General features: G+C 50.6%; 3 protein-coding genes and 3 long non-coding RNA genes across 14 annotated transcripts in view; 2 read left to right on the forward strand and 4 right to left on the reverse strand.

Annotated features, from left to right (window-relative positions):
* Nucleotides 1-13,267: 13,267 nt before the first annotated feature.
* Nucleotides 13,268-24,587, reverse strand: LOC115277823. Its single transcript, XR_003902529.1, has 3 exons — nt 24,520-24,587; nt 15,188-15,307; nt 13,268-13,326 (listed from the first exon to the last, which is right to left on the reverse strand). It is a non-coding gene; the product is annotated as an uncharacterized LOC115277823 (long non-coding RNA).
* A 5,218-nt stretch (nt 24,588-29,805) lies between these two features.
* On the reverse strand, nt 29,806-31,305 carry LOC115277822. The gene is made up of 2 exons (XR_003902528.1): nt 31,204-31,305; nt 29,806-30,159 (listed from the first exon to the last, which is right to left on the reverse strand). It is a non-coding gene; the product is annotated as an uncharacterized LOC115277822 (long non-coding RNA).
* Nucleotides 31,306-32,656: 1,351 nt separating this feature from the next.
* LOC115277821 lies at nt 32,657-33,445 on the reverse strand. Its single transcript, XR_003902527.1, has 2 exons — nt 33,288-33,445; nt 32,657-32,960 (listed from the first exon to the last, which is right to left on the reverse strand). It is a non-coding gene; the product is annotated as an uncharacterized LOC115277821 (long non-coding RNA).
* Nucleotides 33,446-33,578: 133 nt separating this feature from the next.
* On the forward strand, nt 33,579-55,550 carry SMTN (smoothelin). 7 transcript variants are annotated; one of them, XM_029922222.1, is made up of 21 exons: nt 33,579-33,712; nt 35,429-35,558; nt 39,962-40,110; nt 40,497-40,590; nt 40,682-40,760; nt 40,856-40,953; nt 41,863-42,180; nt 42,269-42,341; nt 42,933-43,004; nt 43,085-43,606; nt 43,796-43,968; nt 45,905-45,997; nt 47,078-47,230; nt 47,318-47,393; nt 48,478-48,642; nt 48,740-48,802; nt 49,015-49,081; nt 50,013-50,186; nt 50,384-50,501; nt 51,086-51,237; nt 55,246-55,550. In XM_029922222.1, exons 2-21 carry the CDS (start codon nt 35,508-35,510, stop codon nt 55,394-55,396), a joined length of 2,841 nt encoding a protein of 946 aa, XP_029778082.1. In that variant the 5' UTR covers nt 33,579-33,712; nt 35,429-35,507; the 3' UTR covers nt 55,397-55,550. The 7 variants fall into 7 exon arrangements, with proteins under 7 accessions (XP_029778082.1, XP_029778079.1, XP_029778077.1 ...); XM_029922219.1 differs by lacking the exon at nt 33,579-33,712 and having other exon boundaries at nt 43,085-43,205; nt 43,287-43,606; XM_029922217.1 differs by lacking the exon at nt 33,579-33,712 and adding an exon at nt 52,182-52,347 and having other exon boundaries at nt 55,246-55,329.
* A 170-nt stretch (nt 55,551-55,720) lies between these two features.
* On the reverse strand, nt 55,721-58,230 carry SELENOM (selenoprotein M). The gene is made up of 5 exons (XM_029922059.1): nt 58,011-58,230; nt 56,800-56,835; nt 56,582-56,616; nt 56,155-56,233; nt 55,721-56,074 (listed from the first exon to the last, which is right to left on the reverse strand). Exons 1-5 carry the CDS (start codon nt 58,128-58,130, stop codon nt 55,916-55,918), a joined length of 429 nt encoding a protein of 142 aa, XP_029777919.1. The 5' UTR covers nt 58,131-58,230; the 3' UTR covers nt 55,721-55,915.
* Nucleotides 58,231-66,168: 7,938 nt separating this feature from the next.
* INPP5J (inositol polyphosphate-5-phosphatase J) overlaps nt 66,169-68,852 on the forward strand; it is a 9,027-nt gene continuing 6,343 nt past the window's right edge. For 2 of the 3 annotated variants that reach the window (XM_029922065.1, XM_029922067.1), the window contains exons 1-2: nt 66,169-66,333; nt 67,970-68,852. The exon at nt 67,970-68,852 is cut by the window's right edge and continues 283 nt beyond it. In XM_029922065.1, the coding sequence (XP_029777925.1) occupies nt 66,229-66,333; nt 67,970-68,852 (988 nt within the window). In that variant the 5' untranslated portion in view covers nt 66,169-66,228. The remainder of the gene's footprint in view (nt 66,334-67,969) is intronic. The other variant, XM_029922068.1, reaches the window with a different exon arrangement.

The following is a 68,852-nucleotide window of genomic DNA, read 5'->3' on the forward strand; positions in this document are numbered from 1 at the left end:
AAAATTAAAGACATAAAAAATTTTAGAAAAATCTTCAGAACAGTGTCTAGCACGTAGTAGCTGCTATATGTCAGGTGGGTGACCAGCTCATCCCAATCTGCCTGGGATTTTCCTGGTTTTAGCACTAGAAGCCCTGTGTCCCAAGAAACAATCTAAGCAAAGTGGAATAGTTGGTTATCCAGGCTGCATGTGCATGTTTCACTTTTTTTAAATTGTCTGATGTTCAGTATCTGCCTATATTAATGTTGTTTGACTTTTCATTACTTAGTACGTTTCATATAATGAGCATGAGAAATGGGTTACTGACAAATCAATTACACAGATGGGATAGCAGGGAACAACTTTAGCCTACTTTCTCCTTTTTTTTCCCCTAGAGTGTTCCCCTTGCCACAGATGGTAATGACATTAGTGAGTTTTTGCATTGATTTATGAGAGAGCTTTTGCTGGGTAGTATTTTTCTTGATGCTTTAACATTATCCCCATTTTTTCAGTTTTATTCAGATGTAATTGATACACAGCACTGTATAAGTTTAAGCTTATGTACAGCATAAGTACAGCATAATGATTTGACTTAACCTACTTTAAAAAAATTTTTAAGCTTATTTATTTATTTTGAGAGAGAGAAAGAGCATGAATGGGGGAGAGGAAGAGAGAGAATCCCAAGCAGGCTCTGCAAATTTAGCCCAGAGACCGACATGGGGCTCGAACCTACAAACCTTGAGATCATGACCTGAGCCAAAATCAAGAGTCAAGATGCTTAACCGATTGAGCCACCCAGGCACGCATTAACCTATGTTCTAATAAGTAAATGAACCTGTTGATATTCTCCTATCAATTCATGCAAGGAGACCACAGTACCTCTACTTAAAAAGCATTTTGGCGGGGGTGTGGGGCCACCTGGGTGGCTCAGTTGGTTAAATGTCTAACTTTGGCTCAGGTCCTGATCTCACAGTTTGTGAGTTCAAGCCCCACATTGGGCTCTGTGCTGTGCTGACAGCTCAAATCCTGGAGCCTTCTTCGGATTCTGTGTCTCTCTCTGTCTCTGTCCCTCCACTTGCTCACACTCTTGTCTTTCTCTCTCAAAAATAAATAAAACATTTAAAAACTTATTTATTTATTTATTTTGAGAGAGAGCACTCACATGAGCTGGGGAGGGGCAAAGAGAGAGAGAATCCCAAGCAGGCTTCATGCTGTCAGCACAGAGCCCAAGGCGAGGCTCAAACCCACAAACCACAAGATCATGACCTGAGCCAGAATCAAGAGTCAGGCATTTGGGGTGCCTGGGTGGCTCAGTCAGTCGAGCATCCAACTTCGGCTCAGGTCATGATCTCATGGTTCATGGGTTCAAGCCCCAGGCTGGACTTTGCACTGATAGTGTGGAGACTGCTTCAGATTCTCTATCTCCCTCTCTCTCTCTGCCACTCCCCACTCTCAAAAATAAATAAACATTTAAAAAAAAGAGGGTCAGATGCTTAACCAAATGAGCCACCCAGGTGCCCCTAAACGGCACTTTTACAGCCATTGACTTGTTACTGGAAATCCTCAAACAAGAGAACTTTGTTTCTTTTTTCCAAAGGTCTGTATTTCCAACAGTTTACTGCTTCATTTTCCCCAGTAACACAGAATCTTGGAACTAAAAAGAAGTTTATATTTAGTACAACTGTGCTGTTTCCCAGATGGGAAAACTGAGTCCAGCTCCCTTTTATGAGGTCACCTACTAGTAAACATGACCCTGGGGCTCAGATCCAGGGTTTGGCTCCCAGGCCACTGTGTTCTCAGAAGTTCTCAAACTGAGTTCCACACCCAGTGGAAACACTAAGTTTCACAGAGAAGAGGGTGGCTAGGGAGTGAGAGGGAACCTGTGTCACTCAGCAACTGAAACCCTCCTCCTTCTGTCACAAAAGCTCCACTTTTATGTGCTAAAAATAATATTTTTTGAAGGCCACTCGATAATATCATAAGATTGACACATTTTCTTCCCTGGAAAATTTGCTCCCATGGAGAAAACGTGACTACTACTTTGAACCACATTTTTCCTTCTCTAAATATGTTTTACGTGGTTGGAAAAGTGGATGCATGGCCCTTTAAAAGCCAGCAGTTAAAATGAAAGGCTCATTCATTCACAGGAATGAGCTGGGTGAGTCAGAGTCTTGGTAACAACTAGCCCAGATGTATAATCTCATGCCTATCACTTAGGAAAATGCTGCCATTAGGGATCACTTGATAGAACCTTAGAGTGAGGGTCTAGAGGGGGGTACGTCTAGGGGGGTCCCAAGGTAGACAGTCGGCAGGAAGCAGGATGGAGGGGGACAAAATGCATTGAGACCACCTAGAACCCAGCCCAGGGTGCTGGGCAGGGCAGGAGTTGCTGCTGGTGAGCTCTGCTTCTCCCCACCTCCTCCAATATGATTTTAAGCTGAAACAGACAAAATCCAAGGCCAGGAAAACATCCTGGGTTGACCCCCAAAGTGAAAGAATGACAACAAGAAATGGAAAAGCAAAGTTCACAACCTTTGTCCAGAGCGATTCTGGCTTAAAGGAAGGGCGAGGAGGCATCAGCTGATTCCTCATAGCAGAGGTGAAAGCTCAAACCTGATTCTCAGCACGTCTGGGTTTGAATCCCAGGCTCAGCCACCCATCAGCTGTGCAACCTCAGGAGAGTTACCTCACCTCTCTGAGTATCCTTTCCTCACTGGCAAATGTAAACTGTAATGTTACCTAATATAGGGCCAGTGAAGGATTAGGAAAGAAGAGGGTGGGACACCTGGGTGATTCAGTCCGTTAAGCTTCCGCGTCTTGACTCTTGATTTTGGTTCAGGTCATGATAAATAAACTTAAAAAAAAAAAAAGAGGTCTCTGCTCCTTACAGTGCTTCTGTGCCAAGAGAAGAGTTGTAGCCACTTTCTATGAAGCACCTAAGTGCCCATGTATGGATGCCAGAGGGTGAGCTGTGCAGCCTCTACTGGGGACTCTACCTGGTACTGCGGTAGATCAGAGTAGGACTGTCACCATTGTAATTTGAATCCAAAACAGTTTTGAGTCAGAGAACATCCTGGGAGACCCAGAGTTTATCAGTCTAAGCCATGGGTTACTGTATTTGGCCAGCCCTCCCCACACAGCATGGGCTCAAGAAATATTTGTTGAATGAGTGACTCAATGATGGAAGAAATTAATGAAAGACTGAATGTTGATGAATGTCTCCTACTGGATGGAGGAGATTGAAAAAATCCTTAGGAATTCATGAACATAATGTTGAATGAAATAAGCCAGATACAAGAGAACGTCCAATGTGATGACATTTGTATGAATTTCTAGAATGGGCAAGATAAATCTGTGATGATAGGAGTCAGAATTGTGGTTACCTGGAGGTTGGAAGGAAGAGAGCTAGGAAATGGCAGAGCTGGGGTTTGAACCTGGGGCCACTGCCAGCTAAGCCCACATTCTTAACCCCTAGCCAACCTGCTGCTCAGAAGCCACACAGCCCAGTTTCCCATTAGATTTTGAGAGCTCCTTTGTAGCCTCTGCTAAATGGCTGGCCAGGCTCCACTCACATACTTCCAGTGACAGAGAACTCATTACCTATAGGCTTGCAAAGGAGACCTTGGGAGGAAGAGTTCTATTCCCTATAACAGCCTCTGCTTTCTCCTGCTTGGCCTGTTATCTTCTGACTGCCATGCCTGGGGGACTTTTATCCAGAAGTGGCCTTTCTCCTCCTTGTCCAGTCCCGATGGCCCAATGAGAAAGGTGGGGGTCATGGTGATATCTTTATAGTGGATTCTCTGTCTCACACACCATTCTTTGTTCCTCTGAAGAGAAGACTAAAGTGTCATGGAGGATGACTTGGGAACAATTCAACAAATGTAAAATGTACATACTCTATGACTCAGCACACACACCCAAAGATGGGTGGGCAAAGAAGCTCAGAGCAACAGGGTTCGTGAGAATAAAACCTCACAAATAACCTAAATGTCCACTGATGGAGGGCTGGTTACAACATCAGAGTGTGTCCTTCCACTGGAAGATGCCAGAGCAGTTTAAAAGGTTGGGACTGAGGTTTCCACCCAAGAGAAATGAGAACATATACCCACATAAAGACTTGTATGCAAACATTCATAGCAATATTATTCCTAACAGCCCCAAACCAGATACACTCCTAGAGTCCACCAACTGGCAAATGAACAAACAAAATGTGGCATATCTGTACAATGGAATATTAGCAAAAAAAAAAAAAAAAAGGCAGATACACTGTGTAGCATGGACGAACCTCCAAATAGTTATGCTAAGAAGTTAGATGCAAAAGAGCATATTGTATGATTCCATTTATATGAAATGTCCAGAAGAAGCCAATCTATGGAGACAGAAAGATCAATGGTTGCCTGTGGCTGAGGGATGGACTGGCAAAGGGTCCTGAGGGTACTTGTTGGGGGCAGGGTGGGATGCGGAAATGTTCTAGAACTGGATTGTGTTGCTTGGCTCTATACATTTGCAAAAGTCATTGAGCTATACCTTCACAACAGGTGAATTTTATAATATGTAAATCACACCTTAATCAATCTGTTCTTTAAACAAAGATGTTGGGGTGCCTGCTTGGTCCAGTCTGACTCTTGATTTCGGCTCAGATCATGATCTCACTCTTTGTGAGATGAAGCCCCACATCGGGCTCCATACTGTCAGCACAGAGCCCACTTGGGATTTTCTCTTCCTCTTTCTCTCTGCTGCTCCTTCACTCAATCTCTCTCTCTCAAAATGAATAAACTTAAAAAAATATATGTTGATACAGCAAGAGGGATATAAGTAAAGAGTGAGATGCCAAACTATACAATTCTCATGTATATAAAAAATAAATGACATTGAACCCCTCCCCATATCGACACGAATACATGTATAAATAAATGCAGGGAATCCTGTCTTGAAATACCACCCCATTCTTTTGACACAATCGATATTTCTGGGGAGGAGAGTAGAAATGCAGGGCAGGAGAGGGGGACTTTTATTTTACCATGAAAATGGATTCTTTGGGTAATTTTTTTTATTTATTAAAACCTTTTTAATGTTTTTTTTTTTTGAGAGAGAGAGAGAGAGAGAGACAGTGTGAGTGGGGGGAGGGACAGCAAAAGAGAAGGAGGCGCAGAATCCAAAGCAGGCTCCAGCCTCCGAACTGTCAGCACAGAGCCTGAGGCAGGGCTCGAACCCACAAGCTGTGAGATCATGACCTGAGCTGAAGTCAAACGCTCAACTGACTGAGCCACTCAGATGTCCCTCCTAGGATAGTTGCTTTAATTAAAACAAGCAAGCAAGAAAAGAAACAACGCAAAAGAGCCTAGAGGCTGCCGTCCGTTCTGCAGCCCATCTGTTACAATTATTGGGCCCATGGATGTAGGAAATTGTCATTTGTAAGCAGTAGATTGGACGTGTCTAAACTTAGAAAGGACTTCAGGAATGATCTATTCCAGCTCCTTTGCTCTGTAGGTGGAGAAACTGAGGCCCAGGGAGGGACTGGGATCTGGCCAACACCAAAGCTCGTTGGGCTAGGGCCCGGGCGTCAGTCCAAGCCCCGGATGAAGCTCCCAGCTCTGCCCCCGCACTATACTCTACGCAAATTGTTTCGTGTCTCCGGGAAAGGGGAGTGTATAAATTTGGCCACATTTTGGAACAACAGAGCCATAAATGGACATGCCCGCAGGAGGCTGGGAGGTACCTGACCTTTGAGGCTGGGGCTGGGGAGGGGAAGGAAGAACAGGGCCAGCAGCCTTAGCACTGGCCCAAATTCTTGCATCCAGGGGAAAAGAAAACTGGAGAAAGGAGCTAGTTCAGAGGGAGGCTGCAGATGAAGCAAATAAATACAGAGGGCCATATGGACCTGGCTCAAAGGCCCTCTCTGCCACTGTTTGGCTGGGTGACCGCGGACACATGCCTTTGCCTCTTTGAGCCTCGGTGATCACCAAACCTGGCAAATGATGAGAATGTGTGGAAAGGTTGTAAAAATGCAGATGACCAGGCCCCAAATCCAACTTACACAGAATCAGATCCTCCCAAGATGGGTCCCAGGCAACTGTATTTTCCAGAAGCATCTTGTGTTAGTCTGCATCACTAGAGAACTGGAATTCAGGAGTCATTGACATCCAGGATCTTAAAACGGGCTTCTCAAAATCATTATTTTTATTAGACTCTGTTACTCATAGAGGAAAACCCAGGCTGCTTAGCATGCCATTCAAGGCCTCCATGGCAATAGAATAGCTTCACCTTCTCCCCACCTCAGCCCTTTACATTCAACCCTCCACTGCTTCAGCAAACAAGGATGAGTGTCCCCTCTCTAGCCCCACATAAAACCAGGTCTCTGCCTTCCCTGGCAGTCCAAAGTGGGAATAAATCAAATTCCATACTCCTTGGCTCTCTTCCTTTTCTAAACACATTCATGTTCACACTTTCCAAATGAGACAGTTCTTTCAAATTGGACAGTCCATCCCATTTGGCTTCTCTTTTGATGGAAAGCCCCCGTATCCCTTCTTTCATGAAGCTTTCCAGCTGTTCTCTGCACCCCTAGATGGAATCACGACCTACACATGGCTCTACCTCGAAATGAATGAGTGAATAAATGAGTGGAATTCCTGACTGATTTGCCTCCCAGCCCTGGCACAGTTTGTAGCCAATAATAATAACCAATAATGATGTTTATTGCAATACAATGAACTCTGGAATCTCTGAGCCAACTCTGATCTGAATGCAACTACCACTGAAAAGCATTCAGTCAGTCAACAAACATTTACTGAGTATGTACTATGCACCAGGCATATGTAAACAAACCAGATCACTCCAGATGGGGGTAAGTACAAAACTGAGTGCTCTGAGAGAGAACAATTGGGAGGTGCTGCTTCAAAGAGAGTGGTCAGGAAGCCCTTTGGGGGCTGACACGGAGCTAGCCTATGGAGCCCTAGAAGGGGTGACTTGATTTGGGTTTGAGAAGGGCTCTTGAGCTTCTAGGTGGTGAGTGGAGGTGGGGTGGGGACAGTGGCCAAAGCCAAGTGATGTGATTAACAATGGTGTGGAGAGGTGGGGTCCAGCCACATGAAGATAGGTGCCACAGGGGGGCTTGCAGCTTGGGTGGGACAGCTGATCTTCCAAACTTTAAAGTCTTTGATGCTCTGAGCCTTATCTATGTTTTAAACTCACACACACACACAATTAAAGAAAACAAAACCCCTCAGAACCTCAGAAGTTGGCTAACGCCCATAGGATTGTTTGTTTTTTCAGAAAATTTATTTTCCCACTGAATCTTCAGTTTTGTGTTTCTAGCAGCTGGCATCCACCCAAGGGGACAAGTTAGCTGAGACAAACAGGCTTCCGTCCCTCTGTCATTGTCCTCTGGATCACTTGTGGCTGCTAAGAGGGTCATTTCCTGAGGCCTCAGCAGACCTAGAAGGGTGAGGTGTTGGGGCCAGGCCTTCCCACGGATGCAGCTGGGTCAGCTGCGTTTCCTGAGAGGACATTGCTCTGGGGGAGGGGTGGGGCAGGCGAAGAGCAGCCCCAGAGGTCCGTAAGCAGCTCCAGCCCAACACTTCATTAGTAACTCAGTTACTTGAGCTTTAACAAAACAATGTGGTAAGGTTCCCAGCTAGCCCACAAGAAGAGCCTGCAGGTCTCATATTGGAGAATCATTTGTGTAGGATGAGAGGAAGTCAGCCCAAGAGAGGTTCCAGGCCACCTGATTTCAAGACTCACAAAATTCAGGCCAGGTGACCTGGGAATGATCCTTTAAGGTGAGACCAGGCTGTGACTGGAACACAGAAAAGCCCTTTCTCCACTGGGAGGGGAAGGGGGCCCTGACTCTGGGACGGGGGACTCTAGGCATGGAGTCCACTCAACTCCACGACTATCCAAGCCACACACAAATTTTGAGTTACTAAGTTCAGCCACTCCTAGTTACAATTTGGGGTTTTTTTTAATGTTTTATTTTATTTTTGAGAGAGAAAGAGAGACAGTGTGAGCAGGGGAGGGTCAGAGAGAGAGGGAGACACAATCTGAAGACAAGCTCCAGGCTCTGGGCTAGCTATTGGCACAGAGCCTGATGCGGGGCTCGAACCCACAAACTGTGAGATTGTGACCTGAGCCAATGTTGGACGCTTAACCAACTGAGCCACCCAGGTGCCCCAACAAACTGGTTTTTATTTTATTTTTTTTTTTTAGAGATAAGGTATAGAGAAACTTTTTTTTTTGTTTTCTCTGCTATTTTATTTTATTTTATACAATTTATTTTTTTAACATATGCAATTATTTTCCGTCATTTACAATACAGTAGTTACAATGATACTCCAAACAGAAAAGCAAAGTAAAAAATCAAAACCCCCACTTCTATTTGATGTAATTAGACTTATACAGAAATTAGAAGCAAACTGGTTTTTAAACTGATGTTCTGCCCCTGTTTGATGGGGGAGGGTACCAAGGCTGTGTCTGGTCCAAACCCATCAAATAACCTCCCACAAACCCATGAATCCTGTATCAGGATCATGCACCTTCCTCTCATGCCACTCTCCCTTGGTCATTACCCATTGCTCTCCCAGTGTTCATTACACTGGCTTGCTTTGGGTTTCTCTTTCCTGCCTTTGTCCATGCTGTTCCCTCTGCCTGGATCAAGAGGCAAAGTGCTTCCTAAAGCTTCCTTTTCCTTCAGAGAACTAACCCCAACTAGTAATAGTGATTTGTGCAGTAATTTGCATGACATCATCTTCCTCCAAAGCACCATTAAAGACTTTCCACCATTGGCCTCTAAATTGGCCACAGAAAGGGAAAGAAAGAGAAAGGACAGTATGTTGGGGGGAGGGGCCAAGCCTGGAAAAGGTACACATCTCTTCTGCTCACATTTCATTGTCTGGGATCAGTCACATGGCCACTCCTAACTACAAGAGAGGCTGGGAAGTGCCGTCTAGCCTGGGCATCAAAGAGGAAGAGATGCATACTCATGCATACTAGCTGACTATCACAGAAATATGGCTCCCTGACCTGAGAAGAAAGGGGTGATGGAGGGGACAGGAAAAAGCCCCTGCAATGCAGTACACACCCTTCATATCCTTCCCTGCCCTGGAGGGGGAGACATGTCTCTTGGGCCTGTGTCCACCTTTTCCTGTGAATGTAAAACTAATTAATGGTCAATTCCTGGACCAGACATGGCCCCTATCCCACCAACGATCACCTCTACCCACCAAAGGCTGCTCACTGAATGCCTGTAATTCTGCCTGATGGTGTTGTTCTGGCCTCAGGAACATGCTGGAATGCCAAGGACTAGCACCCCCAGAAGCAGCACTTGGCCATTGAAGGATAGAAAATGCGTGGATAGAGAGCCCAACTCCCTAACCCTTTGGTTAGGATGTCTGAGGTATGCTCTACACCGTCTCTGGGAGGTCCCTAATAGGACTGAGCACTAGTTGATCAGCATAGTATCTGCCCTAATAGTGCTTCCCTTACTGGCTCTCTTCCATTCTCTGTCTTGCTTCCCCACTCCCTGACAGGGAGTCCCTGGGATCACTTCCCAGATAGATTCCTGACACTTAAATATTTGTTTTAGGGTCTGTTTCTGGGAGGACCCAACCCAGGCAGCTCCCAGTGTACAAGAACAATGACCCATACTCACCACCCCTACCATGTCCAGCCTTGTGCTTCAAGGATGCACAGCCATCCTTTTGAATTACTTTTAGAAACACACAAAAACACATGTCAATGGATTGGTCATCTTGGCCAGGGCACGGAGGCCAGGGAGAGGGCCTCATGCACTTGAAAACAAGCCTCAGAGGATTTATCTGCTCATTCTGTTTCTTTCCCACACACAGGAAATCCTAGGCAGGCAGAGCTTCCTGACTCAGGATGGGGGTGGTGGTGGGGAGAAGCTTACAGCACAGGGTGAAGACCCTCCTCCTCATGAGAGAAAATTCAGAATTCTGAATTCTAGTCCTTGGTCTGCCCCTAGTTTACTGTGTCACTCCGGGTTGTTCCCTCCTCCTGGGCCTCAGAATCCATCTATACAGGTGGAATAGTTGTGCACTGGGATATCTTAGCATTGCTACATTCTGTGTTTCCTCTGAACTCCGATCCAGGCCTGGCACACTATTTCACTTGTGAAAACTTTTAAGGGATTCAGGAAGTTAAAGCATACACATATGTGGGGTATTTTGGAAAACCAGGATTAGCAACAATTAAGAAAAGTTAGAGTGATTTGTCCTGTTAATGGAATTTTCCATGGAAAATACTTTTAAACATACATTTTCTTAATAGATTGACATTCACTAGCAACTTTTCTCTTCTTCTTTTTCCAGGCTCCCTCTGGTCTCTACAGCCCAAGTTACTTTGACCAATGAGATCATGTTGCTCACTCTCTTGAAACTCATTCATGGATCCCCAGTGTCAAGCAGGACCTCCCACAGTGTGTTGCACAATAACAAATGATTGATTATTGAATTGAATTTTATTTCCAAGCTACTTTGGCCTAAGAAGACACCTAAGGAATGAATGCTTGTTAGAATTGTGTCTACAGTAAAAGTTAAAAGGCTATGAGCAAAGGTGAGGGAAAGTTTACCTGAGAGTAAGGTGCCTGATATGGACATTGTGGTGTTGGTTTTGGTGCTCAGTTGGCCTTTTAGCTTCATTTCAGGTTGTAGATAAGTCATTGTACAAGTTACTCCAATTAAGTGAGCTGTTATTGTGCATGCTGGCTGTATTGGTTAGGAATGCATTAAGCTGCAAGTTGCAGGATACAGTACCTAAAACCATAACCACATTGACTGCTTGCTTGTCTGCAAATCTTCATGCAGATGGTTACAGTTAGTCCACCTGCTTAATGATGTTATAAAAGATACAGGTTCCTTCTTTAAAAAAATTTTTTTTAATACTTATTTTTGAGAGAGAGAGAGAGAGAGAGAGAGAGAGAGAATGAGTGGGGGGGGGCGGGGCAGAGAGAAAAGGAGACACAGAATCTGAAGCAGGCTCCAGGCTCTGAGCTGTCAGCAGAGAGCCCAATGCAGGACTCAAACTCATAAACCACAAGATCATGACCTGAGCCAAAGTCGAACACTTAGCCAACTGAGCCACCCAAGAGCCCCAACACAGGTCCTTTCTACTTTTTCACTCCTCTATCCTTATTTTCAGTGCCTCATGGTCCCCAGATGGCTGTCATTTCTTTAAGTATCATCCTTGTTCAAGGAAGGTCATACCCCTGAGCTCTCCTCTCCCTTTTGATCCTTTTATGAGGAAAGCTTTCTAGAAGCACCCCAGCATACTTTCCCTTATGTCTTACTAGTCAGAACTAACTAGGTTACATGACCGTTTGTATTAGTTACCCATTTATGGGGAACAAATTACCCAAAATCTAGTTTCTTAACACTGCCATAAACATTTTCCTATTTCTTAGTTTCTGTGGGTCAGTTAGGGATGGTGTAGTTTGGTGGTTCTGAAACAGGATCTCTCAGGGGTGATTTGTGCCTGTGTCTTCATTTATAAAGATGACTACATGATGACATGGAGAGTTTGATACCACTGAAAGAAAAGTTTAACATTATTCACAGTTCTCCTGGAAAGAAGAGGCGCATCATGTCATGTGGGGCCATAGGGGAAGCACCAGTGTTAGTCAGGAGGCAGACAGGGGCAGGAGAAAGCCAAGGCCACAACCTTCATTGGGGTTTCTGTGGGATAGCAAGGCAAGGCAAGGTATGTTTGGATAGTTTGGATAATTCCAGTGGGCTCTGAAGCACCGGGGTTGTCCCTAGTTGTCTATTACCTGGCCTTGGGTTGATCTAGGTCAAGGGAAATATTAGCTTGGTATAGAAGTTAGATAAGGAGGTATGGGAGGGGACGTATGGACTCAGGATTGGTTTGTACATAAAAGGTGGGCTCACCAACAGGTTGTTTACTGTCTCTAGGAATTAGCTAGCCCTGGGTGGGGCAGTTTTTTCTCAGCCAGCAAGCCCCCCCCCAAAGATGTCTAAATATCATAAAATACAGAAAATTTAAAATATGATTAATACAGGGGTCCCTGGCAGGCTTAACTGGTAGAGCATGTGACTCTTAATTTCAGGGTTGTAAGTTCAACCTCCAAACTGAGTGTAGATATTACTTAAAAAATCTTAGGGCACCTGGTGGCTCAGTTAGTTAAGTGTCCAATTTTGGCTCAGGTCATGATTTCATGGTTTGTGGGTTTAAGACCCACATCAGGCTCTCAGTTGTCAGCACAGAGCCTGCTTTGGATCCTCTGTTGCCCTCTCTCTCCACCCTTCCCCTGCTCATGCTCATTCTCTCTCAAAAATAAACATTAAAAAAAAATAAAATCTTAAAAATATATGATTAATACAAAGATATCTCTGGCTAATGCTGCAGTCAAAATGTTGGCCCACATTGCAATCATTCAAAGGCTTGACTGGGGCTGAGCCACTTTCAAGGTCTCTCACTCTCATACCTGGTATGCTGGTGCTGGCTACAGTGAGAGGACTTCGTTCCTCCCATGTGGGCCTCTCCACAGGGCTGCTGAGTGTCCTCACAATATGGCAGCTAATTTCCCCCAGAGCAAGTAATCTAAGACAGCGAGGTAACAACAACAATGGTTTTTATGACCTACCCTCAGAAATCACTCTTTGAAATGAGTCACTAAGTCTAACCTACATTCAAGGTTGTGGGGATGAATCTCCACCTTTTCAGAAGGAAGGTGTCAAAAAAAATTTACAAACATATTTTAAGGCCACCAGATCATTCCTGACTGCAAGGGAGTCTGGAAAGGCAAAGGAGAACAGGATTGTTGTGACTAGCTTAGACTAATCATGATTGACTCATAGCCTGGGACACAATGCCACCCCCGACAAAATCAAGGCTAAGTTAATGAGGAAAGAGAGGGAAGGCTGATGGGGAAGCATTATATCTGCCACAATGGTGACAATAAAGATGAAGGGGACAAAGATTTCTAGGTGTCCCAATACTGCATGAGACATATTCCTACTAAAACATTATTTTTGTTTATCTGAAAGTCTTTTTTTTTTTTTTAAAGAGACAGAGAGATTGAACCTCAAGCAAGCTCTGCATGGAACGTGGAGCTGGACGAGGGGCTCAGTCCCACAACCCTGGGATCATGACCTGAGCCAAAATCAAGAGTTAGATGCTCAACCACCTGAGCCACCAGGTGTCCTTCTGAAAATCAAATTTAACTGATGTCTTCTATTTTCATTTACTAAAAATCTAGCCTTCGTGGTGGGAAATAAGTCTTCAGTGGTCATAGAAGGAAGCCAGTGAGAACGTGGCACTTCTTATGAAGATGCAGCAAAAGGAAGTCTGGGGATGCCTGGAAGAGGAAAAGATCTTTCAAAGCCTAGGGTAGGTTCCTTTAGGGGTAGGGGAGAGCAGGAGGGTGAGGGTGAGGTTTTCTGTGGTCCCAGTCTCTCTCTCCTCTGCCCCCAGGCCACCTCCAAGTCCACCAACACCACCACCAACACCAACACCATTACCTTCACTTTGATCTCAAAAGATATCTAGATATCTAGCTAGAAGCATCTCTCTTTCTAACACCCTGAAAAACCAACTCACAAAGCTGAAGTAGGGGCTGGGGGCAGCACTACAAAGTGCTTGTCATTGATGTGGGAACTTGGAGCCTCACTGTGTGACCTCAGGCAAGGCCCTCCCCTCTCTGGGCTTCCCTTTCCTTGGCTTTATAATGAGGGTTGGTCTAAATAGTCTCCAAGGGCCCTTTTACTTGGCCTACAGGTCTCCCTCCCAAAAGGAAACAAAAAGACATGGGCGGTTTCTGTGTCCTGTTCTCTAAGCCAAATTCAGATGAAAATGTCCAGTGTGACATAGATTTAATATAAACAGTGGTGCACTGATACTTACAAATACCCCAAAAGGAGTCCCAGATGGGCTATTTTTATCCCTTAACACACACACACACACACACACACACACACACACACACACACACTCCAACCCCATCACCCCCACCTATAAATTCCTCCAGTTGGTTTTTACAAGAAGACAAGAGTTCCAGTTAAGACTGCTAATTAAACAGCTTTGACTGTGGGCAGGAGAGAGGCTGGTGAAAATCTTCTCTCTGGGCATGATGTCATCACAATTGTGCATTTCTCATGACCCAAGAATGTGAGTGTGTTTGCACTGCATGTCGAAGCCAGTGATGCAAGCACGGCCTGGTAAACAGACCCCAGACAGGCAGGCCCTGCAAGGAGCCGTTGTGCAGAGGCCTGGCGGAGGTCCAGGTTGTTCTTAACTCCTTCCTGGCAGAACTGACTGGTGGACCGCTGAGGTTTGGCTAGAGAGCCTTCTCTACTCAGCCCTTGCTTCTCTCCCGCCGGCATCCCTGCTGGTGACAAGCTTTGAATGTGGAGTCACTGAGACCTACATTCCACCCACGGGCACCATCCGCTTGCTTGAGGGCCTGGGATACGTGACGCCTCTGCTCTGAGCCTCAGTTTTCTCATCTGAGAAAATGGGGAGATGAATCAGGGTTTCAATCCCTTGTTTTCAACTCGTGTGGAGGCCAAACTGGGGCCCCACTTAGACTCAATACTTCAACAGCAGTATTCATATATTTGATTGGAGATGGGTGGGCCCAGACCCCACCAGTTAAACTTTAACATTTTTTTAATGTTTATTTATTTTCGAGAGACAGAAACAGAGCACGAGCAGGGGAGAGGCAGAGAGAGAGAAAGACAAAGAATCCGAAGCAGGCATCTGTCAGCACAGAGCCCAACGCAGGGCTTGAACTCACAAACCACAAGATCATGACCTGAGCCGAAGTCAGAAGCTTAACCGAGCCACCGAGGCGCCCCCAGATTACCTTTTAAAACCATCAAAATTCTGAGTTCTGAAACCTGACCAGTCCAAGAGTGTTGACCAGGGGTTGTGGGCCTGGGGCACCTGCCTTTTGTTCACTGGGAGACTTACTGAGACACTGCCTTCTGCTGAAAAGTACACCCAAGCACAGGACTTAGCTCTGTGTCAGCTGTGTCCCAAGTGGCCAGCTCAGTGCCTGGCACCCAGCAGTCACCCAACCAATAGTTGTTGAATCAATAACTGAAGTTACTTATACCCCATAAATGCCATGGTGGTGATCATGGGGAAACTGAGGCCCAAGCCTCTGAGATAGCCTTCCCTGGATCCTTTCTCACAGAGGGAGTTCGGACTTTCCCCAAAAAAGGTAGCTGCTCACATTTCTCTGCTGGCCTGCTCACAAACAGCTTGGTGACCCCCCTCCGACATTCCAGGGCAGCCTCCTCCCCTGCTGACTGGTTTGCGGGCATCAACGAGTTTTCTTTGGCAGAAGGCTCAGCTGATTGAAAAAAAAAAAAAAAAGAGGGGGACATGCTGAAAGCTGGAGGTGGTGAAGGGATGGTCACAGGGTAGGGTGGGGACTGAGGAGTATGTGGGGAAGCTGAGATCTGCTGGCTGGCCTGAGACTGTGGACCAGATTCTGGGACCCTTCTGAGGACTGTGACTGTCAGTCAGCTCCTGTCTTAATCCTAGAACTGGAAAATTGCCCAGACTTGTGCAGAACTGCCAGGATGGAAAAGGCCTCCCTGGTGTGGTCTGACCTGTTCCCAGCTGCTGTGGATCCCCCAGTAACTCCCTTTTCCTGCAAAGTCTGGGCCTTCACATGATAAGGTTGGAAAATCCAGCAGAATTGAGCTGACATTATAGACACAGACTTGAGTCCAGGCCCAGACTCTTCCTCTGATTGGACAGGGAGTTAGGGCAAGCCACTTTCCCTCTCTGAGCCTCAGTTGCCTCATCTGTAAAATGGCACCGAGTTATAGGGATTGTATCTTGATGAATGTGTTTGGCACATAGAAGTGATAAAGGAATGTTAGTAAATTACCCTTGGCCTGGATAGCCCTCCTGATCCGATCTTTGTTAGGCACCAAGCACAATAATAACCTCATTGTCTGAGCACTGTGCTAAGTGATGTACAAGTATTATTTTATTTCATCCTCCCAACATCTCTCAAATGGGTACTAGCACTATACCCATTTGTCAGAGAAGAAGGTGAGGTTCTGAAAAGCGAAGTGACTCTCCCAATGCTACACAGCTAGTGAGAAGCAGAGCTGGGGTCTTCTGGACTCTAAACACTTCATACCATGGCTTCGAGAAAGATCTAGCAGCTAATTCTGTGCTCAGCTCCTTGAAGCAAGAGATTCCAGGCCCAGCTAGGCCACCCCCTGTAACATATGATGTAACATATGACCAGAGCAGGGGCCTCAGTTCCCCTATTGAACCATGGGGAAGATCCTCCTTACTCTGCCCACCTCTGCAGGGCTGAGGTAAGAATGCTGGTGACCTTGAAAAGGACTGTGCAAGCTATGAGATAGGACAGGCACTCTCAAAGTCTCAGAAAGGGGGAACCAAGGGAAAAAGTTAATCCTCTCTAGCCTCCCTGGCAAATATCAGACCAGCTCCAGCCATGGAGGGGCTGGAGTAGGGAAAGTGAGTGAGGGACAGTTGCATCAGAATGGCTCTGGATTAAGGGAACTACTCAGAAGCTAAGAAATGAAGAAGTGGCTCTAGCTCTCCCTTAGGACCTGACCTTCACTATGGTCTGTCCGTCCATTAGGAGTTGGGCAGTACTGCCTCTAGAGTCCAATGGATCAGAGTTCAAGTCTCAGTGCCACCCATCTCCACTGAGCATCCTTTGGACTTCCCCTCTCTTCATGTCAGTTTTCCCAACTCTGAAATGGATGTGATAATAAGATCCTCACCAGGACTATAGTGAAGATGAGCCTTGGCCCACAAATATTGGTTGAATAATTATCCCCCGGCGCTTGGTCTGCAAGCCTCAAGAGGCTTCTAGTCTGCAAGAAGAGACTGCATATAAAGTGTCTGGCACAGGATGGTACCCATTGGATGGAAGGAAGGAAGGAAGGAAGGAAGGAAGGAAGGAAGGAAGGAAGGAAGGAAGGAAGGAAGGAAGGAAGGGAAAAGTAGGAAGGGGAGGGAAAAAGAGGGAAGGGGAGGGGAGGGAAGAAGAAAGGAAGGTATGGATGGATGTGATGAGTATCTTACTCCAGGACACATAGTCTGGAAGTAACTATGGTAAGAGAGGGGCACTCCAGGAGCAAAGCCTTGGAGTTAGGAATTATTGCAACATGGATGAGACACTGGTCTCACTTGCTCAACAAGATCCCATGAGGAAGGGGATCTGAATAGAGGCTCTCCCAGAGTCCTCTGGGGCAAAGCCAAGAGTTTGTATAGGGAGTAAGTCCCCACGACCCAGACTAGCAGGCAGGAGCAAGCCCAGCCTGGGGGGTCCAGTCTCAGAGGACCTGGTCTGGCCATATTTGGTTTTCAAGGAACTGGGAGGTTTCTTACCAGCTCTGCTGCCCACGCACAGGAGGAAGGCCACCCACAGGTGCTGAGTCAGGCAGACAGCTAGGGTCAGGAGCAGAGGCCCCACAAAGGGGCAACTGTAACACAGTTGTTCAGATCCTGGCCTCTAGAGTCAAGAGGATGTGGATTCAAATCCTGCCTGACTCTGATAACTGTATCACTAGGCCTGCCACATCACCTTTCAGAGACTCTGTTTCCTTTACTTTAAAATAAAATGATAGCAGTAAGGATGAGCATGACTGAGTTTGCAATGTACCCGTCTGTGTTGAGGGCTCTGCCTCCATTATTTTGCTTAATTCTCATCATGACAGAGAAGTATTTTGAGTGTATGCATGAAACACAACATAAGACCAGTGTTTCTCATTCCTGCCACAGTAATTCCTAATCCCAAGCCTTTGTTACACCTGGAGTGCCTCTCTCTCCCTCACCAGCTTATGTGTTCTTCGGTGTCCAGTGTGGGACCCTGACTGTGGGACGTGACTCTCCCTACATGAGGAAGCTGAGGCACAGAGAAGCGAGGTAAGTAAGAGACATAGCTAGGAATAGCTAGGAAGTACTGAGAAGCTTCCCTACCTTCCCATTTCTGTGATGTCATCACTTCCTACTCAAATACCTCCAACTGCCCCTATAAAACAGTTCTCCCCATTTCCAGTTTCCAATTTCCTGCCCACGCCTTATTCCAGCTCTCCTAATAGCCCCGTGCAGAAGGCAGGCTAGACAGCATCCCCATTTTACAAATGGGAAAACTGAGGCTCGGAGAAATAAAGCAAGTTGCCTGAGAATTAGCAACCAGCCAGAGGGGTGACCAGAGTTGGGCTGCAATGCTGTCTGACTGCCATCCAGTGCTGTCTCCCCACCGTAGTAAGCTGACCCTCCACGTTTTGAGAAGAGAGTTTTCACCTGTCCTCCCAGTCAAGCCACCTTTAGATGGATGTATGGATACCAGAGAAAATGGGGGTGCCTGGGTGGCTCAGTCATCTGGGCATTGGGTTCTTGATTCTGGCTCAGGTCATGATCCCACGGTCATGGGACCGAGCCTATGTCAGGCTCCATGCTGAGCATGAGATTCTCTCAATCTCTCTCTATCCCCCTCTACCGTTCTCCCCCAATCTTGTTCTCTCTCTAAAATAAATAAAATACGGCCCCTGGGTGGCTCAGTCAGTTAAGTGTCTGAATTTGGCTCAGGTCATGATCTTACGGTTTGGGGGTTCAAGCCCCACGATGGGCTCTGTGCAGACAGCTTAGAGCCTAGAGCCTGCTTCGAATTCTGTGTCTCCCTCTCTCTCCGCCCCTCCCCCACTTGCACTCTGTGTGTCTCTCTCTGTCAAGAACAAACATTAAAAACATAAAATAAATAAAATAAAATAAATTTAAAAAATCAACAAAAAAGAGAAAATAAATCTGAGGTCCACTTGAAAGGAAAGGTCAGGCAGGACTAGTAGGGCATTTTGCAGATAGATAAATCTAGCCTGATTTGGAAATCATAAGAGTGAAGTGAATGAACAAGCTATAACAGTTCTGAATCAGATCATCCCCGCGTGACATGCAGGAGACCAGAACAGCTCTCTAAACCCATTAGCTCATCTCACTCTTTCGAAGGTACCTCCTGCCCTACCATGTGTCAGGAGCTGCGCTGTGCCAAGAGCCAGGCGAGGGCTCTGCCCCAGAGGAATCATTAGCTTTTTACATCCCAGTAAAGTGTTCTCCCCAAATGTGGCCACATTTTGTTATTTGTCAAACAACATCAAAGAAAAGGAAAAATAAAGCATTACTTTCTGCTCTCGCCATAAAATTTAAAAAAGACTCATCTCAGAATCTAGCAATTAAAAAAAATTACCTTTGTAACTCACCACATTGCTCTAGTTTTCTACCTAGCCACAGGCCAATGAAAACTGTAACTAAGTGGGTGTTTGGCAACTCCCAGATGAGTGGGGGAGATAAAACATTTACAGAAATCTTTCAGAGTAGCTATATTCTTTGAGTGTCTATGGGTTGAGAGCTGCCTAAAACTATCCTGGGTACCTTAATACAGATTTGTTGGGAGATTTTATGGGAGATTGGATTCTAGGGATTATATAGTAGACTGTAGGGTCAATTAGCCAAGCTGCACTTGGAAAGGACAGGAAACTTCAAAACAAATAGAATTAGGTCTCTCTCAGTCTCACTCTCGCTCTCTGCTTCTCTGTTACCTGTCTTCCCTCTCTAGTGTCAGATAGGGTTCCCCCACATAGCAGAGAAAGTAATGGCTAATGGCTTCCACGTTTCATAACTCACGGAACCAGCCAATTAACTTCTCAGTTCCAGATGGGAAGGGAAAGGAAGATCTAGGAAAGTGTCTGATTGGCCCAACTGAGTCAGATATCTACCCCTGGACCAATCAACTGTGGCTTGGGATTGGTGTGTAAAAAACATGGCAGCTTCCACGAAAAACTCATGGTTGGAGTCAGAAGAGGGAAGAAGAGCTAGGCCACGGGCGCCTGGGTGGCTTAGTCAGTTAAGTGTCTGACTTCGGCTCAGGTCATGATCTCACGGTTCGTGGGTTTGAGCCCCGCATTGGGCTCTGTGCTGACAGATCAGAGCCTGGAACCTGCTTCGGATTCTGTGTCTCCCTCTCTCTCTGACCCTGCCCTGCTTGTGCTGTCTCTCTCTGTCTCTCAAAAATAAATAAGAAACATTTAAAATTTAAAAAAAAAGAAGAAGAAGAAGAAGAAGAGCTAGGCCCGAGGGATGGGTGGAAAATACCATAAATGTCCATTGTGGAGGTGATAAATGCCTTAATAAAGGTGCAGGTAAAGTATCACAGGAGTTCAGGGGAAGAAGACATGATTTCTAGCTCTGGAGAGCAAGTAGACCTTCTTGGAAGTCATGCATTTGAGCTGAGAATATGTGGAATATACAGAGATTCTAAATGCTATCTCAAATTCGAAGAGAAAAATAACTACAGGAAGAGGAGAAAGTATCATCTGAAGAAGCTATATATTAATGCTTTACTTTGTCAAGATTATTATTTTTAAAAACAGATATAATTCCTATATCATCGAATTTAGAAAATATTTTATTATGAAATAATCTAGACTTATAGAAAGTTGCAAAAATTGTTCAGAGTTCTGCTAAAGTCTTCACCTTCTGTACCTCTCTCACCTAGCTTCCCCTAATATTAACATCTTAAACAACTTTGGTACAATCATCACAACCAGGAAATTATCACTAATTAATACTATCAACTAACCTACAGAGCCTGTCTGAATTTTGACAGTTTTCCTTTGTCTGTAATCCAGAACCCCACACTGCATTTAATTGTATGTCTTTTTAGTCTCCTCCAATCTGTGACAGTTCCCCAATCTCTCTGTTCTCTTGTAACCTTGACATTGAAGAGTGACGGTAAGTCATTTTACAAAATAACCCTCAATTTGAATGTCTGATGTTTTCTCATAATTAGATCAAGATTATGCATTTTTGGCAAGAACACCACAGAAGCAATGTTGTGCTCTTCTTAGTGCATCGTTCAGGGGCTACATTCTGTCAACATGATTTATTACTGAGATATTAACACTGAACACTTGGTTAAGGAGGCATCTGCCACGTTTCTCTGTTGTAAAGGGCCCCTTTGTAATTAGTAAGCATCTTGTAGGGGAGATATTTAAGACTACAAAATAGAAATTTCTCATCATTTAAAAAGTATACCAAATGTACACTTTCTACTTTTATTCCACGAACATCAATAGGTACACCCATTAAGCCCTGGTCTAAGATGCATGGCTTGGTTATGTATAGCTCTGTGACCTGGCTAGACCTTAGGATCCTTATCTGCAAAATGGGTGTAATTTGTCTTACAACTCAGGGCTGCCAAGGATAAGAGGACTGCACTTGTGAAAGTGTTCTGTAATGCTAGCTGGGATTGTTCGGTCTCAGCTCTATTGTCACCTCTACCTATCGTCATTCTTCATTTGCATCCTGCCTGCATCCATGCCTGCAGGCTTCTGTCTGTCCTCATTAACCAGACTCCCTCAGCCTATTTGCCAGCCTTACTTGTGATGTCATTTAATAAGTTTTGGAGACAAAAGGTGAGCCCTGTAGAGACTGACAATATCCTTCTGGAATCTCTGTCCGTAATTTTGGGAGCTGCCTCGAGGTGCCGAGTGACACCTGGGACCTGTGGGTGGCAGGTGGCAGATCCATGACAGAAATAAGTGGAAGAAGTAGGAATTGCCTTCCTCCAATAATGTGTTGGGCCCTGAAAAGAAAAGTCTCACACCCAACAGAGTATTGAACAAGCTTGGATGGATATTTTTCTCTTACAGAGAGCTCTAACATGTGCATCCTTTCTTTCTTTCTTTCTTTCTTTCTTTCTTTCTTTCTTTCTTTCTTTCTTTCTTTCCTTTTTCCTTTCAGAGAGAGAGCAGAAGGAGAGGGAAAGAGAGAATTTTTTAATTTTTTTAATGTTTATTTTTGAGAGAGAGAGAGAGAGAGAGGCAAGGAGGGGCAGAGAAAGGGGGAGACCTAGAATCTGAAGCAGGCTCCAGGCTCTGAGCTGTCAGCACAGAGCCAGATGCAAAGCTTGAACTCACAAACCATGAAATCACGACCTGAGTGAAGTTGGATGCTTAACCAACTGAGCCACCCTATTGCCCTATTGTTTTGTTTTTTAAATTTTTTTAGAGAGAGAGAGAGCGAGAGACAGAGAGAGAGACAGAGACAGAGAGAGAGACAGAGAGAGAGAGAATCTTAAGCCGGCTCCATGCCCAGTGCCGAGCCCAACATAGGGCTTGATCTCATGATGATGAGATCATGACCTGAGCCCAAATCAAGAGTTAGATGCTTAACCAACTGAGCCACCCAGGCACTCCTAACATGGGCATACTTTAAGTTAACAATTTCATAATGCAAAATGATGAGCTTACCCCTGACTCAACCTCCTAACTTCTGATTTGAGAACAAGACTTTAACAAACCAAAAAGAAGATAAAAGTTAAGTATCAGGTCTCACTAAACTTAGCTGTTACAATCATTCCTGGGGTTGAATGCACCCCCTTTTTATTATTTTTTAATGTTTATTTATTGTTGAGAGAGAGAGAGAGAGTAGGGGAGGGGGAGAGAGAGGAGGCAACACAGAGTCCGAAGCAGGTTCCAGGCTCTGAGCTGTCAGCACCAGAGCCCAATGCAGGGCCCCAACTCACGAATCGTGAGATCATGACCTGAGCTGAAGTCAGATGCTTAACCAACTGGACCATCCAGACACCCCGAATTCAACTCTTTTTAGAGGCAGGAGCCATCCATGCTTAGCTGGTCCTTTGTATGAGATCATTATGAAGATCAAATATGATAAAGGGTGAAGGTGCTTTGGAACTTATATAAGGCCAAGTCAATATTGCTTCTCCCATTCCATGTCCTAAGGGCAGCTTTTAGAAACTGCTTGCCCAGAGCAAAGCAGAAAGGTTGAAGTCCCCTAGCTCTGACATCAGCACAAGTCACCCTCTGCCTTCCTTCAGCCAAGCAGATGAGCACCTCAAAATAGAGCCCTCTAAATAGAGACCAAGCAGTATATAGGGCATTCCCTCCAGGGTCCTGAGCAGTGTCCTCCTAGACAAGTCACAGGCCTGGTTTCTCCCACCCATCTCCTATCTAGGGCACAAGCTGCTGTAGGTTGGACTCTTGCCCCACTAGCACCTGCAAAGAAATTTGTAGCAGCAGCTCAAGACTCTTTGCCAATTTTATTGACCTCTCCTCAGTGGACCCATGAATGGTGAGATCATGACCTGAGCTGAAGTCGGACGCTCAACCAACTGAGCCACCCAGGTGCCCCTAAAAGGGGTTTTCAAACATTACCCTGGGGTTTCCTTATTGCCCTCTCAAAATTTTTCCAGAAAGAGGGGCACCTGGGTGGCTTAGGTGGTTAAGCATCTGATCTCAGCTCAGGTCATGATTTCACAGTTCTTGAGTTTGAGCCCCGTGTTGGGCTCTGTGCTGACAGCTCAGAGCTTGGAGCCTGCTTCAGATTCTGTGTCTCCCTCTCCCTCTCTGCCCCTCCTCCACTCCCACTCTGTCTCTCTCTCTCAAAAAGGAGCCCAAGGTGGGAATTGATCCCATAATCCTGGGATCATGACCTGAGCTAAAGTCAAATGCTTAACCACCTAAGCCACCCAGGTTGGATGAGTTGGAAGCTCAAATGACTGAGCTGCCCAGATGCCCCCCAAATGCTTTTTAAAAACTGTCAGCCATACACACGTCTATGAGCAGGACCTGGCCCAAGGGGCACCAGAGGGTGCAGCGAAGCTTGTTGAGTATCTAGATGTAGGGGTGATGGAGAGGAGTCAGGAAGGATGTAGTTATCGTTAACTACATCCTGGATTCTGGAACACCCTTACACTGGCAAAGATGTGCTCCAGGAGGAACTCACTGCCACAGGCACATATTGAGCCGCTACTATGTGCTAGGTTGGGGGTTACCAAGCACACTGTGAGGTTTCACATTGTTCCAAGGCAGGATGGGCAAACAGCAGGAGACCTGGGTTCTAGTCCTGGCTTGCCCTCCTATAATTGCTTTGTGTCTTAGGGTTAGTTCATCATCTCTGGGATTCAGCACACAGCCTTTGTTGGCAACAGGTTAACTAAATCGTGTGAGGACAGATTATGAAGGACCTTGAGTGTCTGTGTAGGGAATTTGGGCTGGATCTGATTAGAGGGTAGAAGCCACTGCAGGTTCTTGAGCAGGGGAATGACATTTTGAGTAAAGTATTTCAGGAAAATGGATAAGGCCACCACCAGTGCAGAGAAGAGGGTCATATATCACCAGGTGTGGTGTCCTGAGACAGCAACTAAAGTTTATGCAAATCAGATCTTATCATCCCTAGCTCAAAAGCCTTCGGTGGCTCCCCACAGCCCTCACAGTGAAGTCCTTCCTTCTTACTGTGGTACATAGGTAGGGTTAACTCCACAGGTCTATGATCTGTGCATTCCAGAGGGTCCCAAGCTTGGTTTAATGCTCTACTGTCACCATCTTGAAATTCTTAATAGTTTTTTTTTTTTTTAACAAGGGGCTTCATGTTTTCATTTTGCACCAGGCCCCACAAATTATATGGCCAGTACCACCCATAGGGACCCTTTGGTCTGGTTCCTGCTCCCCTCTCCTTTCTCATTCCCACCCTCCACCCCCACTCCCTTACCCTTCAAACTCCAGTCACAGGCTGTGAGCTCCATGAGACCTGTCAAGTGTCCGTATATGCTCATGAACTTCTGGCTGGCTGGCTGCAAGGGGAGGCTCAGAGATGGGTTAAATGGGGAAGGGGGGGAGGCTGCTTCTTTCCCATCTTGGATTTTTCCTTCTGTGTGGGCAGACATTTTTCAGAATGCCCAGACCACACACCCAGCATGGTCTGCTCTGGCTCTGGCCTTTCCCCAGCTGGAGCCCATTAGCTCCAGACCCTCTTGCCCTGCCCTTTTCTCAGTGACGGACAATCCTAGAAGTGGATTGGGAAGAGGAGGCATTTTACAGGGTCAAACTTTAGTCTGAAGGAGGCAGTAATGAGGGCATTTCAGACCTCTATCAGCAGAGTAGATATTGGTGCTTGGGGGCTTTGTGCTTATAAAGGTTTGTTGAGTGACTAATATACAACCGAGGATAACTTTCTTCTCTTAACCAAATAAATAAAACCATTCACACCCCAAGAGGTAGGAGGAAGGGACAGAATTTGCACAAAACATAATAAATGTGTTGACCCTGGCAATGTAAGATCAGATATAACATCACATCTGCGCAGGCGGCTCATGTTTATTAGGCAGTGCCCACATCCCAGGATCTAAGCTAAGCTCTTGATGCACATAGGCTCCTGAATGTTCACCCCAACCCTATGGGGCTGGAACTTTTCCTCTCCCCATTTTGTGGACAAAGAAGTTGAAGCTTAGAGAAACTGAGTAACTTGCCTAATGTCACACAGTGAAGAAGTGACAGAGTTGAGACTTATACCCAGACCTGTCCAACTCCAGATCTGTCCTGAATGTTTCACTACCACAAAATAGCTACTCACTGGCTCACTGTATGATTTCAGGCAAATTCCTCCACCTCTCTGAGCCTCAGATTCTTCACCTATAAGTTGTCCCTTATTTAAAGCACCCTGTGCTAGGTACTGGAATTAAATTTTTTTTTAATTTTTTAATACTTAGTTTTGGGAGAGAGATAGAGGCATGAGCAGGGGAGGGGCAGAGAGAGAGAGAGAGAGAGAGAGAGTGAGAAACTCTGAAGCAGTCTCAGCACAGACCTTAATACAGTGCCGAAACTCATGAACTGTGAGATCATGCCCTGAGCTGAAGTTGGCCACTCAACTGACTGAGCCATCCAGGTGCCCCTGGAATTAATTTTTTATAGATGTTAGGTCTCTGGTTGATCCTTCATGACAGCCTAGTGAGAGAGGCAATGTGGTAGAAACAATGTTTTGTGTTCTCCAACATGTTCCCTCTTCCTGGGCACACAGGAAGGGCATTTCCTCATCTTCCCTTGCAGTTAGTAGAGTCATGTGACTATATTCTGGCCAATGAAATTACATGTCACCCTGGACAAAGCAGTTAAGAGTGGGTGAGCCTCATTTGATTTTTAGGCTCCCTTTCCACATGCAGAAGATTCAAAAATGGATTCCAGGGAGGCCCTGAGAGAGTCATTGCTTGGAAGAGAGGTGCCTTCCAAGAGAGATGGGTTAGGAGAGGGCTGCTCTTTATCAGACTTTGTGTAAGAAATAAACTCTGATTGGGTTAAGCCACTGAGATTTTTGGTTTGTTACATTAATTACACTGAATGAAACTGTATACCAGGGGTCCTGGCTGACTCAGTTGGAAGAACAGGTGACTCTTGGTCTCAAGGTCATGAGTTCAAGCCCCATGTTGGGTGTAAACATTACTTAAATAAGTAAACTTTTTAAAAAAACTGGGTGGGGCAGTCACCTGGTTGGCTCAGTCAGTTGAGCGTCTGACTTCAGCTCAGGTCATGATTTCAGTAAGTGAGTTCAAGCCCTACATGCTCTCAGCACAGAACCCACTTCAGATCCTCTGTCTTCCTCTCTCTCTACCTCTCTCCACCTCTCAGAGATTAAAAAAAAAAACAAAAAACACTGGGGGCCCTGGGTGGCTCAGTTGGTTAAGCATCCAACTTCAGCTCAGGTCATGATCTTACGGTTCATGGGTTCAAGCCTTGTGTCAGGCTCTGCTCTGGCAGTGTGGAGCCTGCTTTCTCTCCCTCTCTCTCTTTGCCCCTCCCTCACTTGTGCTGTCTCTCAAGATAAATAAATTTAATAAAAACTGTATACCAGTTGTTAATTGCCATAGCAATGCTGCATAACAAATCACCCCAAACTGAGTGCATTAAAGTAGTAACCATTTATTTAACTTATGATTTCACGAATTGGCAATCTGGGCTGGGCTCAGCCAAAGGTTCTTCTGGTCTCAGGTGAGCTTACTCATTCATCTGTGGTCAGCTGTTGGGTCAGCTGGCAACTGACTAGCACACCTCAGGTAGGACAGCTCATTCCTGTTCCAGTGCTCTCTCACCTTCACACAGCAGAGCCCAGGTTTGTTCACAACAGCTAAGAAGGTTCCAGAGAACAGAGCAGAAGCTACAGGATCTCTTAAGGTCCAAGTTCAGAACTGGCAGTGTCAACTCCCCCTGAATTCTACTGGCCAAAACCAGTCATATGGCTGAGTCCTGATTCAAGGGGTGAAGAAATAGACTGTTTCCTGATGGGAGGGGTTTCAAGGTCACATTGCAAAGGGGCTTGCTTACAGGGAGGCAAAGCATTGAAGTTTTTTTTTTTTAATGTTTATTTTTGGAGGGGAGGGGCAGAGAGAGAGGGAGACAGAGGATCTGAAGCAGGCTCTGCACTGACAGCACAGAGCCCAATGCGGGGCTTAAACTCAAGAACTATGAGTTCATGACCTGAGCCTAAGTCAGACACTTAACAGACTGAGCCACCCTGCATTAAAGTTATTTTTGCAAACAATCTACTAAAGGAAGCATTAGTGCCCCCATTTGAAAGACGAGGAAACTGAGGCCCAGGAAGATGAAGTAGATAGTAAATGGAAGAATTGGGATTTAAGCAAAGCCTGAAGCCCTCCTCATGTCCCAAGCTTCGCTGGTGACTCTGAGAACTGGGCCTCTTTGGCCAGAAGGAACCTTTTCACCCCTGCGAGCTGAACCTGGAATCTAACACCCTAGCCTCCTGGGGGAAGAGTCCCTAAAATCTGGAACTTGCTCTGGCCTTTGGAAGAACTGGGCATCTTTACAGAAATTTGAGACTACAGAACATCTTGAGCTCCAAGCCCGAAGCGTCTGTGACTGCAGTAAATTGGGGATGGCAAAACACGTCTTCCCCTCTTGGCCTTCAAACATCAGATGTCTCTAAGGACCTATTTTGCTGTGTGACCCAAGCATAGGTTACACACCCCTCTGTGCCTCAGTATCAGGAGGCAAAGTATAAAGAGATAAGAGCGCAGCCTCTGGAATCACAGCACTGGCCTCCAATCCTGACTCACTTGCTGGCAAGTCCCTTCCCAGTTCTGAGCCTCACATTTCTCTCCTATTAAACAGGTACAGGAAGAGTCCCCACCGTGGAGGTTGTTGTAAGAATTGAATGAGTGAATGTATAATGTAAATGCACGATATAAACAACCTACTATCCCCAAGGTGGGCCTATTATCTGGCAAGTGGTATTAGTATCATCTCAACCAAACCTTCATTTTATAGAGGAGAAAACAGAAGTTCAGGCAGGTGATGCAATTTGCCAAAGTCACACAGCTAAGGAGCAGTGATGTCCCCAGCATATTCAGGCTTATCTGATTCTAGCAGCCAAGGTTCTAACTTTCCTACAGTTTGAGAGTCCTGAGTTTGAGTCTCAACTCTGCCTCTTCAGCCACATGACCTTCGGCAAGACCCTTTTTTTTCTTAGGGTCTTTTTTTCCTCATCAAAATAAATGACGATATGCCCATAATACTTCAAATGGGAAAATACACAGAAAGTTCCCAGTACAGCATCCAGAATGGACATGTACATGATCATCAGAGGGGAGTTGCTTAACTCTCTGTGCCTCAGTTTCTCTATCCATCAAATAGCGCTAATAATAGTCTTATCTTATTGGAGTGGCCATGAGGAATAAGTGAGTTACTGTGGGCTAAGCCTTAGCACAAAGCTTGGTACATGCTTACTTCATAAGCACTTGTTTTTATGTTTCAAGTCCTGAAACCCGTTCCAGGCGAGCACAAGACAATGGGGGACCCTGGAGATCCACTGGCTGCAGCTCCAGGCATTGCCTTTGCTGCCACTCAGCTATTGTTACGCCCAGAGTCCTCCTCTCAAATCCAGATGGGGAGCTGGAAGGGCAGGCAGGGCTGGGCCTGGCTGGCGGATGGCTGGGAACGCTGCTCAGAGGCCGGTTTGGGTTTGGGCCCCACCCCGCCTGCCCTCCCTCGCCTGCAGCGGGTCCAGCCGCCACGTCTACACTTGGCTCTGAGGTCTGCACCAAACATTCCCTCCCACCGTGGCCGCCTCCTCTGGGAAGGTTCAGAACATTTCCACAGCCTCAGCACTTTACCCACCCTAGAGAGACCAGGCCTGCATGGAAACTATGAACTGGACACTGCTCGCCTCTGGAGCCTGCAAAGGGGCCATCCACCCTCCAACCTAGAGGTCTTCATGCCTTCAGTGAGGCCTGTTGGGCCCACCAAGGAGAAAGGGACACACAGCTGGATTCATATTTCAGCCCTGCCACCAACATGCTGTGTCAACTTGGACAAGTGACCTTCCCTCTCTGAGCTTCAGTTTCTTTATCTATCAAACAGATATAATCTTAGCACCTACTGCACAGGGTGGTGATGATGATTAAATGAGTGAATGGCACATAATAGGCACTCAGTATGTGCCAGTTATTGTTATGTCATGCTTGGGTGTGCCAGGTCAAGGGGTAATAAGATATTTGGGAGACTGGGGACCTGGGGTGCAGAGTGGCTCCATATCCAAATTGCTATATGACCTGAAGCCTGTTCCTTGTCCTCTCTGGGACTCGGATTATCTATTTGGATCACAAGGTGGGCATCTAGGATCCTATGATACCAAGATTCAGCTGCTATGCTGAATAATTAAGAAGTAGGACAAGGGGCCATGTGGGCAGGTGCAGATCACAAATGGCAGACGGCAGGGTACTGTGGTTAAGAATAAAAAGTCTGGGTTCAAATCCTGCATGAGGTGCTAGCAGGGCTTGGTCTCACTGAGCCTGTCTCCTCTTCTGTATAATGATGATTCTACCTCACAGGGCTCAAGCTGTGAGGATCTTGGTAATAACAAAATAGTCTCTCATGTATTATAAGGGTGATCTAGAGCCAGGCTCCAACACACGGAGCCCCTGTCATGAAACTAAATGGATGTTAAGCATCAGGGAACTCCCAGAAATCACAAGAAGTCCAGGCCAGCCCATCCAGAATCCTCTCCTTTTTCTATGAGGCTGGGTTCCTTGGTTTCATCACTGCACAGTGGACATCTCAGGCCTCCTTCTCCTTCCCACAGCCCACTTGCCTCCAAGTTTCCAAGGAAGAGTCACTCCTTTCCCATCCCTCAGCACTTAAGGCCAGGCCCCCTTCTACTCCAAGGCCGGAAGTTTATCTGGCACTGTCGCTCAAAGAAAACAGCAGCTGGATGACATCATAGAGGAGACAGCCTTGCCAAACTGGTTTGCCAAACAGGTCTTCAGTCCTACTCCTGGGGCTGCTGGTCATCATTATGGGAACCTCCAGTTCTGCCCATGAGGAGGAAGGTCACAGCCCTGGGATCCTGCCAATGCCAGTAAGGACCAGTTATCCTCAAAGACCTCATGCTCCAGCTTCACCTGCTTGACCGTTCCCCAACAAGTCCTACCTCCCATCCTTTGTTCATGCTGTTCCCTTCACCAGATCGCCATTCCCCATCTCTTCAGCATGCCAAACAGCAAGCGAGGGCTTCATTCTGTGCAACTTTTAGGGTCCAGATACCATGTCTCCCCCTGTGATGAGGCTGTGAGACCCCACCAGCAGGCCCAACTCTGACCCATGCTTAACCTTCCATCCTTCACTGTGACCAGCAGTCTCTGGACTCCCTCACAGGCCCAAGGTTCTAGCCTTAGCTGGCCTCAGTAACCTGTGAACATATCCCAAGGTGGGGCCTCCCTGAAAGTCTTGGGATTTTATGTTGTCTAGTCTGGGGGGAGAGAGCTTAGGGAGCTCAGGCCATAATTCCTACATTGTGCAGATAAGGAAATCTAGACTCGAGAGGACCAAAACTTTGTCTGGGGCAGAGTCAGGGCTAAGACCCATCACCTCTCTTCTTCCTGATCCCAGGCCTTGGATTTTTCAGCCGGACCCTAGCTGGGGGGAGGGGAAGCCAGAGTAATTCAGGGATCTGGCACTGCTGGCTTGGTAAAATATTTATTCTCAGACTCAAGCACTGGAGCAAAATATTACGCTTGGCCCCTGAGCTGCTCCAGCCACTACCCACTCTGCCAGTCCAGGATTAGATCTGGAGGGATCTGGATCCTTTCTATTATAGCCCCTTGCTCAGGGAGGACCCGAAGCAGGATAGTCCAATCCCATCCTTTTTCAGATGGATAGAATGAGGCCCAAGCCTCCTCAGTGCCTACAAGATATGTTCACTCTGCTCACTTGGCATTCAGGGCCCTCATCTCCATTTCCTACTCCATCCACAACCCATCTCTTCTCCTTTTCCTGCTTATTAATCCTGGCCTTTAGTCACACTATTCCCCTGCCACAATTCCTTTCCTCCTCTTCTCTGTGCAATTAATTTCTATAAGCATCCTTCCTCAAGGATTGGTTTACACATCACCTCTTCCAAGAAGTCTTCTAGGATTTCCCCACATCCTAGGGGCCGCAAGATGGAGGAAAGGGCCTTAAGCGTGAGGCAGAATTCCAGTCCTTTGAGTGCTATTACCAGCCCAAGGTGCCTTCACCTCCCTAAGCTTCCTCCTCTGTAAAATCCAGGTAATACTTGGTTTGCACAGTGCTCAACTCACAATAGGGCAAACTCTGTGTTTGACATACAACAGGTACTCAGTTAATGTCAGCCTCCTCAGGGGATGTTTACTCCTTCCTAAACTGTGGCTGAAAGCTTCTCCAGCACTGCACCCAGCTACCCTTTGATCTTTGTTTCACCACCACAACCATCCGGCTCCACCCTTTACAGGGAGGAAGGCTCAGGCAGGTAGGTCAAAAGGAGGACCCCAGCCTTGAGGGCTTGACTGTGGGGAAGGACCTAACCATCACTTCTTACTGCCAAGACCTGGGGAACGGTGTGCAACAGATTAAGTCTGCCAGAGCACACTCAGGTGAGTGAGCACACTCAGGTGTGGTTCCTCCCAGACTGCGGGAGGGGGCTAGGGGCGAGGGGTGGGACTAGCTTGAAGCAAGCCATTCATTGGAGCTGACAGCCACATTTTTGGCCAGGCCTTGAGAATCCCAGGTAGCCTAGGTGTGCTCCACCCCAACGGGCTATTCCAAGGGGAGCTCCAAGTTTGGAGTATAACCAAGGTAGCCTTGGAGAGCACTGACCCTCATTCTGGAGAATAAGGTGGTATCTAGGTTTAGTAGAGATGCCTAGATGGGACCTGCCCAGAAGGGGACTTTGAACCTTTGCCTCCCAATTGGTCTCTAGTTGCTCCTCCTCCCATGTGACCTTTACAAGTCTCTTCCCTTTCTATGCTTTGGTTTTTCCATGTGTAAAGTAGAACCACCTCTCAAGGATGTGGGGATGAAATAAGATGACACCTTTTAAAAGAGTTGGGGAGTCTCTCTAGATGGGGGTGAGGTAAGGTGGGAGGTGGGAGGTCACAGAGGATCTGGACAGCAGGGCTTCGGGGCTCTGCTGGGGCAGTAGGCTGAAACCACTCCTCCACAACCCCACATCACAGTGGGTAAAAGCAGATTTTGGACTTAAAAGGTATTGATATCAATCACAGTTCCACTACCCATCAGTTGTTGTCCTCAACTATAAAATGCCTGAGTGGCTCAGTAGGTTAAACATCTGACTTCGGCTCACATCTTGATCTCACAGGTTGTGAGTTCGAGCCTGCATCTACAGCTGAGCTGTCGGCACAGAGCCTGGAGCTTGCTTCACATTCTGTGTCTCTCTCTCTCTGCTCCACCCCCGCTCACACTCTTGTCTCTCTCCAACAATAAAAAACATTTTAAAAAAGATTTTTTTTTAATGGGACATTAACCCTGGGCTCAAAATAGTTGTTAAAAGGGATTATATGCCTAGTATATGGCAAGTGCAAAATAAATATGTTGGTATTGTTTTTATTTGACAGACAGGACTCCAGACCCCACTTCCCAGGCTCCTTAAACAGGCAGGGTCCAATAACCCTGGATCTGTGGATCTGTGGGAGGGCTCTGGGCCTCCAGCAGGAGACGAAGTGGCTTTCCCCAGTGGGTCTGAGCTCTTGGGATCTCTGGCTGATTCCAGGTGTTTTCTTGGGTGTATTGGCTCTGTCTGGGCCTCAATTTCCCCCATTTGTTGAATGAGACCATGGACTCTGTATTCCTTATTTAGGACTCTAGCGAAACCAGAGGCGGACCCTCAGGGAGCTAGGGAGGGAAAAGCATGAAAGATGAATGAAACTTCCGTTTCAAAGGTGTGTCGACTGGAGAAAAGTTACTGTGATTGATCCTGCTCCAGGGGAGATGCTCCTTGTGATGCACCAACATAGGGTCGAGGTCGTGCCGGTCATAGTTTCAGCTCTGAAGTGGCCGGGACCAGGTGTCCCGAAAGCAGACTGGGAGGTACCCAAGCCCAAATGCTTACGCGAGAAGAGGGCGGAGTCGGGGGCAGGGACACGGTCTCACGAACAAAGAGGAGGGCGGAGAGGGGCTGTTCTGAAGACTCCGAGAATCGGAAGATCCCGAGCCACTTACCCCGGCTTTCGACGCCCTCCCCAACTTTAATGCAAAGCTGCGTCTTCCTGCCGACTGCAGCCCAACCAGCCAAGGCCCAGACGGCAGTAGCCCCAAGACTACAAGCCCCTACAATCCTGCCCTCTAAGGGCGGGGCCTGACACGGGGGCGTGGCCGTCAAATTGAATTTTCCCAATGGGACACGAGGATGGGCGGGACCCTCCCAAGGATTGGCTGCCACGACGGCGCGGGGCAGGGCTGGCAGGGCGGCTGGCTGGGCTAGACGGGCGGCGCTTGCAGAATCTCGGGGACGGTTGCTGAAGGGGACTGGCATCCCGGTCGCGGCGCCTTCCGCCTGACCGTTCCTAGTCGGATCCTAGACCAATCTGTCGGATCCCGAGAGACCTAACCTGAGCCCGCGCCGGACGGGTGGGCCGGACTGAGAGGTGGGTGTTCAGGCCTCTGGGCGGCACCAGGACCCTCGACGGGTCCTGGGAGTGGAACCCGGTTATCTGGACAGGGGTTCTGGGATTCGCAGATGTGGGAGCTTCCATCCATCCACGGGGGCTCTAAGCCATGAGATAAGGTTCTAGACCGTGGGAAAGGATACCACGGACCTCCAGGAGGCTCCACAACCCCCAGGGACCCTACACTGTGGTGGCACACGCCTTGGGGAAGGTCTCATTACTCTGAGGCTTCTCTCAATCGCCAGGGACCCCAGACTGTATGACAGTGAGCCCTCTCCCGCAGTAGCGGGGGTCCCTAAGGAGAAAGACACTTCCTGGGCGTCCTAGATTATGCAGTGGGGACCCTTGCCCTTCAGTAGACATGAGGGAACCCAGAGTGCCCATGGAACCTAAGTCTGGAGATTGCTGAGTGACACCCTTGGGGGTTACCACAAAGTAGGTAGATAAGAGGCAAGGACCCCCCCCCCCAGATGAAAGATGGATGGTTGACACCCACCCAAGCCTAAGGGAATGGGAATAGCAAGCAGCGACTTGAACAGGCAGGATCTGTAGAACCCCAACTGTGCGGATTGGGACCTTCCCGCCCCCAGACCCCTTTACCGGATGGGGTGATGTGGCAAGTGACTGTTCTGGGGAGGGGGAAGGCATGACTGAGAGATGAATCAACGGCAGCGGGGGGTGGGGGGGGGGAGTAGGAGCAATCTGGGGCCATTTCAGTCACCATACATTAACTAAGCACACCTATGGTGTGTCAGGCTGTGGGCCCTCAAATTTCAGACATGAGGGCTGCTGGAAGAAGGAAAGGAGCTGCACTAGGAGGTTGGGCCAGGATTTAGGGGTCCATTTTGATACAATGATGGGGCAAGAGGGAGTGTCCTGAGCCTCTAGGGGCACCTTGGAAGGGGGCTTAAGAAGCCAGAAGTGGCCAAGATTTCAATTAAATCCATCCTGCTCTCTGGGTCTTTGGGATCTTCCTTTCCCTTGTGACAGATCCCTGGCCCTCTCCAATCCTCAGTTTCCCTATCCAAAGACTGGACGTGTCCCGTTCTGAAGGCCATTCTAGCTGGGGAATTCGATTCTAAGAGTGTAAAGTGGCAGGAGTAGCCGGTTGCCTGGACACCTGACTTCATAAAGTCTGGGAAATTGGCATCAGGGGGAGGGCAGGAAGGGGAGGAGAAGAGAGGACTCCCCTCAAGAATTGGAAAACAGAAAGTTACCTCTGATGGATTAAACCACCTGGGGGAGGGAGGGGTAGTGGCAGCAAGGATTTGGATAAGGACTTATGAGCCCACAAACAAGAGATTGAGCTTTTGGTTCCAGTGGGGGCTGGGCAGGCCCTGGGGATAGGTGGGTGGGGCAGGAAAGGAGTCTGGCTGGCACCCCCTGGTGGTGAGCACAGCTGTGGTGGATCTTCTCAATCCAAGTCTCTATGCTCTCTGATGCTTAAGACAGGGTGAGGGCCCAGTTTAGGCCACACAGCAGGCTGGCATCGAGTTAGAACCAGGGACTCCCACCCTTGGTTTGTTAAATATTCCAATATACCACCCTAGGGCAGAGAGCAGCTAGCAGCCACAGGTAGCAAGAATGGGACACCAACAGATGATCATGGGATAGAGAGAGAAACCGAGGCACAGGGCCCAAGTGCTGTGGTTTCTAGAGGCCCCAGCAGGTCTGACTCATGTCTGTCCTCTGCAGATTCCTTGAGCTGGTGTCAGGTGCCACAGGCATTGGGGATCTCACCAGGAGGGGACGGACAGAGCTAGGGGCCATCATAATGGCGGATGAGGCCTTAGCCGGGCTGGACGAGGGAGCTCTGCGGAAGTTGGTAAGTAGCCCGATCATCCCTGCTGTGATGATAGGCAAGCCAGGTCAGAGGCAGGGCCTGTCCAGGCTACCTCCCAGCTGACAAGAGGAGCGGAGGGAGGAGGGGACAGGATGAGGGCTCAGGGGAACAGGGCTAACTAAAATTGTTATGCATAGCTGATTGATGCAGAGGACCCACTGGCATGTGCCTATCTGTGCCAGGTGCTGAGTCCTGGTCTCTCCCAGCCCCCCACTGCCACCACCTGTTTAAACAGTAACTGCTGAGAACTCACCCATGTGTAGCCACAGGTGTGGGGAGGCTAGATTTGCTCTCCCAAGCAACAGCCTGGGCAGTGTCCACCCCTGGAGGCTGGCCCAATGATAATAGGAGCAGCAATGATTAAAAATGCCAGGGCACAATAGAGGTCAGGCTGGGTGCTACACTACCTCACACCATGGTCACAGCAGCTCCAAAAGCCAAGAGGGCACTGTGGTTCAGAGAGGTGAAATAACCTCCCTGAGGGCACTCTGCTAGGAAGATAGTGTGCCAGGATCCAAACAAACCCCAAAGAGGGCCATGGGGGACCATATCTTGGGTAAGTCAAGGTCAGAAAAGCCCACAAAGAAAGACAGGCTTTGGGGGCCCTTATAAGCTCTGTGACCTCTAGTCTGTCATTTTTCTTCTCTGAGCCTCAGTTTCTTTACCTGTAAAATGGGAGTGGGAGATGTGTGCAAACATATATGTGGGTCCTAGAGTTGGCATGGGGATGGAATAAGGCATGGGCCCAGATCTTAGGATGGAAGAAGGATAGGCCCTCTCTTCCCTCAGCTTCTAGAGCACCCTCTCTAACCATAACAACTCCCTCCCATTCCTGTGCACAGAAAAGCAGTAGGGCAACAAAAGAGGGCAGGCATGTGCGTGTGGGATTAAAAGATTTACCTTTCCTAGGAGAAGGCAAGTGACCTACCCACCCCCATACCGTTCCTGTGGACGCAGGGGTCACTGGGCAGTGTCCAGTGCTGCCATAACCTACCCAAGGCAGTCAGACTAGCACCTTAGACTCTCTGGGTGTCTGCCACCGGATTGGTTTTCCAAGGGTTCCCACCACGTCAGCTCGACCTCCCTCTCAGGTCAGGAAGTCATAGCAGGGTAGTAGAGGCTGAGCGTTCCAAAGAGAAAGTCAAGTCTCCGCCAGGTCTCCATCTCTAAGGGTCCACTCCGGGGCTTAGGGTTCTCCAGTCGTCACTCCTTGACCCCATGCAGAGTTTGGGTGCTAGAAAAGCAGTTCAGAGAAGCCAGAGCCCTAGCTGTAGTCGGCTCAGCCCCGCCTCCTCCCTTGGAAAGGACTAACTACACTCTGCCCCTCGTTTGGGGGCTGCGAAGCCGCCCAAAGTCTCTCCCACCCCCAGACAGCTTCCTCCACGGACGGCGCCCGCCATTACTTCGCCCCGACACTGCCCAGGGTCCCGCCCCCAGCGCCGGCCCGGCTCCCGCCGGCCTCGTGGCAAGAACGGGGGCGTCCCAAACCGGGCCCCTCCCCGCGGGGTCGGGCCTTATAAGGGAAAACTGGCCGGCGCCCCACCTTCGGGCCGATTGGGGACCCGGGCAACAGCTTCCGGCCTACGCTCCCGCACATTCCTGTGGACGAGGCGGGGTGCCTGCGCGGAATGGGGGCATTTGGGGACAGGCAAGCCGCGTGCCCCTCTGCCACATACCCGGACGCCCTCCGCCTCGGTCCAGGGTTCAAGTTCAGGCTCAGACGCTCACTAGCTGGGTGACTTAGGGAAGCTGCTTAAGTTCTGTGAACTTCGAGTTCTTCTCCGCAGCGGGAGACATTAAAACAGGCGGTGGCAGGGGTCTTCCTGTCTGGCTCCCGACTGGGCACCTAGTGCTGGGCTCCCCGGGAGAGGCGTGGGCCACGCCCTGGGAGAGCGGACGGTTGCAAAGCCTGAGGGTCTTCAGCGCCCTCTGGCGAGGCCTCGCTCTACTGCCGGCCGGTCCCCCATGGGACTGAGCGAATGCCTGGAAAGCCTCCTGTGTTGTGCTCGTGGGGAGACTGAGGCCCAGACAGAGACAGAGCCTGTCAGACCCCACCCCCCATTCCCCACCGGCGAAGTCAGAACATCCCAGAGACCCGTCCGCCCCCCCCCATCCCCGCCCTCCCCAGGAGGTGGAAGTGCCCTCTTTCCTCCCAGGAGAATTTCACTGGGCAGTTTCGGAAACCGCCCTATCCCCTTCCCCTTCCCTCTGGTGGACAATGGCGCTTTGTACTTCCTTCCCTCCCTCCCACAGCCCCCTCCACACACAATGTTGGGGCCTGAAAGGGCAGGGAACATAGGACGCACAGCAGGGTTACTGTGGGCAGACCTTTGCTTTCAGGCCCAAAGGGGAAGGGTCATGCTGGGGGATAACCAATGGAATGAAGTTGTCCTTCCCCCAGCCCCATCCCACTCACTTGGGGGAAAGGATCAGATAGGGACCAGGGACTCCTGCTTTCCAGATGGGGACAGTGAGGCTTCTAGGGATTACAGACATAGCCAAGTTTCCACACTGGGCTGCTTTCAGAGACAAAAACCCCATCTCTGGAACCCAGGGCATTGGAAGAGGTACCCAGGAGACAAAGGGCTAGTCATTTTATCTCTTATCCTCTTTACCCTCTAGTCTATCTCTAGTCTAGACTAAGAGAGGGTTCCTAACATAGTGTGCCAGTGTCCTTGAGGTACCCACCATGGCCAACAGACCCCAGCAACAGAGCTATCTTCAGCCCAAGGCAGACTCTGGAGTCAGAGAAAGCTGGGTTCAAATCCTGGCTCAGGTCATTTGGCCTTGAGCAAATGACTTCTCGCACTGAGTCACAATTTCCTCATCTGTCAAATGGGAGTAATAAAGTACCTACAGTTTCTTTGAGATTAGGACAAACTGGGGACTCAGCGCAGGATCTGTTAGATAGGTTCTCAATGTTATTAATATCTCATATCTTGGACTCATTTGCCCTCTCTCCTCCTGAGTGGCCGGAACCAAGGAGGGGGTGATGTTTACTGCATGTACAGCTATTCAGGGGGACCCCAAATCACTGCCCCCATTTAGCAAATGAGAAAAACAAGACAGAGAAGTTAAGGACATTCTCCCGATCACCCGGCCAGGATTGGACTGAAGCTGGAACAACCTGGGGGGTTCTGGCCTGAGCCTCAGGAGACCCTCCCATAGCTCCTCAGCAATGTGGAGCCTGAAGGAACCATGGAGGGATGTGTCCCCCAGGGCTCTCCCTACTCTTTTCAGATTGGGACATGTGACAGCAGAGTTGGGCCAGCCCATGCACCCTGCTGAAACCTGGACCCCCACCCTGGAGCAGGAAGGAATGATGGGGGAGGAGCTATAAAGAAAGGATGTAGAGGGTTCCTGGACTCTACTCCTGAATGATTCAGGGAGTGGGGACAGAGGAAATCACCTCGCCTATACTTGCTCTCATCTGGCTCGGGTTCACACTGGAGATTTATCTCAGCCATTATCTTCCTGGGGTCCCTGGGCCAGTCCTCTCTCTCTTGAGCCTCAGAGACTGGGCTGGGGGGGTGGGGAGGGAGGAAGTGAGTGGTAGTGGTGTGGGGGAGGCAACAGAATTGGCTGACTCTGTCCAGAAAAGGTGCCCTTTCCCGAAAGTGGTTAAACCAACCATCTCCAATTTCCCAGGGATTGAGGGGCTAAGAAGCTGTGGGAGCATCTGTCCCACATTGATGCCCTCTCAAAGGCCCTGGGTAGACCCTAATGCAGCTCCAGTCTGAGGGACTGACCCTTCTACTCTGAGCCTTGGCCCCTTTGATGGTGGATAGCGCTGGGCCAGTATAGGCAGGAAAAAAATAGCCCTCAGCCAAGCCAGAAACTAGGACTCCCAAGCACCTGCCCCTGCCTCAGTTTTCCCATCAGTCCACTGTGGATGACACCGCCAGCCCCAGCAAGACTGTAGTGCTTTGGGGCTAGAACATGAGAGTCTTCCTTGCTCACAGGGTGGGCTCCATCTGCCCTAATCACCTTTCCTTCCCCAGGGACACTGTTAGGGCCCCATAGGGGAGCTTCCTTCTTCCTGCAGTGATTCCCTGGCTTTTGGGGATTTGATGAAAGACTCTGAGCGACAGGAGTTGAGTCTCAAGAAGGAGTGCCTGGCTTGGCACCTGGCACAGGTGGGCAGTTGCTGGCTGCCCATTCTGTGAACCATAGTGCACAGTAGGCTATCCAAGAGCTCTGGTTCCATAAGCCAGGTCTCCCTGAGACCCTGGATGGGTGGGAGGGCAGGCTTGTGACAAACATGTGGCAGAGAGAGTGGAGACAGACCACTCATTGTGGCCTGTGCCAAGCTGTGGGCAGCTGGTGCCCGCCCTCTGCCCCTGGCAGCCAAAATGATTTGCCCCTCACCCCCGCCTGCTCCACAGTTGGAGGTCACAGCGGATCTGGCAGAGCGGCGGCGCATCCGCTCAGCCATCCGGGAGTTGCAGCGGCAGGAGCTACAGCGTGAGGAGGAGGCCCTGGCATCCAAGCGCTTCCGTGCTGAGCGGCAGGACAACAAGGAGAACTGGCTGCAGTGAGTGGCCAGGGAGGGTTGGTCATGCAGGTGGGGGGAGTATGTGCCGGGGCTCAGCTTGTGTTGTGCAGGCAGGCACAAACACAGGTGTGTCTGCCGTGGGGATGCAAATGGCAGTATAGGCAGGCAAATGGAATACACAGGGATGTTTATGGGCACGGACCGCTCACCAGTCATGGAGTTCTGGGCACACTCACATAGATAGCATGTCTGAGCTTGTGATATTAGTGCTCACGTACATGGGCATGCATGTGTCAGTATGTAGACAGAGGGTGTGCTTAGCTACCTGCTTCTCTGGGTACCCTGTCCTGACCCCTACACCCTCAGCCCACATCCTCCGTGACTTGGCTCTGGCAGTAGGAGTTATTGTCACGATGTCCCTGCAGCTCTCAGCAGCAGGAGGCGGAGCAGCGAGCTGCTCTGGCGCGGCTGGCCGGGCGGCTGGAGTCCATGAATGATGTGGAAGAGCTGACTGCACTGGTGAGACCCAGGCCAGGGCAGGGGATGGGGCAGGGCAGGTGAAGACCTGGACTCCACAGTCCAGCACCTGCAGCCTGCTTCTCACCCATAGCTGCGAGGCGCTGGTGAGTATGAGGAACGCAAGCTGATCCGAGCTGCCATCCGCCGCATAAGGGCCCAGGAGATTGAGGGTATGTGCCCTGCTCTGGCCCTGTCCTGTGTACTGCTGCATGCCACCAACAGCATCTCCCAGCCACTCACCTGACACATTTTCCTTCCCTTCCAGCTGCCACGTTGGCTGGGAGATTGTGCAGTGGACGTCCCAACAGTGGCTCAAGAGAAGAGACCAAGGGACGGGCAGCACACAGGCTAGAACAGTGTGAGGTAAGGAGTGTGAGCAAGGCGGGCGGGTAGCCCTGTGTCCAAGCCCACAGATGCCAGCAGCACAGAGCACCTAGGTGTCTTTGCTAGACTGGTACTTGATGGGGTAGGGAGGTGTTGGGCTCTAACTCACACTTCTGCCTAGTCTCTTGAGTAACCTCTGGCCACATGTCCCCCAATCCAGACTTTGTGTCTATCCGGGTCTTCCCCTCAAAGCCAGACTGTCTAAATGCCTCCTGAGTGTGTCTCCTTTACCAACCTGCTGGCGTCCCCACTTCCATAAATACATTTCACCCCACCATGGCCATCCAGCCTCCACTCAGTAGCCAATGTAATCTCCCTGAAATGCAAATCTGACCCTGGGTAACTCTCTAGCTTAAACCCATCCTGAGGCTGTCCCTCTCCCTCCAGACAGCCCACATCTTTACCTTAGCTCTACATATCACACACCCAGCTGACTCTGGGGAGCACTGTTCTCCAGGAAGTATGCATGAGAGGTCAGGCCATGGAGGTTCCCTCAGTGGCCAGCAGAGGCCGCTGGTCCCGGTCCTTGAAGGACTCCCCTTACCCCCTCCCAAGCTGACCCCCCTCCACACACACACTCTGATTAGCCACGCTGGGATCAGGGTGTCAGAGGCCTCTGCTCCTGGGATCTATTAAGGCCGGGGGTCCCCATGAGGTCTCCTGTCATTCCCAACCCCCCCTTGACCAGGTAGTGCCAGGAGGTTAGGAAGTGAGTATCAGAGACCTCCCATGGTATGCCAGTGCCCATGCATGTGGAGGTGTGCCTGTGCCCATGCATGTGCAGGTGTGCCCACAGGAAGCTATGCCTAACCCTTCTGCTTTGCATGCCCTGCCCTGGGCACCTGCCAGCCTGGGGAGCCTTGACTGTATTCTATGGGTCTCCCACAGGTGCCGGAGCAAGAGAAACAGGAGCAGCAGGCAGAGGTCCCAGAGCCAACCCCAACCCCCCAGGGCACCAGCCGGGATGTGACCACAGTGACACTCGTGGTGCGGGCCCCACCTGGGGGCACACCCAGCTTACCTGCCTCACCCGTCAGTTCACCTACGACTGCTTCTGAGCCTCCACTAGAGCCTGCTGAAGCCCAGTGTCCTGCTGCTGAGACTGTGGACAGCCCTGAGCCACCCTCCAGCCCACCCAGGGCCACCAGCCCTGAGCCCCAGGAGCCACCACCCACCCCCAGCACTGAGAGGCAGGTGGCCAACAAGGTGAGTCCGGATGAGGGACAGGGATGCTGGGCAGGTGAGCTCCTCAGTTTGGGAGTCAGGCCCTGCCCATGCTATGTCTCCCCTGCAGCTCCTGCCTGGCCCCACAGAGTCCCCAGCTGTCCAAGGCCCCACCAAAGATCCCTCCGACATAAAGAGAGCAGGTGAGGGTCCCCACAGGGGTAGCTACAGGCCTCCCCTTCCGTGTCTGGAAAATGGGCTCTAATGCCTAGACAGCTTCAGCTTCCTTAAGGGGAAGCAGTCCCTGACACTCCTCCCACTACCCTGAAGTGTCCCCACCCCCAGCCTGGCCCTCCCCACCCCCATGGCCAGAGGCCTCCCTGCAGCCTTGAAAGGCAATGGGCCTCAGGCACATTCTTTTCCCCAATAAGGGAGTGCACCCATCTCACAGCTGAGGCCATGGGCAGTGCTGGACGGGGGGGTGTCCTGCATCCCCATCAGCAGGGAGGATCTGGGCACCCTTCCTCCAGCCCAAGCCTAGCCCCGGCCCCCAGGAGTATCCAAGTCATCCTAGGGTCAGTGCAGGAGGAAAAGGAGGAGCCTATAAGAGAGATACTGCTGAGTGGGGAAGCCAGGAGCTATGGGAGGTGCAACATGAGACCGGGAGGCTGGACTACAGGAAGGGTTGGGAAGCTAAAGAGGTGTAGAGGAGAGAACTATAAGATGCCGAACCCCCATATCCACTTTCCTCTATCTTTCCTTACCTGGCCACCACCATCTCTCCAAACTGACAGACCTGGCTGGACCCCGTCCCTGCCAACGCTCCCTGTCTGTGCTCAGTCCCCGCCAGTCAGCCCAGAACCGAGGTACTACCTGTTCCCACTATTACAGACGTGGGGCAGTCCCTGCCCCACCCAGTCACTGATAACCCTCCTGTCCCTTCTAGAGCCCACCATCCTCGCCAGTGGACCTTCCTCATTCCAGCGGGCTGGCTCCGTGCGAGATCGTGTGCGCAAGTTCACGTCTGATTCTCCTATGACTGCTGGCCTTCAGGAGGGTCCACCCCGGTTGGTCCTGGGTCCCTCGACCCCCACAAGACTCCTGGGTCCCTCCCACATTGGCACTACCCCTGCCTCCTCTACCAACAGCTCCTCCTCACGGGGCCCCAGTGACGCCTCCTCCCGATTCAGCAAGGAGCCACGAGGAACAGCCAGGCCCCTGGCCCAGCTTCAGAGCTGCCCCCGGGAGGAGGGCCCCAGGGGGCGGGGCTTGGCTGCCAGGCCCCTTGAAAACAGAGCAGGGGGGACCGTGGCTTGCTCAGAGGAGCCCAGTGCCCCGCTTCCCGTGCCTGTCGGCACTGCCGAGCCAGGGGCCAGTATGAAGACCACATTTACCATCGAGATCAAGGATGGCCGTGGCCAGGCATCCACGGGCCGAGTGCTGCTGCCCACAGGCAACCAGAGGGCAGGTAGGCCTCCCTGCTGTCTCCCCACTGCTGGTGATGAGTGTTTGCAGCCAGCTCTGCACATAGAACAAGTGCTGTGGCCAGGCTTCAGGGTGTCTCCAAAGGGTGTGCTGGAAGCAAGGGGCACCATTAACCTTGGCTGGCATTACCCTCACCCCAGCTGATCTAACAGTAGCCCTTCTCCTCCTCCAGAACTGACGCTGGGGCTACGGGCGCCTCCCACCCTCCTCAGCACCAGCAGTGGGGGCAAGAGCACCATCACCCATATCAGCAGCCCCGGGACCCTGGCACACCTGGGTAGTGTCACTCACGTCACCAGCTTCAGCCATGCCTCCACTGATAGCCGGGGAGGCTGCAGCATTAAGGTGAGCCCCTTCTTGCCCCACCAGCATCACCATCCATCAATCTTATATAAACTGCTTTAGGATGTAGGGCTAGCAGGGTTCCTCTGCTCCATTCCTCTCCCACTGCAAACGAGGGGAAACTGAGGCCCAGAGAGAAAAGGTGGCTACCTACAGTCCAGAGCCAGCTGGTAGCAGAACTAAAGGCAGACACTAGTGTACCAGCCACTGGGTGTGTCAAAAGTTTACTCTGTACTGGCCTCAAGTTTCTCACATGCTGATCTCTGGTCTTTAGTCTAAAATTGGTTGGTTGATTCCTAATGAACAGATGGGAAAATTAAAGCTCAGAGAGAGTGGTGAGGGCTTGCCCCCTCTTCCTATGGCCCCAGTGCCCCTGCTCTTACTCCATACTAGAGCTCAGCCCCAAGAAACAAAGCTGCTGATCCTCATCCAAGATCAGCCTGGCTTGTTAGGAGATTGGAGATTAGTGATTACCATCTGCGTCAACATCTCTGGGGTAGAGGGTGGGTGAGTTGAACAGAAACATTGATGAGGGGACAGGCAGGGGGTGCCAGTCAGGTGAGGCAGCAGCCTAGCAGGTGCCACGGGAACTGAATACGCCACACCCTTCCATTATTCATTCCTGAGCCTGGGATCAGCTGGCTGGGAGCTCCTCTGGGGAAGGGATCCCCAGTGGGCCACCCGACTGCCCAGGTAATGTCCTGTGTGCTGCACCAGGGACTGAATGGGACTTTGGTTGAGGTGAGACGGCTAGAGCCAGCTTTGGGCCTTCTCAGGGGTAACAGGGAGAGGGTGGGAGGAAAGAAAATACTCTCACCCCCACAGAGTAGAACTTACTCGCTCTCTGCCAAGAGAGTGAGGTGATGGTGGCTGAGGCCCTTGGGGTGGGTGGGAGGTGCAACAGTGAGTACTGCATGTGATACCACTAACGCACCTCAATTTCCCCATCTAGAATCAAGGGGAAGCAGAAAAAGTGCCTAAAATGTGCTCAAAGTCTGTGGTTGGATCCAAGCATCACAGGCAGGCCAGAGGATATTTATCTCAGGGACAAGACACTCGTTAGAGCAGATTGCACAAAGTCGCACCTCTCTCTGTCTCCATTTCCTCCATTTGTTCAAGGCTTTCTAAAACAGCATGGCATGAAGGCAAAGGAGTGCAGGCTCTTGGAGTCTGGCAGACTGGATCCTCACAGCTAATGCAAATGGTGGCCCAGGCAGGCCCATTTCTTGCTTCCTGCCTCAGTTTCCCCATCTGTGAGGCATGGGGCCCTGGCCTAGGTAATTCTTCAGAACCTGTGCAGCTTTGCTGCCAGTCTGTGATCTCTGCAGGGCCAGGACCAGGCCTGGCGGTCTGCCTGCTTGGGCAGCCACCCCTCCCCCACAGCCCCCTCCACAGGGAGCCCAGAATAGGTTTCTATTTGGGCCACAGCCCCAGCTGGCGGGTGGCAGGGTGGGAGGCTGGGAGGCCAGCAGGGGCGGGGCAGGCCCACTGCCCTTGCCTTCGCCCTCAGGCCAGCTGCAAAGACTCTGACACTGCCAGCCAGAGGCAACTGTCCCTACCACTGTCCCCATCGTCATCCTACCATAGAGCCCCTGCCATCACCATGCCGGGGGTACCAGGGCCCGGGTCTGAGCTGGCTGCAGCCCTTGAGGAGCGATTGGGTTTGGCGTTGGAGGAGCTGCGGGCAGTGGCTGAGGCAGGCCGGGCGGCAGTGACCCAGGCAGCCGAGGCAGCTGCCTCGGCCATGGAGCCAGTGGCCCGGGCAGCTGAAGAGCTGCGGGTGGAGACAGCAGCACTGAGCCGGCGGCTGGATGCACTGGGCAGGCAGGTGGAGGTGCTGAGCCTGCGTCTGGGGGTCCCACTTGTGCCTGACCTTGAGCCTGAGCTGGAGCCCAGTGAGCTGCTCCTGGCTGCTGCCGACCCCGAGGCCCTCTTCCAGGCGGCTGAGGATGCCGGGACCCCTGTGGCCCACCCGCCTGCCTTCAGCACCCGCCGCCGCTCCTCTGCCGGTCCTGCCCACAGCAGCAGTCTCGTAAGTCCCTATGGGCTGGGGGGAGGGGGTGGTTTTGAGCAGGTTCTGCCCCTGCTGAGTGACCTTAGGTGTGCCACTACCTTCTCTGAGCCTCAGTTTACCTATCTGCAGAGGGGCTGGAGTGCCTAGTGCACCAACACTCAGGAAAGAGGGTGCCAGGCTCCTGGCCCTGAGGCATGGATGGCGGCTGCCCTAGCAGCCCCTGGCCAGGGCCCAGCCCCCACCCCCACCCCCACCCCCACCCCTACTCTGTCCCAGTCAGGCTGAGTCTCCCTAATGCAGCTGCCACCTCAGCTTTCCTTACCCTTACAGCAGACTGAGAGGCCCTGCCAGGAGGAGAGGAGCTGTGACAGTTGGGCTGGGGGCTTGTCTGCAAGGGCTTAGAAGATGTCCTGGGAGGGATAGGGTGCTAGGTTGGGGCTGCAGGCCCCTTAGAGGTGGTTCCCAGTGTGGAGCAGGGAGCAGGGGCAAGCTTTAGAGAGGACTTGGCTCTGGGCGGTCCCAGTCAGACACCTGGTCAGGAGCCCAAGGGCCCTGGTCCAGCCCCTTTGTTGGGGGGGGGGGAGGTGTGGCATGTGCTGCCTGGGCACTGGCCCAGGCGGACCCAGGCCTTGGGAACTTCCAGGACAGAGCACAGCCTGCCTGGGAGGACGCTGGGAATGAAGTAACAGAAAGAACTCAGGTTTAGGACTTAAGCTCAGCTCAGACCCCGGGCGATGTCACACTTATATAGAAGGACTGTGGGCAAGTCATGCTGCTATGTTTTCCCTATGTTAAAGAGGGACAGTAAAATTCCTAGCACTTATACAATCCTTACTACCAAATGAAAATTATCATTATTGGCACTATTAATTGTATTAATGTAATTCTGGGTACACAGGAAGCCCTAAAACAAGGCTATCAGTGCCTCTTCTCTGAGTCTGACACCAGAATGATCATCTTTGTGCAGGCAGTCTGACTGGTTAGTAGTTATTTCCAAGGCTATGCCAATAGACCCAGGGCCTGGTCCCATGTCCACTACGGCATGGTTGGTTTCATCCATACCCCTCCTTAAAGTCCACGCCCTCTCCCACCCTGCAGATGGAACCAGAGCCAGCAGAGACTCCCTCTGTGGCAGTGGAAGTGGCTAATGGTGCTGAGCAGACCCGTGTAGACAAAGCACCAGAGACGCGGAGCCCACTGAGCACTGAGGAGCTGAATGCCATCGAGGATGAAAGCATCCTGGACAAGATGGTATGGCCAGATCTGGTGGACTAGGGGTCGGCAGGGGGCAGGGACCAGCAGGCACCAGGTGAGTAATGACAGGGGCTCTATCTGCAGCTGGATCAGACTACAGACTTTGAGGAGCGGAAGCTTATCCGGGCTGCGCTACGGGAGCTCCGACAAAAGAAGAGAGGTAGAGAGCCTGTTGTCCCACCCTAGATCCAGTTGCTCCATTCCCCAGTTGCTCCCCTTACTCTGGGGTCCATTCATGGACATGCTAGTTCAGTAACTACCCTACCCAGCTTCTTCTCTAGACCTAGATGTTCCCTTGCCTCCTTCTCCCTGGACCCAGCTTCTCCCTTCCCTAGCCACACTCCCCCCCCTTACCACCCCAGTTACACTGTCCCCAACCAGCTTCTCTTCTCCTTCCCAGACCCAGTTACTCCTTCTTCTAGCTACTCCTCCTTGGATTCCATTCCTTCTCCACATACTGTCAACTACTCCTTCCCTGAATCCAGATACTCCTCCCAAGCAGCTGCTTTTCCCTCCTTGAGTTCCACTGATGACCACCGTAGCTCTGCCCCTACCCAGCTTCCCCTTCCCTGAGCACAGCTACTTCCTCTCTGGACCCAGCTATTCATTCCCAGATTCTAGATTTATTTCCTTCTCTAGATACTCTCTGAATTTAACTGCTTCCTCCAGGCCCCATTGATGGCCATCTGGCTCCTATCCCCACCCACTTACTTCTTTAGGCCCCTTTTGCCAGCTTCTCTCTCAACTTGTCTTTCCCTGGATTGAATTACTTCTCAGGTACCTCCAATTACTCCTTCCTTGGATCTAGATATTTCTTCCTTTAGCTGCCGTCCTCCCACCTAAAACTCATTTAAAGACCCACTCAGCTACTAGCCTCACTCAGCTTCTCCTTCCCTAAATTCTGCTACTTCCTCCCTAGAAGTATATTCTGCATATTCATTCTGGAAGCTACTCATTCCCATAGAAATTCCCTTCTTGGATCCAAATACTCCCCCTTTGAGTTCAGCTATTCCATATTCCCTTGTTTCTGCCTGAGTCCCTTGCCACACACCACCCCTCCCCCACTCCCTGCCAAGTTATAGCTATCCCCTCATCCTCAGCTACTCTAGAGAGGACCCTTTGTCCCCTGTGTCTTCAGTATTTCTAACAAGTTGCCCCCCACCCCATCTTGTGTGCCCATGTATACGTGTTCTGTGGGTGATGGGTGGCCCATCTGGGCATGCATGGGGCATCCCCCTGCCCAGACCAGCGGGACAAGGAACGGGAACGGCGGCTGCAAGAGGCACGGGCCCGGCCAGCGGAGGGCCATGGCAACACAGCTACTGAGACCACCACGAGGCACAGCCAGCGGGCAGCCGATGGCTCAGCCGTCAGGACTGTCACCAAGACTGAGCGGCTCGTCCACTCCAGTAAGAGGCCAAGCAAGGCTCGGGGCTCCAGGTGGGAATATATCCACCCCACTGGCCCCATGGCTCACATTCATCGTCTCATCCCCTGCCCCTCCAGATGATGGCACACGGACAGCCCGCACCACCACAGTGGAGTCGAGTTTTGTGAGACGCTCGGAGAGTAAGGCCGCCTGGTGCCACCCTGTGCCTGATGCCTGCCCACCTTTTCAGACTCTTCCTCAAGCTCTCTCTCCGTACCTTCATCTGTGTGTCTCTCTGTCCAGCAGTCACTTTCTCTTCTTTGCCTGTGGCTACCACCATCCCCATGCCATAGCCCCATCTCCTGATATCCAGCTCAAGCCCTCACCCTGCTCCTTTTCCCCTTTCTTGCAGATGGTAGTGGCAGCACTATGATGCAAACCAAGACTTTCTCCTCTTCATCATCCAAGAAGATGGGCAGGTGAGCACAGGTACCCATCCCTAGACCACAGAGGAGCCAGTGCCACATGGGACCTCATTGTATACCCATTCTGCAGAGGGATAGACCAACGTGCTTTAAGGTGATAAGCATACAGTCAGGGAGAGTCAGAATAGGAGTCAGACCACTCCTGCTCCCCTTATGATCTGTAATCCTCAACCACACCACTGAAAAGGCCAGAGATTTGCTCAGGGTCTCACAGCTCTGATTGGCAGTGATAGCTTGAGCCCTTAGAGAGGCCTGCCTGCCACTGAGCTGCCTGATGGCACTGCCACCTCCCAGTGTCTGCAGACCACATCCCATGTCACAGAGCACCTTTGCACTTCAGCCCCATGAGGGAGGAGTACACCGCTATCATACAGTGTATCGAGGCTGGTAGGATCAGAATTCAGACTGGAACCACAGGCATCCAAGAACTCTGATTCAGAGAGACCTGTGTTCTTGCACTGCACCCCATTCCCTCTGAAACCTGAGGACAGGAGCCTGTTTCCTCATCTTCAGTGGAAATGATAAGGGTCCCTTACTCGTGAAATTCAAAATGGCACATAGTAAAGGCTCAATAGACATGAGTTATTATTATTATTACTATTATTATTATTACTATACTGGTGGGCACTATTAGTTGCTAGTGCCCAGGATCTGAACTTACCTGTAACTTGATCATGCAGTGAGCCTTCTCAGAGAACTCCTCAGGGGCCAAGTCTGTTGAAAAGAGTGTCTCCCACCTTCTTCACCTTTGAGCCTCAGTCTACTCTGTAAAATGGGCGTGATAAGGACGCCTCCCTTGCGGGTTGGCTTGCAGGTTGTGGATATACCACTGGGTGTAGAGTCTGGAGCATAACAAGACCCCTCCCTTGGCAATTGGGAGTCGAGGTTCAGGAGCAGTGTTAACAGTCGCCTCCCAACCCCCCAGTATCTTCGACCGCGAGGATGAGGCTAGCCCACGGCCCGGCAGCCTGGCCGCACTCGAGAAACGCCAGGCAGAGAAGAAGAAAGAGCTGATGAAGGCGCAGAGCCTGCCCAAGACCTCGGCCTCCCAGGCGCGCAAGGCCATGATTGAGAAACTGGAGAAGGAAGGCGCCTCAGGGTGAGTGGCAGTGGGCGGGGCTGGGGCGGGGCCTAATTAATGACTGCACGGGGCGGGGCCAAAAATGGGAAAGCCCTATGGGAGCTGGGCTGGGAAGGGCCTGAAGGACTGGGAAGGCCGGGCCTGGAACTCACCGGGTTGGCCACCAAGGCAGCACCCCCTATAGTCTTGTGACCCGCCTCCATGTACCTCTGCAGCAGCCCTGGCGGACCCCGTGCAGCTGTGCAGCGCTCCACCAGCTTTGGGGTCCCCAACGCCAACAGCATCAAGCAGATGTTGCTGGACTGGTGCCGAGCAAAGACACGTGGTTATGAGGTGAGCTCTACAAGGCCGGCAGCCTGGCTTCTTTCTACTACTCCAACCCCCACCTTGCAGCTCTGCACCTCCCTCTTGGCAGAACTCCTCACCCCACTGTGCTTTTCATAGTTCCCATACCTGGCAAGGGGGTGGAAGCCCTCTTTTGGGATGAGGAAACAAACTCAAAGAGGACACACACATACCCTAGATCCAAGAATAAGTGACTAAGTGGGAGAGCCTACTGAGGGCCCAGTTCAGAGCCAGACCTCACCCTTGGAGTCCCCCCTCATTGCTCTTGGTGGGAGTGGGGCTGAGGGAGCTTGGTAAATTTCTGTAAATAAGGAAAGGAGTCAAGGAGGCATAACCATGGTCTTAGCTGGGTGGTACTGGGCCTCCTGGTTGTTCTGTGCCCATAAGTAGTAGACAAGGGAGCTGACAAACTGAATTAAAGGATCCTCATGTTCCCACTGCCCATCTGCTGTGCAGCCTTGGGCAAGCTACAGGCCCTCTTTGACCCCAGTTGCTCTATGCCTGGAATGCCAAATGCTGGGGGCAAAGAAGTCTTAGAGAAACTGACCAGTCCTCCCATCACCCATACATAGCATGTGGACATCCAGAACTTCTCCTCAAGTTGGAGTGACGGGATGGCCTTCTGTGCCCTGGTGCACAACTTCTTCCCTGAGGCGTTTGACTATGGGCAGCTCAGCCCACAGAACCGGCGTCAGAACTTTGAGGTGGCCTTTTCATCTGCTGAGTAAGTGTGGGCCCTAGCCCTGCTGGTGTCAGCTGGCCATCTGGGGCAGAACATCTGGGCCAGGCCCAGCTGCCCCAAGACCCTTTGGAGCTGGCCAGCCGCACTGTCAGACAGCGGCTGAGACCCCCTTCCCCAGAAAGGCCCTGTCCTCTCCACCTTGCCCACCCGCTGCTGAGTGTGCCAGGTGCCTGCCAGAACGAAGGAGCCGCCAGCCCACCTACCAGCCCCGGCCAAGGCCCACCAGGTGGCCCTGTCCATATCCCCTCCATCCTCCCTTTGCCCCCTCCTCTCTCTCTCTCTCCCTTTCTCTGTCCTGCTCTCCTCCCACTATCACCAGAGCTTCTTGCTCCCACGGGATCCCGGCTGGAGATTCCAAAAGGAGGCTCCTGGCCCGGGCACCGTGCCCGTCCAGCCTATATAGGTGTTGCCAGAGGCTTATATAGGACATCAGCAAGCCCTCCACTTTGGAATCGTTGCCCCGTCTGCTCACCTCACCCTCAGCACCCTCTATCTGTCTTTCCTTCTCTCCTTTTCTCTTTCTGGTTACCTCAGATTTCTTCTTCCCCCACCTCCTCTCACGCCTCCCTCACCCCCGCTCCCTGGGGCACAGCCCTCCTCTCCAACCTCGGTGCCAACGCCATTGCCCCCACCCCGTTCCCGCTTGCCCCAAGAGTTCTCTGCACCTGTGACTGGTCTGGCCCCCCACCCCTGTCTGCATTGCACACCATTAGTGATGGGTAGTGAGCGGCACGTCCACAATGGGAAAGGGGCATGCGGGGGGGCTGGCAGACTGCAGCACTGAGAATGTAACTGAACTCTTGTCTCTGTGTGTATGTGTATGTGTATGTCTGTGTTCTCCTCCCCTTTCTCTTCTCTGCCTCTTCCCCCTCTTCCTCTCCTGGGCCCTGCCTCCCTGCCCCTTCCCGGCCCCCTACCCTCCCCAGGACCCATGCGGACTGCCCGCAGCTCCTGGACACAGAGGACATGGTGCGGCTTCGAGAGCCTGACTGGAAGTGCGTGTACACGTACATCCAGGAGTTCTACCGCTGTCTGGTCCAGAAGGGGCTGGTAAAAACCAAAAAGTCTTAACCCCTGCTCAGGGGCCCCACGGTGAGAAACGCCTCCTCGCCCATCTGCATTATACACTGGAAACTGCTCAGAGGGGCCCAGAGAGAGACCGGGAGGTGGGTGGGGGAAGCAAGGGGACCCCGAGAAGAACCAGAAGGAGCCAGATATGGCCCTATCTTCTGGGAGTTCAGGGCCTAGCAGGCAAGACCTGGAGGAAGAGATGGAGGAAGCCCAGGAAGGAACCCCAGAGGGGGCACCTGACCCGGCCTGCAGGTCCAGGGCAGCTATCTGAAAAAAAGTACAAACTAAGCTAGGATCTGAATATCAAGTTCAGGCTAAAGAAGGGAGAGGGAGTCCTGGGCAGAGGGATGAGTGTATGTACAGGGCTGGGGGCAAGAGAATGGAGAGCGTGACATACCAGGAAGGGAAGGAAGTTTAGTTGGGGTACGAAAGGGAGAAGGGAAGGAAGTTTAGTCTGGGTTTGAAGAGGAGAAGGGGCCACACGAGTTTGAAGTTCCTCTAAAGACAAGAGTCATAAAAGATTTCCAAACAGAGAAGGGATATACGTGGTCTGGTTAGAATAATGACTGGGTGAGGGATGGGAAGCGAAAGAATGTGCTAGAGAGCTGGAACAACTTAGAAGTAGGACAGAGCTTCCTGATGGATCCAGATAGAGGGGAGAGAAGGAGGCTCAAGAAAGCCCTGTAGGCCTCCAGTTTGGGCACTGGGGAATTGGTGGTGCCACATTCACTGGAGAGCTCAAGAGCAGGGCCAGTTTAACAGGAAGATGTTTCTGGTTAGGGTTCTGGATCTTCAAATCAGCTATGGCATTTTCTCTCTAGTCACCTTACCTCATGGCGACAGTAATTCAGGAATTACTATAACACAGGAATTCAGGTCCTGAGCTAATTGTCCAGCTAATTGACAAGTTGCTCAGAGACAGGAGAGAGGTGGCTCAGCATCCTGGAAGTTTTAAGTCAGAAACAGGGCTGGAAACTAGACCTCCAGACTCCCCACTTAGTGGCGCTTTTCCCTACCCTGTCACTTTTCCCACACATTGTGCAGAGAGAAGAAAAGTCAAAGGCCCAGAGGGAGGGAACTCCCCAATGAGTCAGGGACAGAGCTGAGGATGCACTCAGATGCCCCTAGGGGCCTGGAGCCATGTGAGGGAGGGGGGGGCAGCCCACGTGTGTACACATCCACCCAGAGAAGCCGTGCAGGTGAGAGGAGGATGGGTTTGGTTCTGTCTCCAGGTCATATATGGACTTAGGAACTGCTGCTCAGCAGGCTGGCCTGTAGGGAGAGGGGCCCAACCCAGCCCTGATCCAGTTGGAAAGTGTGACTCAGCAGTGCTGTTGCTCGAATTGCCCTCTGTTTGGCCTGTCACTGGGGCAGCTGAAGGCCTTAGCTGTGAGCCCCGGTGTAAACAATGGCTTTATAAGGTCTCCAGGGAAGACACCAGAGGTGGGAGGGAGCTCCACGTTGGGGAGCCCAGGATCTGGGGAGATAGCCATAGTTTGAAGAAACTGCACAGAGAGGCTGCCTTTTTCGCCATAGGGTAGCCGGGAAAATAAGTCCAGTCCGGGTCAGAGATAACCCCCAAGGGCACACAACATATCAACAACAGAATTAGAAACCCACTCATTCATCCTAAGTGCTCCCAAGGTCTCAAATGAGGCAGAGAATTTGTTGCTGTAAAGATAGGGAAACTGAGTCACAGGGCAGGGTTTTATCTAGCACACACAGCTGGTCAGGGGTACAGCATGAACTGAAACAGAGGTCTTCTGCCTCCCAAGCTTGTTCTATAAAGGCGTCCAGGTGAGCTAGAAATAGGCCCCAGTCCTACCATGGTCCCAGGTTTGACCTTGAAGGCACAAGATGGGAGGTAGTCCTGGGCCCTTTGTGTTACCAATCCCTGCCAAAGGAAAGTCAGTTAACATGGACTTATGGGAGGGAGTAAGACAGAAGAGGTTTTGTTTTGGGAGAGGAGGGGAAGTGGAGCCAGGGAGCAAACTCCAGCTTTAGAGCTCTGTGGCTGTCAGTTGCTTAGTAGCTGCAGCCCATTCACCCCAGAGTGGGGAGATGACTCTGCAGTAGCAAGAGGGGGCGTCAGACAGGTATCAACACCCAGGGCTGGGGCACTTAAGTCCCTGGTGGCCCAGCCTTGTACCTACTAAGCTATGGGGCTTGAATGACTTCTGCTCTGTGACTCAGTCTCCCTATCTGTAAAGTATGGCTGGTACTCTGGAGGATGACAGATGGATGGTCCCACTCGAGCATGTTGTAAATGGTCCTGTCTGTATTGATGGGGACCCTCATCTGCTTTCCCTGCTCTACCCAAGGAGGGTGGTAAGGGTTAAAGAACTAAAGAAACACACACACACACACACACTGTCCTCCATCTCCTATAGCAGAGCTGTCCCCTAGGGGCAAGGACAGGGGTTCCCAGGCCTCTCTACAGGAGGTACTAGGCCAGGCATCTGAGAGATAATCTAGGGCCCAGAGGATCACTGGGGTGGGTCCTGGCTCCAGAGAAAGAAGTACCATTGGTAAGGCCCCTCTGGATCCAATCCCTTCCTGAGTGTGCCATTGAGGGTATGCAGGAGGTGGCCCTCCAGAGAGAACATGGGTGAGGTCTGAAGTCAGGAACCCCCAGGGCTAGGGGTAGAGACCTGGACCCTGCCGGAGTGGGATGGGGCATGGCTCTCCTCTCATCTCCACCTCCACCTGCCAGGCCTAGTTCCCCATAGTGACGCTACTAGGCTTGGGGCAGTGGGCCCTGGGGTTTCCTGCCTTCCCAGAAAGCTTTTATCCCTTCACTCAAGAATCTGGAGTTTATGGAAGGCCAACAGGCTGCAAGCAGTAAAAACCTCTGGATAGAGGATAGCCACAGTAAACGGGGCCAGCGCTGACAACTACCCCCGTGCCCCCTCCCTACAGGATGCTGGTGGACTGCGTGCCCCTGGTGGAGGTGGAGGACATGATGATCATGGGCAAGAAGCCCGACCCCAAGTGCGTCTTCACCTATGTGCAGTCCCTCTACAACCATCTGAGGCGCCACGAACTGCGCCTGCGCGGCAAGAATGTCTAGCCTCCGTGCCCGTACGGCCAGCCTCAGGCAAGCTGCCCCCACCATCCAGGCACCATCCTCTCCCTGTACGCCTGCCCACTGCTGCCCTGTCTGTCGCGACACCTTGCCCCGCATACACACGCTGCGTTTTGATAAATTATTGGTTTTCAACAACCCTGACCTCCTCTCTTACTCTCTTGAGGCGTTGAATGGAAGGCAGGTTGGCAAGGTGTGCACACATTCCCCACTCCAGCAGCCAAGCATTTGAGGATGCTGGGTCTCTCAAGGGACCTTAAGGGGGGCTCCTATTCCCCACCCTCCTGCAACAAAGGAAGGAGTCGAGTCTCAGTTAAGGCGGAAAAGGATTTAATTGAGCTGGGGAGGGAAGAAAGAGGGGGTAGGAGGAACCCCCAACTCCATCTCTGCCGGCTCTGGGACGGGGAGTCGGCCCTCAGCGAGGGAGGTGTTCCCGGGACGCTGAGCGCTTCATTCTGTTCCCAGGGATCAGGCAGGGGAGGGAGCGGGCCCTCATCCCCGGACCTAAAGGTCAGCATGAGCCTTAGGGCCTTCGGCGGGCCTGGCGGGAGCCCGCAGGTACTCCGGGGGAACAGGTTCGTCAGGCGCCGCCTTGCGGTAGAAGCCGAGCTCCTGCACCAGCTCATTGATCTCTTCGCGGGTCATTTCGCTGAGTGGGATTCGCTTGAAGTAGAGGAGGGATGGGGTCAGTGCGCCTCGCCCCGCCCTTAGCCCCGCCCGCCGTCTGGCTTCCTAAACCTCACCTCCAGTTCTTCGTAGCGGTGGCCTAGCAGGACGAGCTCTGGGTCGGCCCCCGGAAGATGTTTCATTACCAGGTTGTGACTGGAGTTGTTAAGGAGTGCATGGTGGCCTAAGGCAGGTGGGATCTCCCACCTAAGAGCAGCAGGTGAACAGCACTGCCACTTTTGCCCAAGTAGGGCATCCCTATTTACACGTGAGGAAATTAAGAGTTCAAAGAAGTAAAGGGCCCTCTTGTCTGTTCCTGTGTCTGTGGCAGTCATCACTAGTCAATTTCTCTTGCCTACCATCTAGGAATTCTCTGACAAGTCACAATCAATTCCACTTGTCAGATGAAAGCCATTTGTCATCCCAATCTGTAAATTTAAGTGGAAGGAGATTCTCCCAGACCCTCCTCCCCATTCTCCCTCCCCCAGAAGGTAAAAAGGATACTATAAAGGGATATCCTGGGTGACGAAGGCCTTCACCTGGAGAAGAACCAGAGCATCAGACCCCAACCACCTGGAGACACCAACAGGAAACTGAAACCTGCTGAGGTCACATGCCTCTGACTCCCACCCCAGGGAACTTCCCCCACCCAATCTTTGGGATGTTACCCATCCCTCAAGTTCAGTGGGGACAGAGCTGGAGACCCTTTCCTTCAAACTTACCTCCTTCAGGCGATTCAGCTGTCATCCCCCACAGGTCTGGAGGGAGACAAATAGGGATAGGTCAGGAGTCCTTCACATCTGCCCCAACCACACTCTCAAGACCATTTTACCCTCATCCCAGAGTTGGGTGGGGCTGTGGATTACCCCTGGAACAGCAGCTTCCAAGATATAAAGATGGCGGTTCCTTATGGGCAAAAGGGGGAACTCTGTACAGATGGGAAAACTGAGGCTTTATGGACATCAAGAAAGAGAGGAGCGAGGCCAGAAACCCAAAGGGCCACTTACCAGCCTTGGGGCTCTTGTCTGCCCACCTTACTGACTGTTGACTCACTCCTATTCAATGCCCAAAAGAAATGATTACTTCAGGCAGTAGAGACCTGGCCTGGTCTTTTGTCCCTCAGGATGGAGGCAGACCAGAAGGAAATAGCTCAGAATTGCCCTAGAAGACTTGCCATCTGGTATGCCATCTAACCTCATGCAGAACTGCCCCTCCATTTGGTTGCTTCCCCAACATGGGAGGGTAGGTGCCCGCCCAGCACTCCCAGAGGAGGGGTGCCACCTCCCAGCAGGAGTCCAGACCCCAGGAACACCCATTTTAGTCTTTTCTCCTCTCCCATCCCCCCTTTTGTCGGACAGTAAACTAAGGCCCATAGAGGATCTGTGATGATTCAAGGCACACACAAAACAGGACTCTGGCGGGTAATTTCCTCACAGAGGAGGATGAGGGACTGCTGCTGAGTAAGTGTTGGTAATGCAGTTGGCTTATGCATGGTGGGGCAAACGCCCAGAAAGTCTTCCCTCCCTCAGGCCAGGGAAAGACAAACCGGAACTGGGGTGAGGGAGGAATTCCAGGAAGAAAGTGGAATGATGGGAGGATGTAAAGTTGGGCTCCAGAGGGCAGGTTTAGAAGAGTCACAGGCCTGGGGTAGAGTTAGGGGACAGGGCCAGTGTGTCTGGGGACCCGCTGTCCCGCCAGATGGGAAACTGGGGAGGAGTTCTTATTTCCAGGCCGCAAGATCCTTAGGTCTCGGGCTACCACGACATATGCTAGGGCGTCCTGAGGCTGGGGAGAGGGAGGGATGGTCCCAGCCCTGAGGGGAACTTGGGAGTCGGGAGGGTTTTGGGGTCAAAGTGAGCGGTGATTTCAAGGCTAAATAAAGGGCCACAGAGTTGGGGGAAGTGGTCCCTGAGCTAGGGACCAGCGCACTCACCTCTACCCTGGCTCGGGCCAGGCCGTGCAAGCGGTTCCAGTCGGGTCGGAAGGTGGTGACGGCAGCCCCAAGTGCCGCGAGAAGCAGCAGGAGGGGCGGTGGAGGAAGCGGGAGGTGCATCGGAACCGGGCCGAAGATGATCCGCAAGCAGGAGGCGATCCCCAGAGCAACTGCGCCACGTCTGGGTCCACTGGCTGGCCCCGCCCCCGCTCAAGGCCCCACCCTCTAGGGATCACGCCCCTAGCTCTCGGTCTCCTCCCAGGGATGGCACAGGGGCCTCCAGCTCTCTCTCAGCGCGGCTGGGGGTCTTTTCTGGTCCGAAATCTTCTCTGGCCCTCAGGCCTTTATTTTCCGAGTGCCGAGAATGTCCACGCTCCCTCTGCCTACCGAGAGAGCCTAGAAGCTACGGCAGGATGCGGCCCAGACAGTGCTCCCTTACGCCGGCAGGGGGCGCGGGAGGGATGCAGATGGACAAGGGAATTTGTGGGCCAGCCACTCGACTCAAAGATACGGAAAACTGAGGCTTGAGGAATTCTTGTTAGTGTCTCTTATTGCTTTGGATAAAATTCCGATCTGGGTTTCAAATCCCTGCAGTACACATTAAGACGGAATTACGTACTTTGTAGGGACTGGGAAGATGAAAGGTTAATACACAGAAAACTCTTTAGAACAGCACCCGAACAGTGTTTGTTAGCTTTCATTATTTCATTTCTTACCTCATGAAGGTCCTGTTTACTCCGTTTTGCAAGTTGAAAGGCTCAGAAAAGTGGAGCAATGAGGTTGTGGGTCTGGGATTTGAACCTGAAACATCTCTGTGCTTATCTCATCAAAACAAAGATGACTGGATAAGGACCCCACCTCCTCTCTTTAAGCCTGAGGCAGACACAGCAAATTAATCACAGTGCTCTTTCTTGTTGAATCTAGACTGGGAATCAGAATCCTTCTCAACAGCAAGCCAAAGCTGCATGATGACTTTCATAGATTCTTAGGCATTTCTGCCTTCCTGAGCCTTTTCGTCCATTAAAAAAATATATATATTAAATGTTGCATTTTACAACTGCTTTGATTTTTTTAAATAAATACAGTCCTGACTGGATTCATTTTTATATGTTTATTTTTTCTTTCAATTTTAAAAGAAATGAAAATTAAGACATACCCATAACCTCTAAAAGTATCATGGGTCCAAGACACTGAGCCTAATGGATGAAGTCAGGTTTCTTTGCTTATACCCTGCTATCTCACATTCATTGGCTTGATTGTAAAGATATAATAATAATGGGATTAGAATTGTTATTTAATACTCATTCTTTGTAAACCCATTAGGGCTCTGTAAATATAATTGGTTTTGTCCAGACTAGTGCCATGATAAGCTGTGTCTAATGCTCTATTTACTGCTATGGAAATGTGAGTTCATCCAAGTTTTCCAAGGGGCAATTTGACTCAATAAATCAAAACCCTAAACCTATCCAGCTGTTCCACTTGTCAGAATTTGGCTCAAAATAATCATCAGAAAAGGGACCAATTGTTAGGTTATCAAAACATTGTTTACCCAGCCATGGACGTCAGGGTCCTTGCTCTGGCTCAAATTCTGGTCCCCAAGGCATGGGCAGCAGTGTCTATAAGAGGAGCTGCTGAGCATCCCTGGGTACTGGACTCCCTGTACCTTCTGGATTTCAGGTTTTGAGGCATGGATTTATGGAAGAAAAAGCAAAACTGGAGTTTTCCTGAGGAAGAGAAAATTCTACCCATGGACTGCAGCAGTCCCTCCTGCCCAGAAGCTTCCAGACTACTGGCCTGTCCTACAGATTTCAGATGTGCCTTACCCACCTCCACAGGTGTATAAGCCAATATTTTGCAATAAATCTCTTTATGTATTAAAAAAAAAAAATCAGGGATGCCCAGCTGGTTCAGTCAGTAGAGCATGCAACTCTTGATCTTGGGGTCATGAGTTTGAACCCCACATTAGCTGTGGAGCCTACTTTAAAATAAAAATATTTTTTAAAATATTGGGGCGCCTGGGTGGCTCAGTCAGTTAAGTGTCTGGCTTTGGCTCAGGTCATGATCTCACAGTTTGTGGGTTCAAGCCCCACGTCAGGCTCTGTGCTGACAGTTAGCTCAGAGACTGGAGCCTGCTTCTAATTCTGTATCTCCCTCTCTTTCTGACCTTCCCATGATCGTGCTGTCTCTGTCTCTCAAAAATAAGTAAAAGAACATTTTTAAAAATATATTATTATTTCTTAAAGCCCACTGTTTATAATAGTGAAAAACTGGAAACACAACCTAAGCTTGTCACATCAGAGAATGAGTTAAGTAAGTGATACTACCTCCAAAGGATAGGAAATCATGCAGTTGTTTTCAATGATCCTGCATAGTGTTGAATGACACGGAGGATGTTTATAGTTATGGTATTTTTTAAAAGTTAAGCTATAAAACAGTAATATCACTTAAGAGTTTTGATGCTCTGGGCTGCAAGCCATAGAAACCCCAAGTTAAACTGACTTAAACAATAAAGGAAATCTGTTGGTTCAAATAACGAAAAAGTTCAGTGGTATGGAGGGCTTCAGGTGAGGTTTGATCCTGTTAATAAAGTCACCAAGACCTGATCTCTCCCCATTCTGCTTTCCATAGTGTCAGTTTGTCATTAGGCCAGTTACCTGCATGGTGTCAAGATGGCTGCCAGCAGGACCACAGACTTCTTCATTCTTATCTATTCAAGGGAAGATAATCCTTTTTGGTAAACTTCTTAGGAGAGAAAGCAAGCTTTCTTTGCCAATAGCCCTTAGCAAAAGTCTCCTTATGCCTCACGAGTCCATACATGATTCAATCATGTGGCTTGGAAATGGAAATTGCTCAATGGCTTAACCAGTTGAGATCCATTCCAGAAGCCTATCAAGGATATGGGCTTCAATGGATGCTGTAACATCAACAGAGTAGCCAACCAAATTTTTTCTTTTTTTTTTTAAACTCTTTTTATCTCTCCTTCAATTCTTTTTTTTTTAACATTTATTTTTGAGAAAGAGAAAGACACAGAACATGAGACAGAGAGCACAGAGCCTGACATGGGGCTTGAACCCACAAACCGCGATATCATGACCTGAGCTGAAGTTGGCCGCTTAACCAACTGAGCCATCCAGGCGCCCCACCAACCAGTTTTATAAAATACACATATAAAGATACATATGCCTAGACCAAATAACAAAATCTAGAAGGAAACAACCCAAGAAGTCAAAATGGTAGATAAAATTATAGAGTGAATTTTTTCTCCTTTATACTTTTTTCTGTGTTTTCCACAATAAATATGTATTACCAAAATATAAACCATAAACATTGTTTACAAAAATAATGGGGCAAATGCCATGGGCTCCCTCAACCTACCCCATACCTCAGCAAGCGCCTCGGAGTGGCTGAAGCCAGTGGCTCCATGAAGCCTGTGGCTTTTTTGCTGACAGAGCCAAACCTCAGTGCCTCATGGGCCCACATCATTCACTGGACAGATGCCACCAAACCACTCTCATTGCATTAACCTAGATGCTGTGGCCTAGAAGGGCCATAGCCTGGGCTGCTGAAGGTTGACTAGCCAGCCAGTGGAACCAGTGGTAGAGACATTGGCCATAACAATACCGGGAACATTCTGGCATCAGTAACCATAGGACACCTAAGATCTCCCAGAACAGATCTCTGCTTGTAATCCATGCCCTTATGTGGCATTTTGTAATCTAGGCTAGCAGCCTTCTTCAGATGGGTCTGGTTTTGGGGTTTAGTCTGTGATGGGGTCAGGTTCAGGGTCTGGGGCAGCCCTTAGCCTAAAGCCAAGTTTAGAACTGAATCTGGGGCTGGAGTCAGGGCAGGGTTCGTTCAATAACTGGGCTTGGATCTCAGTCTGTGACCAAGCTCAAGGCTCAGTCAGTGACTACACTCAGGGCTTAGCCTTTGACCAAATTCCATGCACAACCTGAAGTCAGGGATCAGTGTGTAACCAGAGTTGTGCGACCTGGGATCAGAGCTCATTTTGAGGTCAGGATTCAATCAATGGTTTGGCCTAGTGCTCAGTCTGTGACCAAGACCCCAGCTTAATCTGTCACCAGGTTCAGGGGTTAGTTAATGACTAGACTCAGAGCTCAGTCTAGAGCTGGGGTTGGGGCTCAGTCTCAAATTACAGGTTAGTCTGAACTAGGATTAGAATTCAGTCTGCAACTATGTCTCAGTCTTTGACAAGGATCAGGGCTCAGTCTGGATCTAGAATCAAGGTCTCGAGTTGGGACCAGCCTTAGGGGTTGGATCAGCCTTGGGCTCAGATCAGGCTCAGTACATGACTAGAGTCGGCGTTCAGTCTGAGACTTTGGTCAGGGTAGGGTATGGACTTAGTCATGACATGGGATCAAGGCTCAGTTAATACCAAAATTAGGGCTCAAATTGGATCTGGGATCAGAGCCAGGGTTTAGTCTGGCTCTATACACTGTTTTGAACTCCAGAAGAGCAATTTCTGGATATGTGGGAGCCCAGGGAAGATTAGCCTGCAGGAAACAACAGCCCCCAAGCAAGCTTATATTCTTGCAGTAAGCTTCCCCTTTCCTGCTGAAGCCGGTGTCCTAGAGCCTTCTAACCTACATGGCTCTGCTGCCCAAGATCCCCTCGCACTAGAATAAAAATAGCCACTCACTTCAGAGCAGCTGACAGCCTGTGCTGGGCTGTCTGGGAGGAGGGGGAGCTAAAGAGAGGGAGGAGGGATGCCTGAGCTCAGCTCCAGCTGTGTGACCTTGGGAAAGTCACTCCTCCTCCTTGAACCCATTTCCTGTGAGCCAGAATGGGAGGTGAGGATGACATCCTCTCTTTCTCCTCTCTCTCTCTCTCTCTCTCTCTCTCTCTCATAAGGAGATAATGACATAACATGTGTCACTCAGTACAATAAGGAACCCTGGAGTGAAGGGAGGAGAAATGTTTCTCTGTGCCCTGTATATTTCCTTCTCAGGGAACTCCTGCTTAATGCTTACCTCTGCTATATTACCACAATACCCTATGGCACCCTATACATCTCCAGAGGTTTATCAGCTAGTGGCCACAGTGTGACCTCCCTCACTGTGCGCCTGGGTCAGGGTAGGAAGAGCAAAAGGAAGGAGGGCAGACCCTTTTGTACCATTACCATCCTCAGGTACCCTTGGGAAATGACTCAAGGAAGAGGAAGAGGAAAGAGAAAGTCTGCCTTCCCTGATTATGGTGGATTTACTCTGAGCCAAAGGACCATGAGGGCACACATCCAAATTTTGCACCCTTTCATAGCCCAGACCTTCCACACTCCATTCTTTTGCCCCTGCTCCTCCCTCTGCTTCCTAGGACACTTGTCCTTTTTCCAATTTGGCAACACTGACTGTCCTTCAATGAAGGAGTTCAACAGTCACTTCTGTGGGGGAGAATTATTAACTCCCTCCCCAGGAACATTATACTTTGTCCCCTACTGGTGTGTAATCCCTAGAGCTCAGTTTCTTCTTCTGTCAAATGGGGATCTTATTACCATCCTCACAGGGTTACTATGGAGAGTAAGTGAGATAATTTGTCAGTCATCAGCTCCCTCCTTTCCTATTCCTGACCTAAACAGCCTGAAGGGTAGCACTAAGAGTTTCCAAGGGGGGTTGGACAAGATGTACCCTCTGCCTTAGTACACCACCCCCCTACTCCCTAGAGTGAGGGAAGGGAGGCCGCCAGGGGGGGCCTTTGGAGACAGCCGTCTCCAGGGGGGCGGTTCTCCCTGGCAGCTGCCCCCAGCCTGCCGCCCAGAGCCCCAGAGCCTGTTATCAACCTCCTTAGTCATCACACCAGGAGCTCAAATATAGCTCTCACCCTGCTCCCTTCTCATCCGGGGTCCGCCCCCCGCCCCCTTCCCTGGCAAAGCTGTCTGGGTCTCAGAGCCCCTTTCCCTTCCCCCGAGGAATGCAACTAACATTGGGCCTCAGTTTCAGATCTATCAAATGGGCAGGTTGGAGCAGATGATGATGATGGTGATATTGATGACAATGATGGCACTGATGATGATAACTTCAGAGCAGCTGCCCTTACTGAAGGCTTGCTTGTGCCAGGCTCCTGCTAAACACTTCGTATGTGTTATTTTGTATCTTCACAGCAACCTTAGATGGTATCTACCATTTTAATCTCCCTTACACAAATCAGGAACCTGAATGACCTCCCCATATAAGTCAGTGGCAGGGCCAGAAACAAAGTTCCCTGTGGGATTTGACTTCAGGGAGGGAAGATCATAGAAAATCCTGGGCTGCCCTGCAGTATGCAGGAACGCTCTGCTTGCTCATTTGCATGACATTTGCCTGGCTTCAGGAGGACATTGATGCCCCTGTCCCAGCCCTGGAGTAGCTGAGCCCTACGGGTCCCAGTCCCTGCCCCCACCCCACTTCCAGGGTTGTATCCAAGGCCAGTACTCATGGGGAGCTCAGCTTTCTCTTCTGTACAGTAGGAGTCAGAGAATTGGGCAGAGTTAAGTTCAAATTGTCCTTCCTTCTTTGGTGACCTGAGCACCACCACATGTCCACTGTCACCACCACCTCCACCTTCACCTTCACTCTACCACCACCTCTTCCTCCAGTAACATAACCCCCACTGCCTCCCTGCCTCCACCTTTCCTCTACCCATTACCATTACCCTCATCACCATCACCACCGTCCCTTCGTTCTACTACCTCGACCATTGCCAACATCTATAACTAGTAGCACCTCCACCACCTCCATTTATCCGAACCATCGCCTTGGCCTCCATCGTCCCTGTCAATCCTCCACTTCCAACATCATAATTACATACGTCATTATCTCTACCACTACAGTCACCTCCCCTATAACCATCACTTCCACCATCTTTCATTACCCCAAATCCTTTCTACTCCAGGGCCCTAACGTGACCTGGGCCTCTGCCCCTGCAAACTCCAGCGTCACAGAGACATTGGCCTAGAAACACAGGCTAGACCCAGAGACAGTCAAGCAGAGGTGGGAAGCCCATCCAGGAGAAAGGGATGATGAGGCATCTGTCCACATGACTTTCACTCAGGGAACCATGCAGTCCCATGGGGATACAGAAGTGACTGTTGACCAACAAAGAGCTCTGGGTACAAAACTCTGCACATTTTCTGTCCAAACTGAGTGTGATCACTCCTCTTGGAGCAATTGAGCAATTCCGGAGGAATCAGGATTTCAGGGGCTGCTTAGCAGATAAGAGTGAAAGAGGGAAGGAGGCAGAAGCAGAGGGCCCGCAGATTTCCTTGCCACTCATTCACTCTTCTCACTCAGTGAATGAGTCAACTGCTCATTCAGCAAACACTTCCCTAGACCCCGTGCTGGGTCCTGGCTTTCGAAGTTTTCCAAGCCTATTTTTGACCTGCCAGTCTGTTTCCCCACTCTGGGACTTTCTCCACCCTAGTTCCCTACCCCCAGACACCCCAATTGGCTCCAGACAGTCTTGGGTAACTGAGAAAGCTCCCTTTCCTCACTGAAACTTTCAAGACCTCCCCAGCTCACTAGGTAACCTTGAATTAGTCCCTCACCCAATCCACACACCCAGTGAGCACTGGAGAAAAAAGATGAGGGGCCGGACTGTGGAGGCAACCAGGGCTGGTGACAAAGTGTCTGCAGAGCAGCAGGGGTCGGTGCTGAGGCTTAAATGGGAGGGGACTCCAGTGGCTGGGGCCTGAGTGTCAGGCTCTAGGATGGGAAGAATCAAGCCAGGCAGGGGCAGGGACTAAGGCCTGAAAATGGGGCAAAGGTGGGGGCCAGGGCAAGACCTGGGCTGGCAGGGAGTCAGGAAGGTCACAGGATCGTGGCAGGGACTCAGGTGTCTCTGCCATCCTGGAAAGTGTGCTGACCTCTGAGTTACATGTCTCTACATTATCCTCATGTGTGGCAATATCCTACCCTTGAGTAAGGGCCAACCAGACCCCTGGAAGGAGGGTGGGGGCAGGCAGACAGCCTCCTCCAAGCTGCCAGTTGGGACCCAAGCCAGACCAATGAGCACACTAGCCACCTTGCCCCATGGCCGTTTCAGCTTCAGCATGAAGGGTTCCCAGAGGGTAGGCCACCTTGCCTTGGCCACCTCTATGTTGGGAAGTGGGTGCCTGTGTCTTTAAATCCTCAGCAGGTTGAAACGGCTGATGACATCACTGGTTCCCCAGGAGCGGAGGAGCTAGAGCTAGAGCCCAAGGGAGCCCGGGCTGCTAGGGGCTGCAGACATGGAGGGCCAGAGCAGCAGTGGCAGCAGGAAGCCAGGGACCCGGACTGGCCTGGGTTCCCTGCCCATTCTTCATGGGGTTTCTCAAACTGAGGCACCTTCCAAGGTAAGACCCTTAAAACCTAGCCCTCCCATCCTTGATCCTTGGTCCCACACACCCACACACACCGAAGGCACCCTGGTGCCCCTGGCTGAGGGGCTGGCATTCTCCTCTGCCCACCGAGCAGGGGCTAGACAAAGAGGACACTTTGGGGGCTGAGAGGGCAGTGTTGGGACACCCAGAGAGAGATGGAGTCAGCCATAGCCAGGAGCCCCCAGGAGAACCCTCTACTGGATGTCAGGAAATTCAGCTGTGCTCCAGCTTTGCTGTGTGACCTTGGGCAAGTTGCTTGTTCTCTCTGAACCAATGCAAAATTCGGTTTGTCCCTGAAGACTAACACGATGACATCTGGGATGTCTAAGTTGTTAGTGCTGGAGGCAGTGCGGTGGTTGGGGGGACACTTGGAGCCAAGGAGGATGCCCAAAATGCAGCCTCGAAGAGCTAACTTTGAGGAGGAAGGTGGAGGCAGAGTTTCAGGTTCTTTGAACCGAGAAGGACGTCAGACAGACAAAACTGCATGTCTAGAGGCAGGAATGGGGCCACCTCAGAGTGAGCGTAAACCTTCTTCTGCTCTCCCTGACAAAGGACGTTTTATCCTGTCTTCTGGAGACAGGGGCATCAGAAACAGAGAACAGATGGGAAGGGGGAGGAGGTCCCGCCAGGGCCTCAGGCTCCTCACCCCCCACCTCTCCACCTGCCAGACAAAAAGAGGATACTTGCTTGCCTGTCCTGAAAGATAGGGGAGCTGGGGAGAGGGTACAAATTAGGCACAGAGAAGTGCAATTCCAGGATCAACAGAATCCTGGACTTTGAATGTTAGAATCGCACTTGATGAGAATGGGTGACTCCATGGGCTCAAATGAAAGCCTAGCAAATGCTGGGGTCAAAAATGAGGAGACTATGAGACCAAGGCTTCTCAGGAACAAGGTGTGGCCAGGGACCCTCCACCAGACCCCTTCATTTTACAGACAAAAACTGAGGTCCTGGGCAGAGAGGTGCTTGCCTAAGGTCACACAGAGCTGGGCTTGGAATTGGCCTGGCCAGTCTTGGCCCTGGGGTCTTGGTCCTTTATAAAACTATGCGCACTGTTGAGGAGGACAAACAAAAGCACAACCAAGGAGTTCGGGTGCTTGGCAGCGATGAACCTGAGGGTTCCTGAGTCCTGTGAAGGGAAGGAGGGGTATTTAATAAGCTAGACCCAAAGTGTCCAGAGAGGGCAGATCTGGGGTGTTAGGTTGGTACCCCTTAGCCAGGGAAGTAGCAGGATGCAAGGAAGGTTGCCGAGGGAAGATGGCCCCAGCCATCTGATCCTCCAGCATGACCAGAGGGTGGGTGTCAGCCAGGAAGGCAAGGAGATAACTGTTAGGTTTAGGCTCATACCCTGCCTCATTTGAGTTGGGGTCTTAGTTTCCCCATTTAGGAGAGGTGAAAGACTTGAGGGAGAGGATAAGGTTCTGCATCCTGTTTCCTCCAAAAGAGAAGCTGATTCACAGAAGAATGGATTGAGGTGAGAAATTAGGAAGAACTTCCTTGCAAAGATGTGCCTTTCTTAGCCAGATGGACTTGGCTGGGGTCTCTATGGAAGTTGGGGCACAAGCCCCTGGTTAGGGCTACTCTGAGTCTTTGACTTATCTTCTGCAAGGTGGACTCAAGTTTTCAGCTCCCAGTGAAGGAGAATGCAGCCCCAGTACCCTCGGAACCAAGATTGGCTCTAGCACCTGTGGGGCCACAAGAAGCTACGCCACCCACCACAGAGGGGCCAAGGCTGGCTCTGGTGTCTCCCCGACCCATTCTGGCTCCACTGTCTACCCCTGGCAGGCAGAAAACAGCTCCTGCCCACCGCAGTTCCAGCCTGGCTCCAACATCTGTGGGCCAGTTAGTCATGTCTGCCTCAGCTGGGCCAAAGCCTCCCTTAGTGACTTCAGGCTCAGTCCTGCCTCCAGCATCCCTGGGGCAGCTGGTAATGGCTGCTTCAGCAGGGTCAAGGCCTCCCCCAGCCACCCTGGGGCCCAGGCTGACTCCAACATCCAGGGACCAGAAGCAGGTACCACCTGCCTCCGTGGGACCCAAGCCAGCACTGGCTGCTTCGGGCCTGAGCCTGGCCCTGGCATCTGAGGAGCAGATCCCACAGCCCCTCTCCAACTCTTCCCCAGTGCCCAGTCCAGTTTTGTCATCCTCTCAGGAACAGACCCTGGCTCCAGCACCTGTGACACCAACCCCGGCCTCTGTGGGATGGACATCAGCTAAACCGAGGGATGCCCCAGCCCCTAAACCTCTCCCCTCTTCCGAAGGGCATCTCCAGCCTTCAGCTCAGACATCTGGTCCTATGGGCTCCACATCCTTAATCCAAACACCCCTAGACCCCCGGATCTCCCCCTCTTTCAGAGCCCGGCCTGAGGCCCCCCGCAGCAGCCCTGAGGATCCTGTCCTGTCCCCACCACCTCAGACCTTGCCTCTGGATGTGAGCCAGAGTCCTCCAGAGCCTACCACCCGTTCCCCAGGACTTCTGTCCCCCACCTTCCGGC

This window comes from Suricata suricatta, chromosome 14, assembly GCF_006229205.1.
Source record: "Suricata suricatta isolate VVHF042 chromosome 14, meerkat_22Aug2017_6uvM2_HiC, whole genome shotgun sequence".
NCBI lineage: Eukaryota > Metazoa > Chordata > Mammalia > Carnivora > Herpestidae > Suricata > Suricata suricatta.

Coding starts and splice junctions, on each gene's coding strand:
- SMTN (XM_029922222.1), top strand. CDS start 35,508: ATGGCGGATGAGGCCTTAGCCGGGCTGGACGAGGGAGCTCTGCGGAAG. Junction 47,394..48,477: donor GCTCCGACAAAAGAAGAGAG/GTAGAGAGCCTG, acceptor CCCCCTGCCCAG/ACCAGCGGGACAAGGAACGG. Junction 48,643..48,739: donor TGAGCGGCTCGTCCACTCCA/GTAAGAGGCCAA, acceptor CTGCCCCTCCAG/ATGATGGCACACGGACAGCC.